Source organism: Taurulus bubalis, assembly GCF_910589615.1.
Source record: "Taurulus bubalis genome assembly, chromosome: 2".
In the NCBI taxonomy this organism is placed as follows: Eukaryota; Metazoa; Chordata; class Actinopteri; order Perciformes; family Cottidae; genus Taurulus; species Taurulus bubalis.
In genome coordinates this window covers 9299717-9371805 of record NC_136590.1, presented here as the reverse complement: position 1 = coordinate 9371805, position 72089 = coordinate 9299717, and the positions used below count along the sequence as shown (strand labels likewise).

The following is a 72089-nucleotide window of genomic DNA, read 5'->3' as shown; positions in this document are numbered from 1 at the left end:
TCTAAAGCGTTTGTTTCTACGTTTATATCGCAGTTGACCGTATACCCACAGATTAACCGCCATTTGTCTTCTGTCGCAGAGCATCAGAGTCAAACAAGAGACTTGAATGTCACTTTACTTCAGGCAACCTGCAAATGAGACAAATAAGGCATATTTGAGGAAAACCAACACAAATAAATATACCTAGGGGCAATATTCGCGTAACATTAACCAACTCTATTCTAAACTCTTAAATATTCTTTTAGTAAAATACAGATCCATGCTAAAAAAAAAAAAGAAATTGGTTGGGTCACTGTTAATTAAATGATGTTCATAAAAGGTGAAAAGAGAATTACTGTAGCTGTTCAGATGGGCCCAAAACTGTGTCAGAGATTTTGTTCATTTTCATATTTTTAATTAACAGACTTTGCCTCCCGTCTTCCATCAGTGGATGAGCCTTTCTTTCGTTTATATGATGTAGTTTATCTCCTCCGACCATTCATATACAACCTTATTGGATCCTGCGACTTAGGGATCCATCCTTTAGCCACCAGAGAAGCATAACTAATGACAACATTAAAGTGGCTTTGTGAGCGTGGCCATCAGAATTTTGATCATCCAAGCAAGACATAATGTTGGATTTTAACATCAGCATGAATAAACATGTGTGTTAACAATCTGGTGAAATAAACTGTGAGGGTATCAATTTAGCAGGGTTTTGAAGGTGTTGATGGACTGATGATCAAACTACCTCTTCAGGGTTCACATGTGTCATGGATGTGAGTCTTTAATGAAAATAAGAGTCTATTATGTGGAGATTCAGGCCGAGTGCAGATGTTTCTTCTGAGGGGAATGAATGACGATGCCACACAAGACGTCTTCAGGGTGCTGTCTAATTAAAGTGGCATTTCAGGCTTTCCTTGGACTCGTAGCTGTCAGAGCCATTAGCATCTTTCTAATTACTGCGCTCCTAACTCCAGACTGGACCGGAAACACACGGTCACCCAGTTGCTCACATAGTTTATGAATGAATAGAGCATCTCGGCATCATGTGACTCACAACTATTCATTGCTGAATAGAAGAATGTGTTGGCCCAGTTCTTTTTTCCTTTTGAGGGTCATTTTGTAAGTTTGAAAAAGACAATTTACAGATTGTCCACAATCTGTAAATTATGACAAGTATGACAGAATTCACTAAAATACATTTTGTAGCAGTATTGTTTGGTAGCAATGTTCCCAGTGCTGAAACAATTGAGTTGATCAATTGATATTTGGTCAATAGAACATTGAATAATACAATACAATTTGTCATGCAAAAATATTTGCGGCATTTCTTTGTTTTAAGTCATTTTTAACTGAATATATTTTGTTTTTTGACTTTTAATTGACAAAACTAACTATTTGAAAATGTCACTTTGAGTGCTGGGAACTTGTGACGGGGCATTTCCAACACATTAATCAAAAATAGCAGATCATGAGAATAATCATCATTTAAAGCCCCAATAGTGTTGTAAATATGAGCATTAAAGTGACACTTGAGTGATTCTCTGTAGCTGCTGTGCCTCCGAATACTAGCAGAGTACCCCATAGATTTAGCATTATCAAACTCACAATGGACAGTTTAACATACAAATTATACATATATACATATATGTATAATTATATATATAGCTTCAACAGAATCAGTATACATTATTTATTTATTCCATGCATTCTTCTTCCTTGTCAAAATATGGTGCCTGCATCACCCACAATGCAACTTGAGACTTGGGTGTGTTATGCTAGTAGCTGCCTATGTAGCCTCAAGCTGCTGGCCTCAAGCAGGGATAAGAAGCTACAACTTACTCAAGTGACATCATCATCATCATCATCATCGTCCAACATAAACTGTATTGAACTGTGATTTTACAGCAAAACATCCATTAGATTACCATAGCAATATGCTGTTGTAAAATTATAGTTTAAATACGCTGTTCGACATTTTGTTGGATTTTTATAATGAATGAATTACAATAATGTTGCCAGTGCGTTCAGAGAGGTTCAATGTTGAATCGTGATTTTACAGTAAACCACCTATCAGATTATTATAACATTATGCTGTTGTAGAGCATGCAGTATAGTATACCCCAATGCTCCATTGATTTTTAGTACAGTACAACATTGTCAAATATCACAGTTAAAGCCTGTTAAGTGATAATAGTGTAATCTATTGTGAAATATTATAGTTCTTGTGAAATTCAGTAAATAATCACAAGCTCTGCTGATCAGTTCCTTGTCTCACTTCATTTCTAAGTCATGGTTCTTCTGTTACTCTTTAGAAAAAACATGACTCCACTTTCTCAGCCTTAATTCCCGCTGAAGAGGAGACCTTCCTCCTGCCAGGCAACCCGCTCGCACCTCAAGCTTTCCACCACCCAGGCTCAAGACCCGACCGATTCTGAGCACCCAGAGGCCTTGTTTCTGTAGCTGTACGCTCAATTTGCCTGCAATATAAACAGTCTAATTTACCTAGAGGAGAGTATGTATACAATAAGCATGACAAGGATTCGTCCTGGCAGGAGCATTTTGCCCTCTGACTAATCTGTGCCGCTAAATTGTAAGTAACTGTGTTGAACTTGTGTCCTCCAGCCAGCAGAGATCAGGGTTCAACGCTCTGCCGTAATCACAGATCACATCTTGTTACGCATGGCGGACACTGAAAGATGCTCGAGCCTATCTCATCATTTACTTTGTATGGCGACTAAGATCTGACAAAGAAGGACAACTCTGAATTCTCTGCACAGTGGCAAGAGGCTTGCATTGTGCTCCTCCTCACTTGTGAAATTTAAACTACCATCGATGTCTGTGGATGGGGATATCTATGGAATGTAGTGAATATGATCATTTGTGGTGGGATATTGTCTCCATGTTTGAAGCCATAATTAGATTATTGTCACCTGAACTATTCAAAAATTCTAAACCTCTGAAGTATTTGACAATAGTTGCCTCCCCTGTCTCATTTATTCTGTGCTGCTTCACTGTCTGGAAACTCGTAGTATTATTTGACAAATGGGGAACAAATAGCAAAATATGTGTTTAGTACATGTCTCGGCACGTAGATTAATGACATTAACGAAGTTTCCATTAGCACAGCGATCGGGGGAGACAGAGGCGTCCATGCGTAAATCCACATGACTGAATCACTGATAAGAGAAAATGAAACACATCTCTATGGGCCAAGAGGGGCCAGGAAAACGCCACTCCAAATTAGCCCGCGGCCCAATTTGTTGTTACTTCATTAACCAACCAGCATCTGTAGAGCAGGGGAGGGAAATTGTGACCCATCTTTTTCCCCCAAAAAATAAAAAAATCCTCTTCTGCCTTCACTGGGCCTCTGAGAAAAAGAGGTCCCCTCTGCAGAAAGGCAGCTGGGGGAGAGGATCAGCATGGCACAAAGTGAGAGGAGCCCCACAGTAGTGTGCACAAGAATCCCCACAATAAAAATAATATAGAGCATATCATTATGTCAGCAAGGAGAGTTTAATTCAGGTCAGACATGTGAGCAAAAGTATCTCCTCAATGTGTTTTATTTTTTGCCCCAACCTGATTATTTGTTGCACTGCAATGTGGATATTTTCTCTGTGTGGTGCATTGTTTCATGGCTTACTCAGTACAGTTATCAGATGACCTCAAGTGTTCACATCTCTGCCCTTTAAGAGTATTTTCAGAGTCCTTGGAGTATAGAGTTTCAGATCAGTGTGTTGCTGCTTCCAAAAAGCATTTTGAAATGACACTGCAAAATAAAGGCGAAAGCAAATGCACATACATATGCTGGCTGCTGAAGATCTGCATTTTAAATATATGAAATAATAGTGAAGAAAGCAGTTAAATGTGTCATTTAAAGAGGAAGTTAATGAGACAATTGTGTGTGATGATGTCACCCACTCAAATTCTGAACATTCCAAGCAATACACAACAATGACAAAATCTGAGGAAGTAGTAAGAGCATGAAACTTCCACTGTGCTTGCAAACACACTATAAAGATGTAAAAAAGCAGAGCTAATACAATAAAGTGCAAAGGGTGGGGACTCATTTTAGGTTTGACCGAGGTTTGTTGGTGAAAGTATGAATGAGCACGAAGAGGTTTTAGAGAAGTTGAAAAGCATCCAAAGATAGACAGAGTTTCAACATTCTGTCCAAGTGATGAACATTTAAAAGATAGTTAATGATAATAGAATTTTAAGTTTAAACATTTCAGTACACACACTAACACTTGTATAGTTGACATTTTCCTGCTATTTTTTTACATTCAGTAAAGGGTGAGCACATACTTGCCATTGCTGACATAAATAACAATTCCTTATAAGGGTTGCAGCGTAACTGTACAAGTATTTTTAACTTTTGAATTCAAGCCTGAATTTAAACCTTGTGTTGTTTTAGTTATAAGTGAGGAAACAGTATTTGCTGGGAATGTCAAACTGTAGGATGCTTTGGAATTAATATGAAATATGTCTAAATAGCGGCTCAATGGAAAGATACAGTATGCATGCATGCATGTATGTATGTCTGTATGTCTGTATATATGTATGCATGCATACATGTATGTCTGTATGTATGTCTGTATGTATGTATGTATGTATGTATGTATGCATGCATGCATCTATGTATATATGCATGCATGCGTGCATGTATGTATGCATGTATGTATGTATGTATGCATGTATGTATGCATGTATGTATGTGATATATATTTAAGAACAATGAATTGATAATTTCTTGAACATATTTTTCAGTCTTTATTGTTGCATATGTATAAACAGCATGCATGTACATATTATGTGTAAATAAATTGTTCAGAATGTCTTTAACAACACCCTGTGGAACCCATAACAAAATATATGACAACAATACTGATATATGAAGCCAAAATACATGAAAAGATAAAACTTTGGAATTGGATGAATGCCGTAAAGCTGTAGCACATCAGGCCTGAAGTGGATCAGTGGAGTTTCAGGTGTAGCTGAGGGGCCTTTTCTGCTCTTATCTGCTGATGGAACTGGCTGTCTAGGATGGCTAGTTTCTTATCTTCCATGGCCCACTAATATCCACAGGGGACCAACACCGTTTGGCACCCTGAAATCCTTTTTCCTCCACCGGATGGGAAATCAGCCTTGGTGGATCAGAGGGGGCTTGAGACATGGATGCCATATGGCCCCTTTCTTATTCTCTGTGGAGTACGTCCCTTTGGGAAGCCCAGCGTCTAAATGTACACAAGAGATTTTGACAATATGTGCTTTGACAAGGGCATTTTGGCAGTTTATGTTGTTATTTGTGGTTACTGGCACATCACAAGATTATTTTTTCAGCACCAAAGAAGTGAACCAAATGCATAAAACTGGACCTATTAAGATTAAAATGGAATAGTATTATCAGTGTATTATTCTTACTTTTTTTAATATATGGTAATCTTATTAAGCTTTTGAAGATGTTTTATTTTTCAAGAGAGATCTGAGAACAAAGGAATACATTTATAGTTAGACCTTACACACAACCTTACATACAAAATGATGCAATAAATGATGACCACAGCTCAGCAAATATTAAAGTCAGACCACCAACAACTGATTGAAACAATAACAACAGTCATACAATACTCTCCAACGGAAAGGAAAAAAAATCTAGTTTGAGAGTGATATAATCCACAGAATACAGTCCTGCTGGGATTGTTATAGCACATGCATGTGTGATTTCAAAGTTAGGCAGCAATAAAAATGAGTTTCAGACAAACAACATGAGACCGATAAGACAAAATATTCCACAAATCAGAGTGAATTCATTCATTAATTTTATAATCATGAATAAATTAAATTAGATCAAAGTTTTCACCTTAAAAAAAACCTCAAATCATACAAATAAATACAAATATAATGAAACACTATATTTTAATCAGACCAACACATCAATATTTTAAAATAACAGCATGAATTACATTACATAAACACAGATAAAGTAAGGTTACATCTCTCAGGGTTGATTGACAGGGTTATAAAAAAAAGAGAAGAGGGTGCAGTACTGTATCTGGCCAGCGGAGGACATACTTTCCTCAGACTGGGAAAAGGGAACATATAGCTTTATGAAGCCTCACCTACACACTGTAACCCAGCAATAAGATTAGACTCAACTGTATTGTCATCAGTAGCAATACAATGAAATATAGTTCAGCATCTAACCAGATAGTGCAAAACAGGAGCAAATGCAAAGTAAAGAGATGGGATGCTGCAAAATAAACAAAAGGAAAGTGAATGAAAGCAGCGATAATGTGTCATTAATGCACTATATTATGTTTGGACAGAAACTAATAAAAACTACAGTAGAATTAGGTGGCTTTGTTATAAATAGGTATGTAATGTGTACAGTGTAAAAGAGGACTGCTGAAAAAGGAGTGAAGAGTTAAGAGTTAGGTTGAGTTACAATCAGTTAAATATAGAATAAATAAGCACCTATTGTAAATGTGAGTGCTTTTCTTGATAATTAAAACCCTTGAAACGCACACATCTGGCTCTGTCGTCTAATAAATGTTTTTTGTAAAAGTATTGCTACTAGGCTCATCAGTGGGTGTAGATGAGAGCTTTGGAAAGCTGACCCCACACTCTGAAATGACCGACTTTTCCCACACAGGTGTAATCCACACTGAGCTGAACCCACCGCAGCACAATATGTTTATGACGCAGACTGAGGGACCTCCGTCGAACTTTCTTTATGAACTAGATTGAGGACAATTTTCCTGCTGAAAGGTGGTCTACCTGGAAGGCCGGGGCTCCCTGCCAGCTGCATGTCATTTCTATCAAATGTGGCCGGGGTCTGTCAATTAAGAAAACACAGGGCAATCTGTGGCTGCTGAAAGAGATCCCCTTGGCCTGCTCCCAGGCTGAGAGACGGCCTTTTGTTCCCAGGCATGTCTCACATACTTTCAGAGCCCAGATAAGCTCAGGCTTCATGAAGCCCTGCTTTATATTTGCCCACTGTAATGTCTCTGTGGGGTCAGGGAATATGGGGAAGCACTGTCAGAGAAAAGGTAATATCCCCCCTCCCTCACACACATTATGGGGTCAGGAATAGAAGCCACAGGTTAGGTGGTCCCGGGGCCCGGCCAGGGGACTTTTTCGCTGAATGATCCCCTCCTCCCGCGTGCCCACCCTCGATCCTTTTCTACCTCTTCCATACCCGTAAACTGCAAAACAAGCAGCCAGCTTTAGCCGTTTCCTGAAATCGCATGAACAGGTATACTCTATTCCTGGATCCGCCAGGGTGGGGGGATGGGAATTTGTTTTAGTACCAGCCGGACCACCCACAGACAAGTAAACAGGTACATCAAGGTGGGTTGAAATTTAAGTAGAGGGGCAAGGGGAGGTTTGAAGCCGGCAGGTAGGGAGGGTCAGAGGGGACTGGGACCTCTCGATGACTTGGCGTCATGGTTTATCAGAAAATATGTCTTGTAAGAGAACAAGGACTAAAAAGGCAAATACCAGGCATTCCTTTTAGAAGCTACTCTTACCTGCATCAGATGCATCTCTAACTTAGAGTGTAAAGAACAAATGTATGTAAGTATATTAGGTCTGTACATTTACATGGTTATTTGCACCTGTTTCATATCTCTGGGATGTGCGTTTCATAAGTTTAACAAGTCCTTTTTTATTATGACTTCTCAACAAGCTATCATGTGATGTAATGTCGTGAAATTTCTTATTCGTTTTAGTTCTGAGAGAGTTGTTTGCGTAATTTAAAATGTTTTGCTAAACCTAAGAATCAAGAGTCCAATTTCTAGGCGTGGTTTCATAAGAGTACTTTTATTGGTATAGTTTGGCCAAGCAAAATCTTTGTTGCTAGATTACTTTTAAAAAAAAGGTAAGAACGCAATGAAAATGTATTTTAAATATGTTTATTTTCTCGACTTTCTTTGAGTGAATTACAAATAATATACAATAAATAGCACATATGCTAGGTGTGTGCCTTTTTTATTATGATTTTGTTTCTGATATTTCTTGCAGATGACATTTTAATATGACACTAAAGTACTGAATGTTCAATTTCCTATTTTTGTCTTAAATGCTAGTAGCATACGTAGTCATTTCCATCGTCATTGTCAGCAAATTACCCATGCAGGAGTGAGGTATTTAACGTCCAGTCTGGGTGTGGTTCCATTAGATAGCTTTAAGACCATGCTGAGTGCTCTTGAAAATTAGTTTTTTGGCTACTTCCTTGGATGCACAGTCTCCCAGCAAGCCACCAAGGCTTTGTCAAGACCGCGCTGGTTTAAGCTCGCAGCTTTTCAAGCCTCCCATTATGCCTGACTCAGTCGGGCAGAAAGCAAAAGAGCCTTTTCTGCAGTCATGTGGGCATACTGGCATTATACACAGTTCAGTATTAGATATTTGTGAGTCATATAAACAGAAGGGAGGGCACTGAAGCTTCTTGAAGAAAAAAAAAACTTTATAATTGGGGAGTTATATAAGTGTCTAAATCCTCCTCCAGGGATTTAATTTTTCCCCCATTGTGTGTTTTGAAATGCAGGAAGACCTCACAGCAGAGGTGACAAATCCTCTGACACAGAAATCAGTGTGGTACAGTTTAAAGACTGTAAATGAAGTCTTTGAGTCGTCAACTGAGGTGTAGTTAACTGCCTCCTACTGTGATTCTTTATTTAACATTTTACAGTATTTACCTACAACCAGCCAATTACATTATGCTGCCATATTTTTTTTTCAATGTGTGTGCCAATATCCAGTAATGTGGATGTTTTAAAGCAGAAAATACTATTAAAATCTTGACCCAAATTGGACCAGAATGAATAAAAACCAAAACTTACTGGTGAAACTGGAAAAATATTATGTTTAAATACAATATGCTGGTTATTTAGATCTTTATCTGTTTGTATGGATAGTATAGCTTCAAATGTGTCTATTGCACCTCTTCTCCTAAAATCGTCCCACTTTTTGAGTCTCCTTTTAGACATTCAGGTCTATTTAGCCTCATGCACCCTTGTGTAGATTTGTTATGGTTCTCTTCTTCCTTCTGTAGCCTCCCCCAATTATAAACGATATAGATTTCCCCATGGTAAGTCCCTGTCCTCTCTTCACATCTACAGTGTGTGCATGTGTGTGTATCTGAGCTGGTTGTGTGTGTGGGCGTGTGCATGCATGTGTGGCTCCCTGTTGGCCCAGATGCTGGGGTGTGTACAGTGTGTAAATCTGGGGCTAGTCGGGTCGCTCAGGCATGACCTGGACTATGTCGGGCCTTGTCTTCTGAGCGCCTCCAGCAGTGTTCCCCTCCTCAGCTCCGACCAGCCAGCCTCACAAACAAGGATTTAGGTCATCTTTACCCCCCTGCATCAACCAAGGCTGGGAGTCACTGCCTCTGGTGATCTGTGGAGTTTAGGATGTTTACCAGTTGTATTTCTATTCCACAGCCTGTTAACATACTGATTGCACTTGTTAGTGCCATGTGAGTAAGTAAGAATCCTGAGCACTGTAATAAGCAATTTGGTTCTTCGAGGCTTGTGAAATGTTTGCTGGAGCAGGCTGGCCCATACTTTTTGACCTAAGCAGGATTTAATTCACACATATTAACAAAAAACAATCATAACACTAACTAGTTTTCTTGTAACACCCTCAAATAAAAAGTGTGGTAAAGCGGCATCAACATTTGTTATAGGCTGCACTATATTATTTGATGATTGATTGATATTTGATGCAACATTTGCTCGTCATATCAAGAATGACACAGATCCGACATGCCAACATTGATGAAAACAATACATTGACTTTTTTTTTTTTTTTACCGGGATCTTCTTATTTCTCTATAAACAACTTTGTTTGCAAAGAAAACAACAATCACATGAATAAATCTACACACTGCAAATACTCCAATTACACCCCCCACAAAAAATAGAAAGGTGAACTCAGAGTGCAGATCTCCCCAAGGTGTGTCTGCAACGACCACTATTCTGTGGTTAAATTAATACAACCCACAATTGGCTAACTCCCCGTACAATCTTGCAGAAAACAAAATTAAGCTCACCAAGCTGACCCTGTAAAAGCGGAGAAGTACTCAGCAATGTCAAAACAGCAGTGTCCAAAACACTGAAAGTATTTTCCCCTTTGCGGCTCTGGCGCACAGTGGTGAATGGGTGTTATCATTAGCAGCTCCTGAGTAGTAGTAGTGAGTCAGGAGTCAACAGGCAGCCAATGGCAGTATAAAACAATAAAAGGTGCTTTGAGAACGTGTGAGTCACGGAAATCATGAGAGATTCGTCAGCATGCAGCAATAACTGGTCACGGTGTAACTGGTCACGATTCAGTGTGGACAGACAGAGAGAAAGAGACGCTCACTCAATCACTCACATGACAAATCACATGATCTCCCTGGTGGAGATAATGAACAGAGAAAAGCTTATTAACAAACTGAATATCTCTTTCTTTGTTTATGTTATGCAAAACCTGCAGAGCCTCACCTGAACCACAAGCAATGCCCTTGACCTTAACCTATACCATAGTTACCATGTTGGAAGCGAGAACTCCACACATGTAAAACAACTAAAACCATTGTCATTGACATTGGTTTTGCAGACTCGTTCAGTATCAGCGTTCTTGTGAAAGGAGATAGTTGATTGGACATATCTTTCTCTTTAATGAGCAGCTGACATTACTTCTTATTGTTGGTCCTTATGATGGACAAATTCAGTTAAAAACAACAAGGGCAAGAGGAAGCAACATGTTTTATATGCTGTTCCTGATCCAGCTGTAGTGCTGTTAGCAGTGCAGTCACACAATCCATCCTCCATCCTCAGTGACAGGTAACAGAATAAAAAAAAGTTCTTGCTTTTCATTACCTTTGTGCTGCTTGGCAGAGGCAACTCATGCAGTGTCTCAAGTTCAGCTGGTTTTCTTGCGATATTGTGTTTGAAGAATATGAATTGTATGAGGGTGAGGGATATTGTGTTGTTTTCACCTTGTGAGTCTGTGTGTGACATCATGGAACTACACCACAAAAGCGGTTTTGAATACTTTGCCAGGTGTTTGTATGCAGGCGGCAACCTCCAGGTCTGAAAAGTGAAGCCAATGCCGAACTGTCTTAAATGTGCAGTCTCTCCAATGGCCATCAGGGGGCGGCTCCTCTAGATTCCTTAGTTCTCACTTGATATATTAACTTATTAACTATAAACATTGTGAACATTTAGGTTAGTTAGTTAGTTTCAAGTCATCTTCAACACGGCATGATTGTCATATTGTCGATGATGGTCCCATTTAGAATAAAATAGACCATGAAGATGGGACTGCTTTAGGGCGTGGCTGCCATGTGACTGACAGGTCGCTAACACTGCATTTTCCTGTCTTGGAGTTGTCCATATTTTCATCTTACAACTTCAACCCTTTCACAGTGTGTTTTCAGTTCTGGAACGTTTATTGTTTCCATTGTGGTTGTCTAGATTTTTTGGGGTATTTAGTTCCACACTTCCACCACATTCCACCACATCTTGTTGCAAAAATCCAGGACAGCGACAGCCAAAATGCTTCAAAACGGCTCTCCACTAACCAAAGGGTGACGTCACGGTGACTACGCTCACTTCCTATATACAATCCTGCTATTTATTTATTTAGAGTCTTTACTGGCTTACAGGCTCTCCCTCACTTCTACACATACCAGCACACCACTTGCACTTAAGGGAGTGCAAAGGCCTGTCCTAGAACAGGCGTATCAGTACATTTACATGGTGCCTCTGAAATCAGATTATGTATGGGTTCAATTGACTTAATGGATTTGAAGAGAGTAGATCCTATTAATGAATAGGCTGCCCTACGGCACTGCCCCAGCCAATAGCAAGCTAATCTGGCATGCAAATTAAATCCTGCCTCAATATGCCTGCCTGTTTAATGTGATCCATTACACAGTTTCACTTATTTATATATACTATTATAGAAGAATAGGCTTATAAACAAACAGAGGGAGGGGTTTCTTCTACAAAGGGTGCTGTGCTGGCTTGTTTCCCTGTGTAGTGGCCCCGGGGCCATTGGAGGTGGAGTGCTATTCACTGACACTCACTTCATTTAATTTCACCTTTCAGCTTTCCTACACACGTATTATTTATAATATACGTTTCTGTATTTTACATTGCAGGGAATGGATTTTTTTTTTTGTGAGGTTATATAATGCATCATGAGAATATCTTGAGATTTGACCTGATTGTATTTGAAACATTGAAAATGTCTTTTTCACTCCCGATTCCCCACCGTGCTGCGGGGAGATAGATGATTTGTGTGCGGAGTGTATTCAAAGTCATAATCTGGCCCATGATCACGCTGAAGGCCGAGCAGGACGTCTGCTGAGGAACTCCGGCGCTTCCAGCCTCTTCACTTCTGCCAGGCTCTTCATGCCTGGTTACCTTAGAGGCTGCTTTGTTAGTGTCGGAGGGAATAGGGGTCAGGGAGAGGCCAGATTTCACCTGACCCCTTCTGAAATATTACAGCCGGGTTTACTTTCGTCTCCAGCTGGGGGAAGGAGCAGGGAAGCCCTGGGAGGAATCAGGCGGCGGTTAGTGAGCGCATTGTCACGATCTGATGAGGGTTTTCCCCACTGATGAGGTTAAATCATTGCTCTACCAGCATAATTTCCGTCAGTAGCCTGCATGTTGCTGTTCCCTTGTAGCCTGTAGTCTTATGTAGCACCGGCCTTACTGAGGATCAAAGTCTGATTCAATCTGGTTCAACCACTTTCGGAGCATACGTCAGCAGAACTGGCTTTTTGAGCAAAATTGAATAAGACGTGAATTGAATATTTTCTGTTTATCTGACACGGGTTCCCTGACAAATATAAATAAATAAAGCCTTCCCAATGCAGGTATGCTTGAGTGTTTGCACCTCATTTCAAGCACAATTAACTTGAAATGGAGTGCTGCAGGATCAATAGTCCCCATTTGATCCAGGGGGGGTCTGTCACTCCACGGAAATGGCACATATATGGTAATACAGCCAGCTTAACAACAACTTAGAGGATTTACTGTTGCCGTTTTCAGGCCAACATGAATAACAAACAGTGGGCCACTCTTGGGAGCCATCTTCTTTTATCTCAGCTTCAATTAATCTTAAAGAGAGATACCATTTAAAGCTAATGAACAGGGGGTAAAACTAATGCATATTGATACCAAGAGGTGAAAGCATCAGAACAAGATTGTCTGTAATATTAAGAGGTACGGGAGGGGAGATGTGTTGCAGAATCCGTCGCTATAGGCAGCCTGGCTATAGTAGCTTGCCTCAGAACACAACATAACAAGATAAATGAACACTGAATGACCCTGACGTAGCCCTGTTCCTTCATCATATAAATAACAAAAAGCAGAGCGAATAAAGCAGACTGTGCCGGGGCCAATTCCCCAACGGGTGCTTATAAGAAATTCAACTTTCAGGCGTTCTCCCTGCTCAGAATGTAGCATTTATTTGCAGGACTCTGTTTCAATTTAAAGGGAATGGCAGCTGAAGGAGGCACAGGGGACAGTGTCTCATCACCGCCACTTACCACTCTTATAGGCCTGCTGCCGGGGAGGAAAACCTCAGCAGGCAGCTCCACTTAAACAGTGAAGACCTCCACCAGTCAATGTAATGTGCAAGGCTCTGATAGCCTCATATTCTCAATCCTGTTTGAGTGTGTGAGTGTTTGTAGCAGAGTGCTGCACACTGAAAGGTCGGTTGTGTTTTGAGGAACACATGTTTTTGTAAGGTTTTTTTTTTTTAGGTCTTTCATATTTGGTCTTTAACCACAACCAAGAAGAATCAGACACCAACACGGTTTCATCTCGTTAGGGAGGATCTATTGGTTAACAATCTAGTGTGAAGCTTCATTACATAAAAAAATACATTTGGAAGTTAAATTCCTATGTCCACAACAAATGTAATTATTATTGCAAAATCCTTTTATCTTTACATGCTGTAGCGGTTCATTTGGCCAGCCCATGCCAACCCTTAACGGAACAGTTTGACGTTCGGATAAAAACATTTATTAACTTTAACGCCGCGCGTTAGACGAGAAGATCAATACCACTCTCATTCTTGTCTGTGGAATATAAGGCTTCAACCTGCAGGGGGGTTAGCTTAGCTTAGCACAAAGACTGGAAACAATTGGAAACAGCTAGCCTTCCTCTGTCAAGCAGTAGAAAAACCTTCCTTCCAGCACCCAAAAAAGCTCCCAAATAAGCTTTATATCTTGTTGTTACCTTGTTGTTACACATTACTTCAAACATTAACACCGTTTTACACTTTTTAATAATATCTCCCCCTAATATTAAGGGATACGTTTTAAGGAGCTATAAGATAATAACTTAAAGACCTAATATGCTGAAAAAACTAAATTAATAGTCTAGTAATTTCACCCCAGGAGTCGCAGAGAAACCAGACTAACTAAAACAGTGGGACTTCCTGCCCAAGGACGTTCCCGGGACCGCTCTTGAAAAGACGGCATACGGACGTTCCTCGCCCAAAGGGTTAATGTTGATGAAAAACAAACAAACATGTCCATAAATAGGTGCTCTCCCTGGAAGAAAGACTTTATATGCTACAAGCTCATTTGAAATTCAGCTGAATGTCTCACACAATGGTCGAACATACAGGGCTGACGATGGGGGGTAAATTAGAGCTTGGAGATGAATTATCAAACAATTAAAAAGAAAAGAAGAAAAAAAGAAGCGAGGCTGAGCCAAAAGGAAACAGAGCACAGATGATATTGGCAATGGTCTTGGTGATACTACTATACCACTATCTTTCTGGGTTAAGTCGGTCTGTCTTCTGATTTGTTTTATTCTCTTGTTTTCATGCGTTTGACTACGGTAATGCTGCGGGTCACGAGTTGTTCGAAGCCCAAACAGTAGTAAAACGAATGGTTTATGTCCAAATCTATTTCTCAGCAATCAACAAATCAAATACGAAGTCACATGGGCCGCCAGTGAGACCGGTGAAATGCTAAAGGACGTGTCCATCCCCACCCCCACTGTCGCTCCACCCTGCTCTCTGTGTTCCAGCGATATTCATTTTGATTTCAATTAAAGATCCTGAGTGTGACTCTCGGAGAGAAATTGCCTGCCTTTAATTAGGTAGTCTAAGTTCATGGAAGCAATCGTTGTTTCCCCAGCACTTTCAATTTGATGAGCCAAGGACTCCCATTTTATAGCTGTGAATGAATATGGTTTCATACCCCTCAGGTTCTTTGTCCTGCTAACGGTCTTGCAACCAAACAGAGAATATTACTTGTGTGCTTCTCATTAGTCATTGGCGTTGGGGAGAATAAGTCGGTGTGTGGACTGCAAGTGGGCTCCTCCATCTGTGATGAAGAGGTCAGTAGCTGGCTAGGACCACATGGTGTGGTGCAGGCCGCTGCCCGCTGGTCAATAATCTATTACAGGACATCCCTCCTCCTCCTCCATGTGACTAATGCACTGCACAGAGATGGTCTCTCAGAGGTTAATGCGGCTCGGCTGACCCCGGTCCCCTCTGACAAACACTGTCAATGCTTGATTCGGAAAAGCTCTTCCTCAGCCAAATGTGAGGACGATCCACTCCGCGGTTGCTTGAGGGGTGTTCGGGGATTCACATGTGAGTCCAAAAGTCCAGTTGTATGTCAGTGCAGCTAATTGCTGAGTACAGTTGCCGTCTTGGTACAGATATGATACAGTGAATGTCCTAAAAGTGCACAACTGATTCTTTAATTCTGCACAAGATAATAAGTTGAAACCATTTCTCACCAGTGCGAATCGAAGCGACGCACACCGGCTCCGCTGCAAATTTTCTGCGTTGCCATGTTACATTTTTGTCAATGAGGCCCAATCAGTTTCCTTGTGAACAGTGCCTGTGTGAACTCCACACAACTAAAACAAGCTACTTTTGGGTCATGGCTGGTGTTTCCTCCACCACGACGCTGGATTTTTCTGTTTGGCTCTTTACTTTCATGATGAGTCCAACCAATGGGCCATCTGACCTCTGACCAGACTTTATGGATTACTTTTGGAACTTTATAGATGCTTTCTCATATTTGCTGCTGACTAATTAGGAAGTGAGAAACTGGACCCCTTATCAATTACTTTATAATTGGTTCAACAAAGACATTTTTCACAACCTGGCAATGCAAGTGTTGTTACCAATGACTTAAAGTGCTTTATTAAGCATAACTAAATCATGTACCAACCGTAAATCAATACATTAGTTAAAACCTACTGAAAGCCAAAGGGTAATTTATTAACTACTACCGAACGTTTTTTTGGAGAGAACAATGCCTGAATGAACCTGAATGCAGATGACCCATGAAACAAAGGGTTGGCTTGATTGCAAGAGAAAATAAAGGTGGACTCTAACAGATATTTAGTGTTCGCTAACTTCTGTTTTTTACCCGCAAATATAACAGATAATCTGTTGTTTTATTCACAACCTGTCCTGTCATTTGAATTAAGATATAAGCATGCATGTTGGTGAGTGCAATGTGATCATGACAAATAGACATTATACAATAGTATATCTATTGTTTAATTTAAGGGTGTTGCAATCCACCCTGTAGGAATTGTAGCCCATTTCATACTTAAAGTAGTCAACCAATTTTAGGGCATAGAAAATAATACACATTTTACCTGATATGGATGTAAACCGCCCTAATTTGAAGCTAAATATCAGCAGTTTAAGCTCACAGTCATTGCTTCACTGACTGCACTGTACCTGTCAGGTATGACCGGACTACACTCTGCTGTGATTGTGTCTGTGTTTGGGGATATAAGGTTTAAGGTGCCTCCCTTGGTGCTGCTGTTATAAACAGATCTCTGGATAGGACTCTGATTGGTAGAACATCATGTTATTCTGATAACCCTCACTTCCAATCAATTTATGCCACAAATTCTGACTCACGTTCACTCAAGCATTGACTGTGGCCTTGTTACTCCATTTCCTTTTCCCTCGTCGGCTTCTCCATTCTCTCTCTTTCCCCGTCAGTTCAATAAGCAGCAATTCTTTGCCACATCCTCACACAAATCCATCCAAATTATTTTTTTAAACGTGTGTTTTTCCATATAATTTTCACTCAGGGGTATTTGCACTGTAGTTATAAACCTCATAAATGAATCGGATCACGGTTTGTGCACATCACACACTGTATTCATTCTGAATATGATCCACAATATATAGGCAATGTCTCTTTGTTTCACTGTTCCGTTATAATATATCACCTGCTGCCTTCTGCAAGAAGCTGTCATTTGAAATTCTAGCAGCGGGTCTCGTCTGAGTTGCGATGAGGACCACGGGCAGGCCTCATGTCTGCGTGTGGAGCAGAAGGAAATTAGCTGCACCTGAATGACAAGGCAAAGGCTCCCACCCCCAGAGGGACTGTGATCTACACACAAACTCCCTTTTAATAGACTTACACCTCATTTGGCCTCTAAAGCTTGTTGAAGGGTCCCAGAGGACGGGGAGGGGGAGGCGGGCCCCTCAGAGGTCAGCCCCGCTGCTCGCTGTAAACCAGCTGCAGTGAAAGGGAGAGCTTGATTAGATGGCCATTCACACCCAGAAGGGGACCGCAGTGGAGGGACAATGCCACATTTTCCCTTGCAAAACAACAGGGACATTTTGTCTGGCCTGTCGCGAGCAATATCTGTTATGTTGTTGAAAGCTGTGTGAAGGAGGAGGCCGAATGACCATGTGACCATGTATCCTGGTGGGTTTGGCAGAGGCCAAATTTAAATAATTCCTTGCTTGCATAATTATATATACTGACGGATATCGGTAGGTCGATATAGTACTGCAGTATGGATCCGGGAAGAACTTGCTCTATGTAACGTGAAAATAAACATACTGTGGTGGTACAGTCTGTTAGAAAACTGATTATGAGCTGGATCCACCTAACTCTCTACTCCAGTGTTAGGATAATCCTAAAATGTTTTTGAGAAATTCAAGATTTACACCACTCTCATGTTTGTTAGCTACCTATAGCAGCTAACTTAGCTATACATAAAGACTAGAAAGCTGCCTGGCTTGACTCTTTTTATTTATCTCTAGGCAAGAAAGCAAATAAGCATTATTCACAATATGTTGACCTATTCCTCCCATCAGCCAAAGGGTCTTTTTAATGATGTTTCTTTTAAATTAAAGCAGAAATGATTTGTTTCTTGACAATTTATGAACACAATCGCCAAATTTATTTGAAATCCACAAGACCTAATATCTGAAAACCAGCCAGATCGAATGTATTCAACCTTGACGCTCCTTTAATTAAATGCACATTAAGTGTATGCAAAATGTATGACATTAGTTAACGTATTGGTTGAGATATAAAATAAATGTCCTGTCAGCCACTGTACCAAGTTCACTCATTCCACACTTTCTCTCCACATTTCACCCTCCTCTTCATTGCTTTTCATGCTGGTGCTCTAACAGCGGTCGGCAGCGTATTTCACACTGTAATAATACCGTGTTCTCTGTCGAAGATTCAGACATAATATGCATTCATTTTGGCTCATTTGAACATTAAGGGTTCTCATATGCTTGTAATTGGAGAGATGAACTCTGTGATCTAGACAATGGCAGGGCAGAGAAAAAGATTTAAGGTGAGCATATATATATATATATATATATATATATATATATTGTATGTATATATACATAAAATATATATATATATATTTTTTTTTACAGAGAATGGTGTATTTTGATATTCCATCATAATACACCAGAGTTGAATTATACAATGTAAAAGTTGTCATTTGAAAGGTTTGAATTGGTATCCATGGGTTTATATGAAGTACATTTTTACACAAAAAAAATACTCTCGGAAAAATCCACCTTATGGTATGACTACAGCTATAGAATTGTCGAACGGCAAATATTTTTCAAGTGACACAAAACGATGAACTGGGAATTCATTGTGGTTGTGTACTCTTACTGTCTGTTTTTTTCTTCACACTTCATTCAATGAGATCCCAAAACATTGATGGTTAATTATTTCTGAGGAGGCTTTATGCATAGCTCCTGTATCCCCGGGTTAATTCAGAAGCATTCCCTTGTCTTCCCAGGGGTATAGAGTTTGCATTTTAAGTGAGGCACAGCACAGACACGGAGCAGCATCTTAACTTCCTAAGTTGAAGTGTGGCCGGGGTTAAGTGGTCCCTATGCTCACAGCACCTATCTCAGCCCAAACATGACAGCTGGGGACTTGACTGTTGCTATGGAAATTCAACCCTCCTCCTCATTGCCCGTCCACCCCCACGGGTGCATGAAAATGCCCCAGACTGCTCATTTGAGACCATACAAGTCCTCCTCCTTCTCCCCGTGTTAACAAGTCAACTTTTCTGTTGTTCTGCCCTGTTTCAAACGGGGTTTATTGCAAATGGAAAATGGCTCGGGGTGCACTCGGGTGCTTAACGGTGCTCAGCTCGGCTTTGCAGCTGGAAAATTTCCTAGAATGGGCTCCAGTTAGCTGAATAGAGATGGAGACTAAGAAACTGCTGGCTTAACAACAGCCTTCGTCAGATTTAAATAACCCTGATAGGAATGTAACGCAAGCACTGTTTATTGGTATGGTGGATTCCAGATCATTAATGTGATGAATAGTTGTTTTTCTATCTCAAGTAATATTCCTCATGATTTTCATTGGCAAACCTTTATTTTAATTATATTTATGTTAAGCAATAGGCATTCAATGTATCTGTATGTTAGTATAATAGTGGCTTTACTGGTAGGCTGCATTGTTTCTGCAATTCGTCTTTCCAGAGAAGGATTAAAATCCTGTACATGGGAATCAGACATTAACACATTTTAGGATGTGTAAGACAAAAGCTGATTCTACATAATGCGAAGACAATAACTTGTGTGGGCTGACATGATACATTTCATTTTATTTTTGAGAAAACACACACATATATATATAGCATATTCATACATACACAATCATAGCAACCAAACAAACACAAAAGACAAACCAAACCATCTTGTATGCGTCCATCTTTTATAAATAGATCAACATTGGTTGCCAACTGTGATGCGTTGAACCCATGTTGCAAATCCGATTTTCAGTGATCCCCTTTATTTTGAAGAGAACTGCACTCTATGGGCCTAAGTGAAACATCCTTAATCAAGTGAACCATCATTATCAGGATATTGGTACTCAGTTGCTGCCTTCACATCACGTCTCTTGTTCTGTAAATATGAACTGCTGACTGGGAAAGACATCTTCATCCAACTCCCATTGGTAGCTGCGGGAGGGATATATGTCATTTTAACAACTTCTACCTGCATGGTGTCAGGAATATTTCTTCAGATGTTGTAAACATAGCATGAACTCTAATACATTTTTATTTAAATCATTTAAAGGAAAATTTATGAGGAGACATATTTGTGTTACCTATTTCAGTTTACACCAACAGGATGACAGGGATGAACAAACAGTCTGTCCAAACCTGATTTCATGTGACTTTAATGTTACGCAAACCTTTTCAAATTGCTGTAAAATAAGGAAAACCTCACGGTTGGACTTAAAATGACTATGTACAGTTGGATTAGGCAACAAAACCACTTAATTAGGTTCATGAACATTAGGTTTGGGCAACAAAAGCACAACAACTCTTTGGGACACGTGGTGGCGAACGCCGGTCTCGTGGTTGAATATCCTGTGCTTGTGAGACCCTTCACTTTCCCTTCACCACTTTAAGTGGTCTGTGTCGATGTTTAATACTACTTCACTGGCTCTGACTGTTGTATGGTCACAGGATGCTTTTAATGTGTGAGTCCACCATGACAAAGGATCCTAATTGACTTTCCATTGACATTGTTTTTGTCCAAAAAAAAATAAATATTTCACAATGTGCCATGATACTGGGCTGGTCATTGGGAATACATATTAAAGCGGTTCATTTAAAGTTCTAACACTCAAACTTGTTGTATAAACACTGTTTATCCCCCTTGAAGCTGCCTGAAAAAAGCGCCGGAGGAGATCCGTAGCATCGCCACCAAAAATAATTATGGGCTATACATTTCATCACTCCCACTCCTTTCCTGTCTCAATCAATCTTGAGCCGCGGAGCCTTGCATGCTGCTGTAAAATGACTGGAAGCTGATGGATACAGTCCCCAGCAGAACACGTGGCCCGTCTCCATCGGCGCTTATGGCACCACATTTAATCTAAATGTAGTCCTTGACAACGGGAGGATCCTCACTTGGCGGTGTGGGATCCTTTGAGTTGGAAATTTATTATATAGGGAGTTCTTACTTGTGGTTTTTAGCCGGAAAATTGTCAGTTTACGCCATCTGTTTTCTGTCACCTTGGTTGAAATGGTTTAATTTGAGCACCCGGGGAGGAAGAAAACAAAACATCGGTTCTCAGACTAATAATGACATGCTTTAAAGTTTAAGTTGTGTTGGCTGTGAGGATGCAGGTGGGAGCTGACCAATCCCGTGCCAGCTCATCTCCACTCAGCGTCTTTCTCCAGGGCAAAGCGCTGGCCTGCTGAGAGCACACATGAGCGGTCCACGGAAGGGCCGGGATCCCGACAGCTCTAACCCCCCCCGCCGACATCTCATCCGTCTTGCAGTGTGTTGGCACTGTGAAGGGTAAACTGGGCTGATCTGCGGGACAGGCGGGGAGGGCACAGGAGAGCAGCCTTCCCACCGGAGCCCCGGACCAGCACGTTCAGATTAGAGGAAATTTGTTCCACAATATTGTGGCCTCCTGTTTTCCAAAGCTGGGCCCGCACAGACGGCAGAGGCAGAGATTTGGGCGGTGGCCAAGCCTTTTCGTCAGGCTCCTCGTTCGCGCCACATGTGCCGAGCTCGACTCCCTGCTGATCCTTCTAGCTTTATAGCCTCCCTGCCTGATGGAACAAATGCTACATCGCAGAAAATAAACTTATCTCATTTGGATGACAACACATTCCCCCAGGTTATAATGTGGCACCATTTTGAAAAGGCAGACAGGGTCAATTGTACATTTCCAGCTCAACCAGGGAGTCTTTATCTGTGAAAAGGTCTGTCTCACCACATGCCTGACAGTGAATTTGAAACGATTTGCCTTATTGACTCCCTTAGTGTTAAGTGTGAAGTATTACCCTTTGTATGGTGCTAAACATTTATATTCTTTACAAATATTTCACATCTTCCTTTTGTGAACAATAGAAGAAGGGCAAGCTTTATAATACGTATGTTTCAATCCATTACATCAGCTAGTGTTTTTTTTTTCTTCAGTATGGAGGATGCATGACATGATTGATGACCTGAGCAGATTATCCCCAATACAAAAGCCATCATTGAACAGCAGGGCTGCCATTGTGTGTGGGATGTCTCCCATTGATTTAAGTAGTATATTTTCATGATCTATAAAGAGGCCAGCTGGAGAGAAAATTGTTTGCTTTCAAACATTTAGTGTCTATAAGCCATCACACTCTTGATTAGAAAATTATTATCACTCTTTGATCTAGTATTTGTGTTTCTTTTCTGGAATACAGTTACATTTGTGTGCATATAATTGGTTACAACCAACTGAATTAAGTTGACTTAAATGCTTTATAACCAAAAAACTGGATGTTTAAGTTTTATTTGCTTTGGTTTTGAGATAGCTCTTTGATGACCTCCACCCCAATTCAATGGAGATGAATGGGATTTAATTTGTGGCATTCAAACATCTCCTTCAAAATATTATTATGTCACACTTTAAATGATGTGATTTGAATCTAAGTATCAACCTGCAAAGGAGCAGCAGTTTTCCGCTCTTATATCAGTGCCTACATCCTTTATTCTGGTCTCTTAAGCCAGTCCTCCCATTCGTTCCTAAACAACTCTCTAATAGACCTCTTCTGTCCACGGCGAACCTATTAACCACAGATTTGTTTTCATCTCTTTGACAAGCCCAGCGAGGGGTGTGCTTACCACACAAAAGAGCCCAAAAGAGCCATGGAACAAAAATGTGAATAAAAAGACTAGAGGATATCATTATACACAAATTAATTCTCTCCTGAGCTGTAGCTGCCCTGTCCTTTGGCTAAGAATTGGACTGTCTTAATTGCTTTATCGCTTAGCCGTGTGCTTCCCAGCAATCAAGTGCCTTCCATTTAATTCAAGTGCCACCAAGATGGGGAGAAAGTGGTCTCTCCCTGGCCCTGGAGCATAATAGACAGTGGAGAGTGTGGGTACACCCTCCAAATTGGAAAACACTGGACCATAGATTAACAGAAATGAACACCATTAGCCTGGCGACGAGGAAATCATTTTCCCCCCCTCAGGTGTTTTGAATGGCGACAGTCACACTGTGGCTACGGTGGTAACTCTGGGTGATCCGCATCTTTTTAGTTGACCCTGTTGAATATTCAGGAGCCGAGGGATTTGAGACAATGTTTTAGTATCAATTTACAGTTTTAACAAAAAAACAAGGAGGATTTGTTGAAACATAATCCTGATTAAAGATAAAATATTAATTAAAGGAGGTATCTCTTCAACAAATGTGTTTTTCATGCCAGTCTACTGGGAATTACAATTTCATCTTATAGATGAACACACTGAATTGTTTTAATGATCCTCATTACACTAGTTTATACTGAGAGTGTTATACAGTTTACTGCTAAGTGAGTGGATTTTTATTATAACCAAAACAAGTAGTGTCCAGTAATGTAGCGGTTTGTGATAACAAGCTCCTGAAAATACACAACAACACAATACTGATTGAACAGATAATTCCTTTCATATGGAAACAAAACAATATGGTAGTATATTTACCTGGTAACAACATATTGTTATTTAGCTCCGGCAGCTAGGTTTATCATGGCAACAAGCTCCAGAAAATACGAAAAACAAAGAATTTATTCATTTGGTTAAACAGCTGGTTGAAGATTCGCTACAAAGTCAATCAAGTTGAAAATATATTGATATTGTGGTGGGCTCGATCAAATAACAGTGAAACTGTATTTTCTGTACTTTGCTGGAAACTGGAAGCCATTCCAACAAAGTACAAGATAAAAACAAGATATTTCAATGGCGCTAATTACAGCAGAACAGCAAATGTTAAAACATGTTAAAAATAGAGAAGTGACGAACAATTAATTTAATCTACAGTAATAAAAACAAGTAATGGTAAATAGAATTGTTCTTACAATAGGAATAAGTTCTACGTTAGCAAGCTAACATAAATAGCTTCCCCTTTTTGAGTGGGTTACAAACTTTTCAACAAGACGAGTCCCTCCTAAATGTTTTTAAGGGATGTCCTAAATCACTGTTGGTTGACAGCTAACGTTATGTGTGATGGTTGAAATAGGCAGAAATGCTTTTGTATAACAACCATGAGAAAACATGCACAACTGCGTCAGTATAGTTTACATTTCCTCACCGTAAAAAGTAAAGTAATGTGAGTATATTTCTAATTTCAGTTTGACTGACTCAAACCTCTCTAGGATGCATGTTTCATGGCAGCAGTCTGAAGTGTAGCTGTTTTCTGATTATAACACAGCAGACATCTGCAGACATGAGACTGTTCACTGATCTTGATCAGCAAGGGCTGTTCTCATACTTCCGCAGCGCTTGAGATGGAAGTGAATGACAGGTGCATGAAATAAAATCCCCCACCGAGAGTTTGCACTTTATTTTCAAGCGTGGCAACTGTATATGATTTAGTATGAATTCTTTATTTGTTGAGTGCTTTTAGTCTTCAGGAAAATTGACCGGTATGTGTCCTTGTGTTTCTTTACAGCCTGTCCAAGTCACCCAAAACTCTTCCTCCACTTCCCTTCAGGTTAATCAGGTGTAATTTAAAATCCAAAATTCCTGACAGTACATTTTCTGACGCTATTGCCTGTATGTTCTGCATGGCTGTTTGGATCAAAGACTGGTTATCTCTTCTATTGAGCTGTTCTAACCTCTGTCCACTCTCATTACATCCAGGCAGCAGTGAATTTCCTAAGCAATCAGGACTAACGTTCCCAGGCAGGTGTATAGACTACGACACTTTAACGAGTTAAAATGCAAAGCCAAGTAGAACATTAAATCAGAGTGAATGAGACAAGCAATACCCAGTCATCAGGCTTCGAGAAAAAACAAGAGTCAGTGGGTGACATGTCTGTACATAAATACAAAGAAGATGCAGTGGACAGTATTAGAAACATGAACACATTATACAATTATATTTCCCAGACATTTCCAATATATTGGCAGTTTTCTTGAGTAGAAAGAAGTGTGATGATGTTACAGAGCCACACAACTCTCAGGAAGAAGGCCGAGGTAGATGCATTAACAGAATAGTCTGTGATAATTTCCTAATCTTACAAGTTTAAAGTTATGATATTAATAATAAATCATTATAATCTCACATCAAACCCAATTTATTGATGCTATTTATGCTGCTACTGCCGTTAAATGCATTCACACTCGTTACCTCTGAAGTTATTGTCAGTGGCGGGGTCTGCCATTCCCGTACACAAGGGATTCACAGGAAAGGATGCGTGCATGAACTGGACAAACTTTTAAAAATTGCGTTGCGCTTATTTTGAGCGTGTATATAGTTTGTTCCATAATGCCTTCATTCAAAAGAACGGAACATTTTGAAGAGGAAACATATTTTTGTATGTAAAATGTATATACAGAAGACATCGACTTTTCCTCATGGTCATAATTAAAAATGTGAATTACACATGAGAAGACTCATACAAAACATTTTTTTCATGCTCATTTGGATAATTTGGACAAACAATTGACATTTAAGTTTTAGGACCTGTTGACCTGTTTAGATGTTGAAGATTAAAGCAGAACTCATGCAACTAGATCCACATTTATTTGTATCCATAATTAATTCTCTATAGCTTTATCTTACATTTGGGAGAACACTTGGTTTTGATGGTTTTAATCAACCCGATGTGGTCGTGGACTTGACTTTTTGTAGTTTGCCAACATTCCTTCGTGGTATGACTAAATATAAAATGTCCCTTTTATCAAACATGACATCAGCCTTATCAGTGTCAGTCAGTGCCAATAATAAGTAGGTTTGTCCCTAAACACTGACACACAATAGGGGTACAATATAACATAAAAATAATAATTTCTCCAAATGCTTGTTTGTGCTTTGTAAATGTATCTGACTTAAAATCATAATGTATCAGTTCCCTCACACAGCGAATACGTACGTAACATTGCTTTTAAAAAGGTCCCAACCAGAGAGGAATTTCCTTAATTATAGTGTCCCATAATGGTCTATAAGCCGTTCGAGTGGCTTTTACCACCCTGACAGATTTCTAAAACTCCTGACTGAAACACTGAGTACTTGTAATTAGTTGACATGAACTCTTGTCTTGCCTGCAGCCCTGATAAAAGAATCAGCCAGCATCATGAATCTGGGTTATGCATGGTATTCAGGGTAAACTGAGGGTTTTTTGGTGGGGTGAGGTGCGAGGTGAGGGTAGATCTGAGAGTTTCGACGCTGAGACGCACCAGCTGTGTTTATAGATTCCCACTGCACCTGCTGGGGTTACAGAGCAAGTGCACTGAGGGATTAAGCACTGGGGCACTGGGAGTAGAACAAGGAACAACAGATTCATGTTAGGGAAGCATGTCAACACCTCCCTGGTGTCTGTACTTAAGCTATTCATTGTTGCCGGTTGCTACGTAGGTTTCAAACTAATCTGCGCTTCTTTATTTCTTAGCTGTTAATCAAATATGCCCAGCTGAAGAGGGAATGTGCCAACTTGCTAACAGAGGAATCTCTGCAGAAAGACACTGAGATGGAGATGGTGAGAGATAAAAGTTAAATCTAGCATCCATAGACATTCACGTTTTGCTGGAGTGTGCTAGTTCTTGATTACAATGTTGACATTTTACTTGGAATTAATCTGATTAATGTCATTGAGCGTAAAAGCCCATAGCTCAGCATTTCTCATGATCACCGGAGATGGATTAAGAAAGAAGGCTTTCAAATTGAATATACCTCTCCCTGCTCAGCCTGATAATTGTGCCATTTACCACTACTTGAGTCACTGACCGACGCTATTTAGTCAAACTAATGATGATGCACAGTCCAAGCCATCCCTTGATAATTAAAAAAAAGCCCCATCTCTTTTTCTGTATTAGCTTCTTTTTTGGGGGTGGGGGTCAGGGAGGGAATTAACAGGTGCACGCAAAAAACATATCGAGCCGCGGTCACTTTGTCCCTTTAAATCACTTGTGGCATAGTTAGCTAGGAAATTACTTTTTTTTCTGAATCCATTCTCTGTCACGTGTTATTGATTATGCAAAGTAAGGACTGTTAACATTCTTGTTTTGAACACTTAGTCAGGTGAGCCTGTATATTGAGCGTGCAGCATCAGCTCAAAAATATCTCTCACTTACCAAGACTTTCATTTACCAAGTTTTGGCTGTCAATGATTCGGGAAATATCAGTAACTGATATGCAAGTTCTTATTGATCTTATTAGTTGGTTTCACACTGCTCTTAAGGGTCGCCTCATGATCGATTACATTACATATTTTTGTTTCATTCTGATTTTATGAGATATTTTCTGTTATCTGTTTAAAATCTTTATCTGATTGTAATTTGTTTCCTTTCTTGGCCAAAAAAAGCATTTGTTAATCTCAATGAGGCTTCTCTGTTTGACCACCAGCATCTGTCATTTGTTAAAATGCTTAAAGTGACCTTATCTCCTGTCTAGTGAACTCTTCTTGGAAACTACTACAAAGAGACCGCAATTCACATTCTGCCGCCAACAAACAGTCAATTATTATAATAATTAGCATGATTATCATGATCTTTCACTATCATTAACCAAGTTTAGTTGCCTAAACTTAACAGACCAAGCTAAAACAAAGCTTAACAACAGAGGTGACTTAAACGTCCACATGAATTAGGGTCATATCGGTCATTTTGGATTAATAAACAGATTTTGGTTTGGTTTTATTATTTCATGAAATAACACACATCTCCAAAGGCTGCTAATTAAATATATGTTTTCAAAAGATCTGTGAGGAAATTCTTCTCAACATCTTCGCCACGTCCCAGGAAGCTCTTCTTCTTTTTTTTCTTCCCATGGTGGACATGTTGTCTGCACTTGGAGGTTTATTTACACTTCATGGTTGTTAAGAAATTCAGGCTCTATCCAGATAGGGAGAAGACAAATCAGCTGTACTGTAACACTTTCCATCCAATCATCTGGCCTGATTGACTCTGATACCAGCAGTGCCTATAAAATAAAATGCCCATGTGTCCCAGTAAACACACAGCATTTGTTCTGAGGTAGAGTGGCTCTGCAGAGCTCCTCTCCGGCAGCACTGAGCCTGACCGAGCCAGGGAATAAGTAAATGAATAAATAGGCTGATGTTGAATTTTCCCCTCACTTGCCTCCACTGACACAAATAGGATCTACAGTAATTTATAATGCTGTTAGAGAGGCGGCTCTCTCTCTCTAACCGTGGTGTCTGTCACCTCACGAGCAGGAGGCCTCTCAGTGCCAGAGTGGAGGACCTGCAGCACCCTGACATCCTGCTTTGGTATTCCACACACACGGCCCAAAGGCTAAGTGACATCAAGCCTCATTATTGTCATCACATGCCACATTTGTAACTGGTTAGCGAGCAAATTGTGATAAAATAGGCTGATGCCCTTTCTGAGCGTCTCTGGCTGCACAAGCTGGACTTTCCATAATGTTGGAAAACCACATTGGTGTGGCAGGAAAAGAGGACGAGAGGTGCTTTTTGTGGAAGAAATACGGGTTGTCTTCTATCTTGCGCACTATTAATGTTACAGGATGCTTCATATCACTAGATGTGATGTTATTGAGCCGAAATTACTTGTATCACCGTAAGTTCTGTGGGATCCATAACGCTGGTATACTTTATTACACCAGAGGCTGTGCAGTGTGCGATACAAGCCGTGCACTTCTATTTATATGCATAGTATTTCTAAATGCACGACATACTTACTGTCTCTGGTGAGCTACTGCACATGTTCATATACTAGCCTCTCAGTCGTACAATTTTGTTTTGTTTTTTTCATTCTACGAGCGGAAATAATGAGGAGGAAAATCTCTTGCTTACATCAACCTCAAATTGGCGAAATGAAAATCTGTCTTAAACAAAGGGAAAGACCCCCATGGCGTCTGGGTCTACAGTTTCTGTCACATATATATTCCTTAGAGGTTTCATGTGACAAAACACAGAAAGTTGCTTTGTCCCTCCTCTTGTCACGTTACACCCCTTACCCGTAGTTTTTTTCCCCTTCCTGTTGTCTGGCTGTCTGTGCTGTCAGCCCATAGCCTGGCACCTGCTCTCATGTTCCTAATTAGTCTCATTTAATTAATTATATACTGCAGCACTTCTCCTTATTCCTGGCTTCTTCTGGATTTCATCGCCTTTGTTTCAAACTTGCAGAGAAGATCCGCTCTCAGAGAGGTGCTGCTGCTCACTTTAGGGTTGTGACGACTTTTGTGACGATCAACTTACCACGAGGTGTTTATTCAAAGTATTGCGACTTCCACGACGAAGGGAGGACTGGATGAGGAATCATTGGACATTAAGCGGAAGTTTCTTTGTTCATATAAGTTTCTATGTTTCTTTGTAATGGTGGTAGATCAGCTGAAGTTGTTGTTCTGCTCTGGGTTGTTGTGTTTTCTTGGTAAGGAATACCTGATGGCATAAGCAGCTACCCAGCTGCCACTTCATCCTCCTGTTACACCGGGATGCATGATGTGCTAAAGAAAAGGTTCCATCAAATATTTACCACCTGTTCGACGCGACACAATAGGGAAAGATCAAACCTTTGACTGAATAGGTCAACCACAGACTCATTAAGTTTCCAGCAGAGCGAGCAGAACCGTATCAGCCGGAGAAAGACAACAGTTGCAATGTTACCTTGTGTGGAACTCCTCATTGTGGTGTTATTGTGTATTCTTTCGTAAAAGTGTGTTTTCGTGGATTGAAAGATCTCGCTAGCTTTCTTGTTTAAGCACCTGTGCACCTTTGAGCTGACATCATCCCAGCTTTCTCTCAGACTAACCCTGCATGGGCTCCACATTTAGAAAGGAAACACTGTCCTGTAACAGCTTGGTCGGTCGGTCTTTTCACAGATTAGCTTTCATACAAAGTGACTTACATTTGATGCAAGAATAAGCCACAGTTCACAGATCATTAGAATTGGCTTGTAGTTAAGAAGTCAATGGTTTGTGACTCTGAAGGAGATAATGTAAAAAGGAGAAGTAAAGCTGAAAATGAACAGTGAGGTGTAGGAGAATTTCAATGAGTCCCTTTGTTGAGGTGAAAATACAGAATATTGTAATAAATAAAATACTAGATGCATACATTCTGGAAAATGACGTGATTTTCACCACCTTTAATCCATTCATCCCAAAAGATGCCTATAATTAGTTAACTATTTAATCTTGTTCAAATAGATCAGTAGTTTCATTTGGCCTCATTTTCTCAACACTATTAGTTAGCCCTCACTGCATTGTTGGGTTATTACGATATGGGGATTAATGTCCCCTTACTGAAAGGCGAGGGTGGAAGTGACAAATTACATTTAATCTGATCACTTTAACAAAGTCTTTATGAAAAATAAAAAATACACTTTTTACATTTTCTCAAGTATTTTTTTTTTTAAATAAAAAGTACTGATGCATTTCACGTCACATCTGTTACCAAGTCAAACTTACAACAATGCAATACTATGAGGAATAGTTCAAAAAGCTTGGATCTACCTTAATCAAGCAGTGACCCTGCGAGCATGCTGGGTGGCCTAAATCAAACACATTACGTTGTGTGAACAGGTGCATGCTGGGTGTAGCTAACATGCTAACTTTGAGGTTGAGGCTTTGAGGTTGATTGATCCAGGTGATTTCTGCGTTTAGGAACTTTTAAATCTTAATCATGTGAGGAGGAGCTTCATTCAACTCAACATGTTGGAAAACTTTGAAGAGTGCTGGTCAGAGGCCATGTAGACTGATTATCACGGGACAGAGGCCTGGTGGACTGGTTTCACTGGGACAGAGGCCTGGTGGACTGGTTTCACTGGGACAGAGGACTAGTGGACTGGTTTCACTGGGACAGAGGACTAGTGGACTGGTTTCACTGGGACGCCTTGTGGACTGGTTTCACTGGGACAGAGGCCTAGTGGACTGGTTTCACTGGGACGCCTTGTGGACTGGTTTCACTGGGACAGAGGCCTAGTGGACTGGTTTCACTGGGACAGAGGACTAGTGGACTGGTTTCACTGGGACGCCTTGTGGACTGGTTTCACTGGGACAGAGGCCTAGTGGACTGGTTTCACTGGGACAGAGGACTAGTGGACTGGTTTCACTGGGACAGAGGACTAGTGGACTGGTTTCACTGGGACAGAGGACTAGTGGACTGGTTTCACTGGGACAGAGGCCCAGTGGACTGGTTTCACTGGGACAGAGGACTAGTGGACTGGTTTCAGACAAAACCTAAACAACTAGTTTGCTTGCTAACTTGCTTTGATAGTGTTTCGTAAATCTGAGAAAGTATATTGTTAGGTTGAGAACCTAACAAAGGGTCACAATATGAATCCAAACGATGATCCTGGTGGAAAATAAGAAAGTAATTAAATTAGGCTACATAAAACAATTTTTACTTGTCCGATTTTTCTCCAATCTTTTATTTTTTATTGAGAAATACTGTACACTACTTACCTCTCCAGGCCTCACCCTTTGAGTGAACGGCCCACAACTTATACTAAGCCAGGAACAACAAGAATATAAAAAACACTGTGTCAGATGCATTATTTCTAACAGGAGAATGTGTTCTCAGAGGGGTGTTTGTGTTGTTTTGGTGTCAAGAGATCGTGGAAGTCACCCGAATCCCCTTTCACTGCCGACAGCTGATCAGCTGACGTAACACGAGACCAAATATTGTTTCCTCGACGGCAATCGAGTGTTTGAATTTTCACAGCGGGATCCCACTTCTGAACGACCCTGAGCATGACAGTTGATTTTTACTTATTTATTTATTTCCAAAACGCAACAGCCGTCACAACACAAATATTTGTCTGCTCTGTGAATGATTACATTTCCTCCTGCTTTGATTCGGGTTTGTTTCCGAAGGACCTGTTTATGGAGAGGATATGACAAGAAGTCGAGTTGACAGGACTGGAGTGAGACAGTTAAATGCCCCTTGCTGCTCTGGATAATTAATAAATAAAGTACCAGGGGAGTCCTGTCATGGCTTCCTCTATGACAGGGGCTGTCTCCAGTGCGCTAAAGCATTAAATGACCAATTCCTGTCAGGCTAACTTCCACTGCACTCCCTTGGCACCCTCTCTCTCATTCTCCCTCTCTCTCTCTCCCTCACGCACACACACTGTCTCTCTTTCTTCCAAAGAGAGCTACTTTGCTCTCTTTGCTCTGAGTTTTTCAGCGACTGATGGCTCTAGTTCATTTCTGCTGAATTAATTGGTCCCTGAATGAATTCTGTTGACAGGGCAATTCATCATGTGTTTGGCCTGACAGTGACTGGGGTGTTGGGAGTGTGGTGGTGGTGGTGGTGGTGGGGGAGGCGAGGGGATATGCAGGAGAAGCTGGGGTTATAGGGGGGGCGGATGGGGGTTGATGATTCTGCCCTCTCTTCTACCCGCTCCTATTATTCCCTCTTCTGCTAACAGGAAAAGCCTGCATCAAATTCTGCTGTCCCTCCTCACTTCTCTCTGAATATTTCCCAGCTCCCCCGGTTGCAAACAAACACGCCTGGCTGACAGATCCAGCTGATTAGGGAGCTCTTCTGTCTGCTTTGGAGGATATCCTCATTACTGGCCAGTCAGGTAGCAAGCCCCGTTTAGCCCGGGACCACCAGCGCCTGTTATTTGGGACCTGACACGTTCACTAAGAGAGGTGCATTGCATTAGGCTTTAATTGCATCATGTATCACACAATAGCCATTAGGGTAATTATTTACTGGTGAAGGGTAAATGAGGTTTGGCGCTGGGCTGAGCCAGCAAGGCAGCTAGCCTCGTTTTGGCAGAGGTGTTGCGCTCACCTATACGCTAACAAATCTAATCGCCAGTCATTTGCTTCATTTGGAAATATCATGTCGGCCAAACCCCACTGCCACCCTCCCCTTTTCTCACACTCACTTTCAGTCAAGCAGCGCACTTATTAGGTCCAATCAATCAATGCTCACTCATTAGGAACCTCCCCTCAAGTATCCTCTGGATGGCCTCACACAGCAAGAGTCAAAAATTACCTCATAATTGCTGCTCAGGCATCATAACAAGCTAGGCTGCCCCAGTGACACGGCCATACAAACAGGTCTAACGCAGGAATTGATGGATACTGGAGAATCGTATTATATATTGCCATATCCAATTAGATACAGCACATAAAGCAGCAGATCCATTCCCTCTTTTCATAACGTCCAAACCACCACTCGGATATAAAGACGTGAAATGCATTTTCATATTTTCTCCACACCCCCCCCCTTCCCTCGTCTTGGTGTGTCACTGCAAATGATAACATCCTGAGGATTTATTGTACATTTGACACACCAGTAACCAAATTATAATTCAGTTGCTGCGGCATATTCATAGAACCACTGTACAAATCGCACAGAGAGAGTGTTCAGTCAGCATGTATTAGTGCGGAGCGCCTCGAAAGGTCAACAGTTGGATCTGACACTGTGGTTTGAAGTTATGCATGAGGAGGTTCAGTGTTATACCTGAAAGAGGAGTGGTTTCTCATTGCTGTCAGAGCTTTACTTCAATACACATCCCACCACATGTGGAGCTCCAACATGGTTTCTTTTCTGCTTCTTCTTTAAGAATTCACGATGAACAGTAACGGATCAGAAATTGTTCCATATCTAGTTTTGTTGTTGTTGTGCAACTTTTGAGACATAATTATTCAACTTCCCCACGTGCAATCTACAGATTGAGGTCTAGACATTAAGATAATTACTGCTTTTCCAATGAGGAGTAACAGCATTAATGTCAGAGTTCGCAAAAAGTTGAGAAGAAAAATAAAAACTGCAGAGCGCCTTATTTTTCATGTATAAAATGTGCAGTAAATCAACATGTCAGCACTTATGCATTAACTTGATTGCTGAAGTTTTTGCCGAATACTCCTAAGTGTGTACCTAAGTGTATTTAGAGGGTGTGAGCTCACACTTGAATTCAGTCAATCTTTTTATATTTTACTGTTGCTTTTTTAAATAAACTGAACGTTTGATGAGCGAAGACCAATCAGATCATATATATTTATAGAGTAAATAATATTTATTTATTTATTTTCCAGAGGATGCTGTTGTCATCTGGTATGCTGCATTCAATTTGAGCTTGATTGACAGATACATCCAGGTTCACAGTTTATTGGTTTCAGAGGAGAGAGCCAGATATGCCAATTTAGACAGGAAAGTGACAAAAAAGTTTCCATCTAAATAAAATAATTCTGCTTCTGGGAATTCTCAGCTGGGGAGAGGAAAGAGTCAAGCTCTTTTTTCCACCCCTCCTCCTATAACAAGGGCTGTGAATGACATACATATACGACAGTTAGGGCCTGACAGAACATCCACTTTTGATGCTTCACAGGGGAGCTATGAAATAAACAACAGGCAGAGAAATTGAATTACAAAGCAAAGAGGAGGTATCTCCTTGTGGACCCAGAGGCACCAGAGAGCACCACAAAACAGCTCAGCATTGGATGTCTAAAGGAGCTTATTTTTTATTTTTACATTGTTGAAAATTGGATGAAAATACACAATACAATGATGGAAACTTCATATTATTTTTCAGTTAATATCCTATCACTGCTATCCATGCGGCACCACAAAGTAAAACTCACTTTTCTTCCATTAAAACAAGAATAAAAATGGTGTTTGGACCAAAAAAAGGCTGGTTTGAATTAACAACTGAAAAGCTCAACAACTGTATTATACATTCCCGTTCTGTCTGACATCATTTCAGATGTACATGCTGCTTTATCTCGTGCTCCCACAGCCCAAATCCTTTGCAAATCGCACAGCGCTAATCAGGACAGTGTCCACTTGTTGTAAATCAATAATGATATAACTAAGTCATACAAGGCGGCAGCGGCGGAGGGATTACGGAGTGAAGAAAGAGTGAAATAAGCTCTAAGAGGGATTTCATGCATAAATCTCTCCCTGCAACTTAGCACAAATTGAATTCAGGCACACTGCTAGAAAAATTAATTCAGCTTTACAAAGCGAGGAGAGGTTAAACACTTTATGTGCTGCTCAGTGATCCGAATCATGGAGAAAACATTTAGAGGCATTCTCACTGTAGCCCCCTCTGTGCACCGTGTGATCTTTATACTCCAAAAATAAATACATTTATCTGAAAATAGTCTCGTTAAGTTCCTGAACTCATTCCGCTATTGTTTATTTCAACCTTTTTTAAAGTTATTATGAAGTTATTTCATCTCAAGCATTTGTAGACATCAAATGTGTGTTTGGCATGGTAACACTTCATTTAAACCCACTGTTTAGCATTTATAAACTGTATATAAAAGATCTGCACACTGTGATGTAGACGTAAGCACTAATAAGGACATTTCAAGTGTTTGGCTACAATTATAACTTTTGCAGAATGAAGGATCTTTCCTTTTATATGGGATGGACTTCAGTGAGACAATACTGGGTCAAAGTTTCTTTTAGACTCCTGTTTATTGGGGGAAATATCATAAATACAAAACATATCAAAAGGTGCATTTTCAGTTATTATGAGAAACATTTTGAGGCAATGCATGACAGCTAAAGCTCCATATTTTATAGATTGTTTGAATGGTAGAGAAAGCATCTATGCTCAATAGATTAAAAGGTAGTTAAGATGATGGTACTTCCTCCTGTAGGAACTTTTTTTGACCTTATAAAGATCACTCTGAAGGTATTCTGTGACATGTTCTTTTTTCATTTTGTTGTGTTTATATTTTTGTAATAGTATCACCCTCCCCCTAGAAATACGTCTCTTATCAAGCATTTATAACCGGGTGCATAAACAGATAATGAATAATGATGCTAAATTAGAGCAGCTGGAATCATTTTATTGTTGTTAATATTATTTGTATGATGCTTTTTTTTTGCGGTAAGCAGCATTTTGACTTTGCATCGTGCACCAAGGGATCATATTTTCTAAACTGTTTTCTATTTGAAACTTTAACTGCAGAGTAACTTTAATTGTTCAATAAATTGAGGACAAAGTAGATTATTTCCCTGTGGAAATTAAACTCAAGTATGTACATGAGTAAATATCCTTGCTTACTTTCCACAATTGGTGTTAAGAAACATTTATTAAGTGTTTCCAAGCTCATGTTTCCAAGTTGCGATTTTGTCCCGCCAAAACTCGAGGATAATTACCAATCATAAGCAATACATCCTCTAACTCGAGAAGCTGAAACCAGAACAAATTCCTCAATGAATAACTAATTAATCAATTATCAGGAAGGTTATGAATCAATTGTTTCACTTCTACTCCAGATAGTCAGAAACACCATGCAGCCTCTTTTGCGTAAAAGATTTCAGACACTTTTATTATTGTACAAGTGAGACCAGCATAATGAATGTGATAATACCCATGAACATGAAAGACATTTTTTCTTACTGTATTTACAGAGAAGTGTCTTCACATCACACACAAAAAATCCTTCTACAAAATTAACCATTTGTAAATAACATAACAATTAAATAAACTCCACCTACCTTTAGGTTTACAGCTGAATATGCATATGATGACCATCTCTGCACTGCATAGAATTTATACATATACTTTTCCTCATGAACAACGTGGGTTTTTCCTAATAATAATAATAATAATAACAATAATAATACTGCTCTCATGATGCATATAGGCGGGCTGTAAATAAACATGAACAAGAACTAAGTCTTTGGCAAATGCAAATACATTCACTTGACAGATGAAGAAACCATCATTCCAGCTGGATTCAGAGAAACAACTTGGCCTGAAACATGTGATGGAGCTGACATTCGGAGGGAACATGTTTAAGGCATTTAGCTGAAATCTTCGCCCTGCTCTTTGACATTATTGGAGTTGTCAGAATCAGATGTGTCTGGTATCAAACTAGACAAATGATACTGGTTTGACTGGGGATGGCTGTTATATCCTTGTCTGTGGTTGAATGCCAAAGACTTAATCAACTTAAATAAAAATGTAAGCTGTGAGAATAAAGTAGTGCACGTCAAGGCAGTGACATGATGGGCCTTGAATTACAGGAAAAAACTGTGAAACTGTAAGTGCCTTTTTAGACTGAGACTTAATAGACTTACAGTCAGTTTCATGGAATAAAGCAAATATGCATCATCATTTTATTCTGCATAATAACGCTCCAGTGTTGCAAACCTCCAACATAGTGCAAAATTAACAAAAAACACAAAAAAAGGTTTCGCCTGATGACCTCTTGTATCCTGACAAATAAGAAACAGTAAAACACTAGCCAAGCAGTCTGCAGTTAAGTCGTTACGAATTATAAAAATGAAATAAAAAAATCATTTTAAGAATATATTTACTAGTTTCTTGAAATCTTGCAAATAGCGGACCATGGTGATATATTGTCATGGCTCCCTCTATTTTCAAACGGATGTTTCTTTATTTATTTCATTTTCATTTTTACATCTTGATTGTGTATCACAGAGAACATGTCCTAATCTTCTCATGGCATCAAAAGCGATCGATTTACTCATGCTGGATGTTTGGTCGTTGACTGTTCAGATGGATAAAAACAACTTCAGCCTGCCACAGCCTGCATGTGCCTGCTGCTAATCTCCTCTGATCTCACTGCGCTGCCATCTGAATCGGAGTGGGGAGACGAATGGAAACGGGGTGGGAAAAAAAGGCTGCTGCTACATTTTAAGCTCCGGACAGCGTCCCTGCTGAGAGCCGTCAAGAAAAGGAATGTACATTATTGATCCGTGATGGGATGAGACCGCGACACTGTCACTGGGGGGAAATAAAGAGTGTTATTTTAGTTTTTAGTCTTTTTCTTCTTCTTTTTTTTTCTCCATTTTTTCCACTGCAATTAGCAGTTTTCATTGTGTGGCATTTGTGTGTGTAGTGATGGAGTGTCTCTGATGATCTTCTTGTAGTTTTTTTTATTTTTTATTTGTTTTGGCTTTGAGTGTCCAAAAAAAAGCTGCGAAGAGAGAAGTCGTCTGGAGTCCGTCCCCCTCCCCAGAAAGGTTTCTCATTGTGTGAGCCAGGAACATTTTATGCGCAGTGTCCAGTGGACCATGCCGCTCACACCGGGGCAATATGGAGGCTAAGGCCATGGTCCTGCAGGTTGATTTGGTTTCCATGGTAACTAGTGACGGTCATAGGCAGTGGCAGCAGTGGGAGGGGCGGAGCCTCTCGATGCCGCACTATAATAATAAGGGGAACCTGAAAGTTAAAAGAAGAAAGGACCATTTGAAACAACAACAAAATGCCATTTACCAAAAATGTATCATCATTATTAATAGTTTCATTGTTAATAAACTGTTGTTTGACACATTATTACAGACTGAAAAGCTCTTTCACTGAACATGTTAATAGTTAATTGACTATTCCCTGTCAAGCCTTCCTCCATTTCAGAGGCACACACAGTTTACAATGACGATGGATTGGAGGCACATGTATGCCTGTAGTCCTTGATTTCAGACACATGTAGCTGCCGTAGCTAGCAAGTTAATTAAGTCCATGACTTGGCTAAAAACGGCATCTCTACCTAACCCATTTAAATGTTTCCAGCGAATTGGTTTTAAAATGAGAAGAAGACTGAAACTAAACCTGCATGTCCCCCCAAAAAAAGTCATCATTCTCACTTGTTGACGATCCATGTAGAAGACATGGGAATACATAAACAGTCTTGTTCCAGCGGTAGTTAGCCTAGTATTTTAAGTATATGTTTTTACTTTTAACATTGCCAGAGAAAATGCTTTCCGGACGTTAGCCTCAATCCTGATTTTGCATCGACTTTCATCTGTCTGCTTGTCACGCTCGCTCTGTTTAGACATGAATGACAAGTGTGTGGAATATAAGTAGCCTTGGTCATTTAAAAACTACAATCGCAACAGCAGTGACACTAGCACATTTCTAATACATATGTGTATACATAATCAGATTTTAAAATGTGATAATTTGGGGAGGGGTACAAATCTGGGGAATTGAAACTATAGTAGAACAGCGGGGGATAAGAAGAGGAACATAATTATTGGCAAGCATTTATATCATATATCAATTATCTTGTTTATATATGCAGAATATCGGTGCGTGTTCGTGCCAGATTCGCTCGCGGCACTCAAAGAAAGTAGACCAGATGCCGAAACTATTGCTGAAGATCAACAGTCTGCGGCGGCGCCCTAAAGCACTGGGCATCCTGTGTGAACAGCCCGATTGGTTTACACGGGCGCCATACGGACGCCAGCAGCGCTTCTGTGTCCGGTGGGAACGCTGCGTAAATAGTAAGCTAGTTTGCAGGGCATGCTAATGATTGCAGCTCCGAATAGAGCAGATGAATACAGTTTAATTCATTTCCTATACTTTTGCTCTTGTGTTATTTGGTTTTGGAGAGCCTAGAAAAAAAACAACAACGCCTCTTCTTCTTATAGCCCCATGCACATTGTTTTGGCACATGGAGAAATCATAGAATAGAATGAGAGTAGAACAGACATTCCCATTATAATCAACATAGCATGATGGTCAGAGTGGCGGCCATTTTTATGTGTACCTTTGCCATTGTGGTGCTTATGCATTCTATTTCTAAGGTCAATGCACAGAGCTGAGCGCATTATTCTTTTAAACCAGTCAAATCACCCCAGCAAACCGTTCATTGTCCGTTCTACTCTCGTTCTATTTCTAAGGTAGAAATCCAAAGATGCTGTGCCAACTTACAGTTGCTAAGGCTACAATCACTGTTGCGCAAACGGCCAATTAATCCCCTTTCTCTCTTTACTCACTTAGTAATGCTGGGTTGCTGAATCGCCAGGCGTCATTGTAGCTTGTGTACTGCGGGTGACTGTAAGGGTTCCCCGAAAAGTCACTCCCTGCAAAACAAAACAACAAATCAATTAGCATTTCAATGCATTAAACCATTACCCCGTTCACATGCAGTCATTTCTCGTCATTCAAAACAGGATGCAATTTGAGGGGGAAAATGATAGTCATCGATGTGCGATCAGTCAAGCAAGTAATTTATTTCTTTTTCATTTCACTTAAGTTATGCAACACTGAACAATACAGGATGCGACACTGAAGGCGGCTTTCCCTGTCCCATTTATGGATATCTAGCCATTCTTCTTCCTCCACTATATTCCAAACCAGTCCAATAAATACAGAGTGGTAATAAACAGTTTCATGCATACATTTTTGATATGCTGCAATAAATCCTGCAGCCTTTCTTAGAGGGATTTTTAACATCTCCAATCTGAACCTCCTCCAGTCTGAGCTCTGGTGTTTGGTGCGACAGCATTTCATTGCAGGGGAACTAACTTGGAGCATGTCAGTGAGCACTGCTGTTGGTTCAACATGTTTCTTTCTTTTACGAGACAATAAAGGCTAGATTTTTTTATGAAGCTGGTGAGAAATGGCTTTGCTTTAACAGTGTTTTGTGCCTGTCACTAAATCTTAGTGGTTGTGTGTAGGATAAATGGGTTGTAACACAAAACCACAAGCCATGGGATTAAGGCCCTCATCTTTTGTTTTGTGCCACATAAGAACAAATGGGAAGTAAAAGTATGTTTGACTTGACACTTTTCAAACCAAAATGATTTAACAGTTATTTTCGTCAAAATCCCAAAGTAAATTCAGACTGTACTGCCACAGGGTATTCCCACATCTCCTTCTGTTTTTACTGGAAGCTGTTAAATGGACTCAACTATTTACAGACGCATTTCAAAGAATGTAAAGTCTCTATTTTCAAAATAGCCTTTCATAACAGAGGCAGAAAGAAAAACTAGAAAGCACTCAAAGAGCACATGCCTAGTGTGTGCCAAAGCATATTTAGACTGAAAGGCCAATCTGAATGAATCATTTAATAATATAAACAACAATATAACTATCTAGAAGACATCTGCATCAAAATACACATACTAACAAAGCATCATGGGATACATGTGGCAGATTTGTATTTGTATTGAATTAAGTGTTGCAAGTCAACACACATTATGTAAAGGATTAGGTCACCCAAATCACAAAACATCTAACTTTTTCAATGCTGTGAACACCAGAAACTAAATTCACCTGTATTGAAGTGGCAGGAAAATAAGATATGATTAAAACCGGACAAAGAAACCCTGTCCTGGAAGATGCCACTAGAGGTAATAAGAACTGACTGAAATCCTTACTCTGTGACCTCATTTTCAAGCTTCAATGATATAAAATAAAGTTTTGTGAAGATTGCATGCTAACTAACAGACTAAAACAAATGGCACAGTTAATAAAACCCTCTTGGCCGAGGTGATAACCCAACTCGTCATCGCAGCCCTTCGTAAAAGAGAACAGAGGAGCAGCCAGAGCCGGCGATGGGTTGTGTGATTGCTAAATGATATGCAAACACAGGACACACTCCACTGGTTTCCCCATCCATGTGGTTTAATCACATCAAAGCAAAATGCCGGCTGTGGTTTGGCTGAGATGTGTGTGGTGATGCTGGAGCTGAAAAAGCATATAAGCTGCAGCACCAAAACTGCATCCCTGGCAGGGAAACACAAGCCTGACCTCCTCAGAGAGAGAGCGATTTGAATATTTACTGGGCTCCCATGCCTCTGCCTTTTGACCCTTAACTGTTTGCTGTGAACCTGAACTGCAGGTTAAGTAGAGGAGGGGAAAGGGATATGCTCTGGAGCACAGAGGCTGGGGAGGGCTGGTCGTGCTGTTTATCGACGGCCGGTACGAACGGCCACGCGGGAAGATAATGAGCCAAAAAGGCTGAGAGGAAATCAGGAAGGAAGGGAGAGCGACTGTCATGGTCCCCATCTCTGATCACTTATCCAGCCTGTCTAATCCAATCATGCACACATGAACTATGACAATGTGTGCGCGTCTTGCTCTGCAGGTCAATATGTATCCCCTCTGTGTGATTTGGCACTAAAGTCTCTTCACTCTCCTGTTAAGCAGACCCTTTAAAGACAATATGAAGCGGCGGCGTGGTCGCTCACTTACCAGGAACCATTCCAGCGAGCGTTGAGGTCGGGTAGCTGCCCTGACCTGTGGGGGGAACGTGAGGGGGGTATCCAGGTAAAGTTGTGTTGGACATGTCCCGACCTGAAGAGACAAGAGAAAACGCAACACAAAAAAACACACTTCATCAGCGCTTTCCAGTTTTAATCTGTGACTATAGCATTAAAAAATAATGTAGTGGGAAAAGTCTTCAGTAGTGGAAAAAGTCAGCATTCAGAATTCTGCTTGCTTAGATTAAATATCATCATACAAATGTACATACAAAAGTATTAATCACTCCGATTTGCCCCTTTGAGATTATTGTTAGATATATACAATCACTGGGATATTATTACAGATACATTTAATGATGTAGCATGCAGAGATGAAACTAATTTGACCTACATATATACTGTTGGTTAGTTAAATCCTTACACATTTGTTATATTTAACTGATTTTATTTGTAAAATATATGTAGTCAAGTAAAAAGTGCAATGTTTCCCTCTGTAATGTCATGGAGATGAAGAATAAGTACAACTCCCTCAAAACTGTACTTAATTAAATACACTTGAGTAAATGTGCTTCGTCACTTTTTTTTTAATCTCTGCTTTTTGTGTTCAATTTCAAAATGCAAACCAGATACTGCAGTTACATGCCACAGCCATTTCACCACTAACATCATGACTCATCACCACCGCAAGTCAGTCTGCACAACAACTCCATTTTCACTTTAGTTTAGAGATACTTTCAAAGAACAAATACTGTCATTTATTAACTGATCAGTCCCTCGAACAGTGGAACTAAAAACAAGATAACAGCTGCTGTTTAGAGCCAACGGAATACTGGTCACATAAATATGTGTCCTCATTACACAGTTCTAACTTGTCTAAATATGGCAGCCCCTCTCTTCCTGTGTGAGTCCGAGCACAGTGGCCCCTCTGCGGAGCGTCACCCGTCCCGCTGCAGATATTCAGCTCCGTAATTGAGAGTGACGGTTGGGTCGTCCTCGCTGGCCACGGGGACGTTTGGACAAAACAGCACGTAACCCCAATCTGCACAGGGGCCGGGGTAGGAGAGGCCCCCGTTATATTGTCAGCTGTGAGGGCCACTTGGACTCAAAAGGGGGAAAAAATCTTCTCCCATTGGAGCTTTAATGAGGAACTTAGTATACGAAATGCACCATAATAATAATACTAAGTATTGGAAAATCTTGGATATTTTGTATACTCTTTTGTGGTATGCGGAAGATGTCTTAGTCTGTAGACCTGTATGTTTTTATTTATTGTTGTAACAATGTTGTTATGCTCTCTTCTCAGCCAAGTGTCTCTTGAAAAATACATATTAATTCCATTTAAAATTTGACCTAGATAAATAAAAAATGAAGATGTAGAATGTATGCATCCGGTAGAGAACCCCAAGTTGTTTGGTTTAGTACACTGCACCACAACTGAAAGGTCTTTCTCAATGCAAAGAAATAATACATGATAGAGCAAAATTAATCTGCAAAAAACATCCACAAATAACTTCCATGCCTCATACAGAGATAGAATAGATCTCTAATGCAACACTTTACCTAACACATTTATCTGTCTGAATATCAAAAACTGACTCTTGCTGCCAATTAGCATCGCTAATGAAAGCATAAACCACAGGCAAATTTAGATATTGACTCCAAAATCCAATTCATACATGTGCAATATCATGAGCAACTTATTTGTTTAATTGAGGCTGAGCGAATGGGCCCTCTGGGTATTGAAGTACCTGCTACTACAGGCTGGCAGGCATGCTGCTGCAGTGGGGGCTGAGGGGGGTAGAGGAGTGAAACGGCTGGTGAGGAGGCGGGGTTGCAGGCCTGGAGGTCCACGAGACTCAGGCCTGCCGAGGAGGAGGAGGAGGGGGAGGATGAGGAGGGGGAAGCCCCGTATGGCTAATCTTGGACACTAAAATTATCTAAAAATGTGGGCTAAATATATTTTTTTTCAAGGAGGTTGAACACTTTCCTTCTTTTTACTCTATGTAACAGATGGAGTTACTAGTTACTTTGCCGATACAGATTTTACATGTATATGATATAATCTGCTACTAGAATATAATGCATTGCTGTAGATTAAACTGCTAAACAGTATTTACAGCTGAAAATGATCTTCACCCTTGCATGCAACTTCATTATAATGCTGCTTGAATTCACATAAATAATAAACTACACACTGTATATATAATATAATAATATACTCTGCATCATGAGTGACTTTTGATAGCTCATAAGACTGCTGCAGATCTACTTATATATATGTATATATCATTTTTAATGCTGGATATGTTTTTCATTGTTAGGTTTACGTAAATTATCTTAATACTGATTCAACTGGTAATGCCCGAATGAATATACCATACGGTTGGCATAGAGTGCTAGGAGTTTGCTATTGTTCTGTGTGGAGCGGCCCCAAGTTTGTTTGTTTGTTGCTCAACCAAAGAGAGAATTATTCAAAGTCGCTGTATTCCACAACATTACAGAAACTACACATGGGAAATCTATTTAAAAGTGGATTCTCTCGTAAAACACATGCCAAAAAATAAAAAAAAAAACGTTTCCATTTGTGATCATGAATTGAAACGATTCGGTCTTACTGCTCTCTATTATTTGAAAATCTCAGCACTGATCGCTGTATTGTGTGAGGCCTGCTGAGATGTGACTTTTGGTTAAAGCGGCGAGACTGAAGGGCTGTGGAGTTAAAGAGCTTTGCAGAGAAGAGTGAGGTCACGCCGGACCTTTCATTTATAATAAGAATTAGTTAGCCACAAGCCAGTGCACATAAGTCAAAGGGAGCCGTGGGAGTACTGTAGGTGGGGGGTCCAGCAGGGTGAGGCCATTGTGTGTGCGTGTAGACATTGGTAACTATTGTCTAACTGTCTCGGCAAACACTGACCCAATCTTTTCTTCATTATTATTGCAGCGGCTACAGCAGTCGTACATGTTTTAATAAAAGTAAATACTCCTATCTCTTCATTACGTCGCTTCAAAGAGAAGAACTACACAATGAGCAATGGATCTCTGCCTAGTTTAATTTATGTAATATTTGGCTGAACTGGAATTACAGAAATGCAGTTTTTACCTAGTGATGCCAATCGCTCTTTTCCCTCAACTTTTCCCATTTCAGATATTAATTCTGATACTCCTGTACATCCAAATTCCACAATAGTGTTGTAGATGGTTTAAGATTTTTTTTTTTTTTACAATTTTACAACATCAGTGAAGGGCTAAGAAATTGTGGGTAATGTGGTTCGGTCACTTCCAGCCGATACCTGATCAATATTACCTCTCATACCGATCCAGTGTATCTGATCAGGGTATCAATACTTTAACTTAACCCTCATTGGAGGCTTCAATCTTCATTCTTGCCTTAAATTACAACAATAAAACACACATTTTGTTTTCGTTTTTTGATTCAATTTTGAAGAAGACAAGTGAAAATCTACTTGTAATTTTGGTAAAAGCGTTTGCAACTTTGCAAATATACAAAAGCAAAATTCTGTTGTTGTGGCGAGTATGTTTTGTTCAAGGTTTGTATTACCGAATACAAAATCAGTGAATGTCAGTCTATTGCCATCAACTCCAGTCTTTCCCCATCACATGTTGACTCTGATAATAACAATAATAATAATAATCAGAGCCTCTGTTGAATCCTGTTTTTGTGTATTCCAGGATACAGTTGGCAGTGACTGCCAGCAGCTCTGTGGCTGTTGCTTTATGTCCCCTTTAAAGCCCTCTTTCTGAGAGGCGCCAGTTCGGAGAACTCTCTGTACAGCAATGATAGCCTCATTAGCTGCTTCCAAGCCTTTGTTGTTTTTACAACAGAGATGTGTGTCCAGATTCTCATTAAAAGACGGCCTTCTTTATATTGTCTGCTTCCTCTGACAGTCCCCTTAGATTGAACGCCAGCAAATCAAGCTATTTATTTTTCCCCTGCCCTCTTTTTCTTCCCCTGCGCAAATCAATTCAAAGATTTTTTGGTTTGCTGTTACAAAAGCTTGTTGATTTCTGTCTTAATTTGAGAAGTGGCTTGTAGTAGTCGCTGCTGAGCCTGGAATATGCAATATAAGTCATTCTTGCTATTAGTGTGCCTTGACATATATGATTTTTACAGATGAGATTGTTTGAGTATTTTGCAGGTATTTGCCAAACGGAGAAGAAGTGACAGCACACTGACATTACTACTTGTTATTTCCTTGATTCAAACTTCACAGAGTGACTAAAAATATCATACAGTCTAAACTATTTTGTCAATACTCGAATACTGAGAAGACAACGATTTGTGAGTTTAATCTCGACCCAAAACAACGTGACTAGAAACTTTTATGCACGCTTTTCTTTTTCGCATTAACATCAACTCACTTTCTTAAAACACAAACAGGAAAGCAAGACGACCTTCTCTTTATTTGGCACAGGAACAAAGTCATTTGTGAATGACTCCTTTGCTTGCAAGAGTATTAAATTTAGCATGACAGGGACACCTTCATGTTTGCTACAACAACAACCAAAAATCTTTGACCTCCATTTTTCTAGGCTATATGCAGAATGGGGCAATTTATCACTAGCCAAAAAATCTCAGCACCCTAATTAATTACAACTAAGTAAAGAATGTTTGGATAGCCAAATTGCTTTAATTCCCCAAACGCCGACTGAAAGTCATTCATTATCAAATGTGTGCTCAAAGGTTAGTTTGCTTTTGTAAAGACGAAATAAGCATTAATTTCGGAGCTCGGGCCTGCGTTTGCCCCCCGTGGGGAGACGGGCGAGCGGTTTGTCATGAGGCCACACATCACTTACGGCAGGTTCGCTGTCTGATCTTTGCTCGCTGCTCACTGGACAACGGCAGGTCCTGATACTTTCTGTGTAGTTCACCCTGAGAGCACTCACTCACCTTAATTGAACGTAAAGTGTGGACGGTTGTGTTTGCCGGAGGAAGTTTTGTTTAGAGAATTAACAGGAGTGTACCGAGGCAGCTGCTCGAGGAGGAGAAGTGCCAGTGACACGGGAGATTTGGAGCATCCATTAACGGGCCCAGCAGGGAATATGTTTAAAGAGTCTTCAGTATGCAGTCAGAGTGGAGATGTGTAAAACTCCCACTGAGTGCTCAAGGGAATCCGCCGAGCGCTCAAAGATGGCACTTCAGCCTAAAGCACCATCAAGAAAACAGGTGGGCTCCAACTAATTTCAGGAAATACAGAAACTCTCTATAGAAATAGTGGACAATTGGCCGTATCAAGGCCATCTCTCCATTTATTTCTCAAAATACAAAAAAAAAAGTTCACAGCTCCTCCTTCCGCTATTCATAAATTCACCCGTGGCTCACACTATTTGAATTTTAAGCAGTTGGAATGAACAAGAATAAGAATCACTTGAGATGAAATCCATCTCTCGGAGGGAATTCATCAAAGAAATGACTTCCCATATCAACAATAGAAATTACCTCACAATATGCAATTGTCCTATCCACATATTCATGGAACCCTTTGGTGTTTTTATGGGGTAAGAGGGACTATTTAGCAGGTAATACAGCGTTAATGTGGAGGAGAGGGAGAGAGAGAAAAACTGTTTTAATGGAAGTGGCTTCTTGCCTCTCAATTTCGATGATGTGCACAATGCCCTTAAATCCCTTTCTTATTTGAGCCTGCTTTGCAGGTACTTTTCAGCCTTAATAGGATAAGCAGAGGACACAAAAGATTTCTATCTCTCGAGTCTTTCACTTCACTGAGAATCCCGATCACTGGCAATGAGCACTTCATGAATCATTCATTTTTAATAGATTATGCAAATTCCAGGACATAAAATCAACAAGATCAATAACTGCAGGCGTTTTAATTGGTGTTGGAAAACATTTTAAGGATGAACATAATCTCCAGTTCTTTCCCCTGTAAAGACACAATTAATTTCAAATTGGATCTGAGCCTAAATGCTGCAGATAATTTACTACTTTTTGCATGGCTTAAAATTCCTCCGGTAGGCTTATCGCTGGCAAGTAAACTGTAATACTCAGCCATTAGAGAGACCACACACCTGAATATCACCTAATATGCACACAGGCAGCCACTGAGGGAAAACCAAGCAGAGGAGCCACTAACCAAATACTAATTACCAAGTGGAAGTCAGAGTGATGTTTGTTCCATCACTTTGACCTCTGAGTGCTTTATTTCAAGTGATCTGCCACCAGAAAGGGGCATGAAATAAACTTATTTACGAAACACAAAAGCAGGTAATGTGCTTTTCATACACACACACACACACACACACACACACACACACACACACACACACACACACACACACACACACACACACACACACACACACACACACTGCGTACAATCCCATCTTTCTTCCTCAACATGTCTCTTTGCACCTGTAAAGCAGTAAGGAGACCCTCTCTGCAGAGACCATCTAAAATATCCCAGGTGCAAACAAAGCCGCCTGCAGAAGCAGGCCTGCATTCTACGGGGCCATCAGTGCACAAAGGACAAACACACACCTTTCTTCTCAGGAGGCCTGCCTTACAGGGGAAATCTACCTCCCACATATTAATGAGAAAAGGGCCCTTTCTTTTCTCATAAGACTGCTTGGCTATCATTTGAGGAAGGGGGGGGGGGGGAGGGTGCTGCAGCAATTTTCAATCACCCTGTCCTCCCCCACGCAGAACTCGCTGCCTTTGATGGCTGCTGCATAATTATATGAATTTTAATAAAAGCTCTGTATATTAATCTCAGGCCCCCGACAGTCATCGTAAACTTTCAGTAAACTTAACCTTCTTCTTGGTAATAGCACGGCAACAACGAAACAATATTTCAATTAGCCAGGCAGTCATTAACTGTGACAAGGAGAGGAGACGACGGAGGGGGGAGAGAAAGAGGGAGAGAAAGAGATAGGAGGGTGAAATAAATGATCATGGTGTTAGAGTTAGGCGGCAGAAATGCCAGAGCGTATTTACCGAGGCACATTACTCGTGCTTTGAGACACACAAACTGTCTCCCGGCGAACAAATCACAGGAGCAACACAGCAGCAGCCAACAAGCAGTCAGTCCTGCATGGTGGCCTTTCTTTCTTTTTTTTCGAGACCTTGCTCTGATACACAGTCATAGTTCTGATGTGCTGACACCCAAAGGTCCTTGTCCAGCGGTGACTGAACAGCTCTCCCTCCCCACTCCGCCCCATCCCACAATCTCTCTTATCACCCTGCTTGCTCAGCAAAGACCCAGACGGAGGACAGCTGCTAAGCTTTTATCGCATCACTGTACCACCTTTTCAGCTCACAGTGAAATGGTATTAAAAAAGTCTTCACACTTAACTTTTTGGTTGGCTTTTATTTTCACACATTTCATTTTTGTTGTCAATTGCACAAGCATTCTTAGTTGTTTTACTCGTTCTTGTACATTGTTCAAACCCCCTCAGCTGAAGCTGTGGCTCGGCAGCATAAAGGCATACTGTATGATCTTACCTACAGGGTAGCTCTGCGACACGCTGGGGCCCAGGTCTGGGTTGACGCTGGAGGATAAACTGGGCTTGACTTCGACCAGGCTGGAATTCAGGGCAGGGAGCGAGTACTCATTAGCCTGGGAAAAGGACAGTTGAATCATTACACAACCAAACAATACCAAGATGGAAATCCTCCCTTCTCCTCCTCCATTAAGCGCTCCACACAGGCCTGTGCGAGTATAAATTTGTATGAGAGCTTTGTGTGTGTGTGTGTGTGTGTGTGTGTGTGTGTGTGTGTTCAAGCTGCAGGGTGGCAGTTCAAGCATATCATGAATGTATTTTGGTATTGTCTGAGAGGAAGTGGGATTTTGAGATGAGTGAAAAGCCAAGGCGTCAGCTGGCCCTTTGTGCTTGACTGCAGTCCTACTCCTGATCAGCCAAGGGAGAAAGCAGTTCTGCTTTGTTACCGGCTCACCATGTGGCCCTGCTTGAGAGACACCATTCACCTTCTTTTTTTTTTTTTTTTTTTGCTTTTTGCTTTTTATTTGGAGTCTAAACCACCTCTAAATTTCATTACCTCTTATCTCTGAATAGAATCACTTGTACAACTTGCACTTTTTGTTACATGTAGCTGTTTGATATTTTTCTTCTTGTGTGCATTCAGCTGTTGTATTAAAGGACTACTTCACCTAAATCATGCAAAAAAAGGACTTTTAATGCGATCAGTGTCTAGCGATGCAAATGATTTTATGTGCTCAGGTTTTTGAGATGTCCTTCTCTGAAACATCCATCTCAACCCCACCTTCAGGTTGGTGACTTGGATTAGTGCGTTTGTGCTGATTTTTCCTTTTCAAACATTGACATTTTATTACAAAAAACGTTATATATATATATATATATATATATATATACGTCATATGAAAATGGTCTATTATTACTCGATGACCAATTCCTAAACAATACTTAAAAACATTGTTGAACTCTTCTTTGCATTTACTAAATGAAGCCAAACGTCTCAACCCTAAATAGTCTGCTGAAATCTGCAAAGTTATGATTTCAATCAAAAGGTACTTATTGGAAAAATAAGTAAACAGAACTATGAATCAGACCATGCCTTTGAGGCCGGCTTTCAAGAGTTTAGATTTCTGATATCTATGGCCAGTTTGTGCCAAAAAGTCTTTCCAGAATCAATGTCCTTATTCTGGATAATAAACAAAAAAACATTAACATACATTTTTTATCCACTAAAAGACACTCATGACAGATGTTAGCAGTTTTTTAATGAGATGAGACTTCCGGAGTCTGAGCGTTGACGATGTTTGTCCAGAGCCCAGTGTGAGCCTGAGTGGCTCAGTGGGCCGCTCTCCCACAGGGGGACGCCCGTGACCCCGCTCTTGTCTGCCACTATCACCGATAAACTCTAATTGTCTGCTACAACTGTTCACTGGCACAATGTCGGATGTTTTCCTCTATTCTCGGAGGCTTCAGACGCCAAACAGACGTTTTATCATGCAGATAAAGGGCAGAAGGGGGAAAACTGAAAAGATGGGTCTGAAAGGGATGACCAAATGGCTAGCAGAAGTGTGGGAGGGGTGAATCCATTGAGTTTTGCATCTCCAGAATGGGTTTTTAATGCCTCGCTACAGAACCCAGACACTGGCTAATAGGGCCAGGAAAAAAAGAAACGTGAGGCACCCATGAAAGAGAAAGTGCTCTGATTAATATTGCATTAAATTAAACCTGATTTTTCTAGACTGTTCCTGGCCTTCTTTTTTTTCTTTTTTTTCCCTCTCTTACTTGCCCTCTTTTAGTCCAATCCTTTTTGCTCTGCCTTTTTAATACTCTCCCTGACGCTCTTTGTGATTGCAAGTCATTTCCAATTCGTTTTGGTATTGATCTTCCAGTAGAAATCAGTTTTGTAATTAGCTGCAAATTAGGCCCTCTTCTGGAGGTGAGGCCTGTCCCACTGATTTATCACCTGCGTAATTCGCCCCGATTGGAGAGAAATTAAAATGAACTCAATTAAGCGACTGCTTTTGCTTTATGGGTCCGACTTGTAGTTTGGTGGGAGAAATTAATAGCCTCTTGTTGTTTAATAGTATAATGAAAGTAAATAAAGGTTATCCATTGTAATAAGCCCATAGCTTTTAATAAGCGTTGGTTTCTGGCTGTCGTTTTGGCGTGGGGGGTGGCTGGTCCCCAAATGCCTCTTAATTTTTGAAATGAGGATGGATGGCGAGTGTGGTTTTAATATGAGAAGGAATACATACTTTCATGCATCCACTTCATGAATACATGAAGTGGATGCATGCACATGAAGGCAGCCTTTGAGACTGCGTCAGCCATTAAACATCAAGATGTGACACAGAATTGGAAAATAAGCAACCAAGGCAAGAAGCAGCAGTTGAATAACACAGCAAAAATGGAGAAAAAAATCTAGGTATTGATTAATTTAATGTTGCCTTACTGTTATTCTCAATTATAGGGGATACAATGAATGTGTTTCTCATCACAAAATCAATAATGTGTGGGAGTTTTTCTGGTGATCCCTCTAGTATTATACATTTCTGCTTGTAATCCAGTGCTCGGACATCTTGGATGTTTGTTTAATTAGCTTGCTGGGTGTGGTTGGGGAATATTTGTGACAAAGTAGTTTTTTGTGCCTGAATCAGCATCACATGCACAATTTGGGTGTATTTACTTGTATGCGCAGAACAGAGAGAGTGGTGAGTTGCAGTGTTACTAACCTGTTCAGGTTTGATGTGCTCCGATGTAGGGAAGACGTCAGGGTACGAGGGACGTTCAAAGACCCGGTCCAGCGCTTCCAGCTGCTGCTGGGTGAAGGCATCTGCCCTAAGGTGTTTCCGTAAACTCTCCACACTACCCTGAGAATCACTGTTTGGGCCAGAACCATCTGAACCATCTACAAGAAGAAAGAGCAATATTCGAGACACTGACCCCGGGAAGCTGGTCTTGACTTCAAGCTATGCACTTTATATTCTCCTCATGTATTTTCTGCACCACCTCTGTGGGGGATTTGAGGAGGACAGAAAGGGATGGAGTGCAGCTTTTTCCACTCCTTAATGTCTGTAGTGAGCCACTGGCTATCACACAGGTTTTTCCCCTGCACCCCCCAGTAGTAACACCATAATGATCTGAAAGCCCTCTGGTAATTGATGGATTACCATCACTTGCAAATATATATATATATATATATATATATATATATATATATATATATATATATATATATATATATATATATATATATATATATATATATATGTATAGTAATGAAAGCATCAGCTAACGCTTTTTTTTCTCCTCTTCCTTCTTTCCTCCCCAAAACCCTCTCGGTGCTCGCTGAAATCAAGAGCAGTTTTTTTTTCTTCTTTTTTCTTTAAAAGCACAATTTCCCTTTCACAATCCAATACCGCTTTCCTTCTCTGCGAGTGCGGTGGTTCTATTTGGAAACAGCGGCGGAAGACAAGAGGCTGAACAAAATCGTACAGTCTGGTTCAATCATCCTGTTCTCCAAACACAGGAATTTTCTCCTGACTCCTGACCTGATTACCCGACTGTTGGTTGGGAGAAGGATGCCTTAGCTTCTCCTGTTGTCACTTGCGTGCGTCGCTTTAAAGCCTTTACAGACCATCCTGCCATACCCCCCCCTCCTCCCCTGCCCCCACCTCTCCTGGCTGCAGTGGCTGTGTCTGTAGGTGTCCTCCCCGGATCCCACAAAAGCTTCAGCTCCCTTACAAATCTGTCATTCTAAATTTGCGGCAGATTATGTTCTCCCCTCAGCGGGAGAGTGGTGATATATGATATGCAAGGCCCCTATTGATTGCCTGATCTGGTGGCAAGAGGGAGCTGAAATGAACTTGAAATGAACATCATGCCTCAACTCATTGTGCGTATAATACTCTACTTAATCCCACATTTTTCTCTGCCATGGAATTCAATTGATCAATCATGTCTGTGTGATAGTACCATTTGGGAGGGTTATTGCCATTCTATTCTGCTGCTTGACCTTTTTTCACCGGCTGAGGCCAGAGGATGAACCCGACTCTCCCATGAAGAAGCTATAAAAGAGTGTGAGTGTGTGTGTGTGTGTGTGTGTGTGTGTGTGTGTGTGTGTGTGTGTGTGTGTGTGTGTGTGACACTGAAATTGTGCTGATAGCTGTGAAAATGTCAAGCAATAAATATCACGCCTTTGCTAACAATTTCTTGTTAACTATTTATTCTATTTTCACTGCAGTAATGAATACAGGACTTATTTACAAGCGAAGCACCGATCCGATATGTCGGATCGTTATCCATGCAGATGTCGGCCACGATGGGACAGATTTTGTGACTCTGTCAACGTCGTTATACAAATCAAAGACTTTTGCTATCGGTTCATCCAGTCGAAGCCGGGGACCAAATCAGTTTTTAGTGGCACGGTAATCTCTGTCCTCATGGTACCTTACATAAGGGTTGAGCTAAGATAAACAGCTGAGGTATACATACTTTAAATACAGGAAAAAGAGATAACTGGTACTCTGTATCAGCAGATACCCTCCGGTGAGGTATCGGTGCTGGATCCAAGAAAGCTGCATCGGTGCATCACAATAATTTATCCCTCACTGTATCATCTGTTATCTTGTTTAGCTTGTGAAACGCTTGGTTTTACCCCTGAATTTCCTCCTCTCTAAATTTAGGGGTAAAACAACTTTTATACGCTGTAGAGTATGTCACTCTCCAGTAAAAAAAAACACGTCACTCCAAATGTTGTGACTTTTGGGTGTTGTTCCCATTTAAGAAATCACCATAATATCCCCAAAACTCTGTGTCACCTAGCTTTAACGTATGTTTTTTTTAAACGGACACTTGTGGGTGCAGTTGAATGTAAATGTAGTTTGACACTCATTTGCTTTCTTGGCGAGAGTTTGATGAGAAAATCAATCCCACTCTCATGCTTGTCTGTTATACAATAAGCTACAGTCAGGAGATGATTAGCTTAGCATAAAGACTAGAAACGGGGTGAAACAGCTCGCCTGGCGGTGTGCAAAGGTAACTCAATCTTCCTTCTGTAGCACCTCTCTTAAACTCACTTCCCCCCACGGCTTCCAGTCTTTATGCTAAGCTAAGATGACCCTCTCCTGACTACTGTTTATATGTATTGCACGTATGACTCATCCAACTGTTGGGAAGAAAGCAAATAGGTTGAATTATTCCTTTAAGAGGTCAATACAACTGCCTCCTGAGAAAGACAAAAAAGCTGATTTTTGTTTCTGATCTGTTGCTCATCTAAACTTTAGGGTCCATTTCGGTGAATATTCAGCACGTTTTCTGCACAGCCTCAGTGAAGGCCCTCACCTACTACTACTAAAGCTGCTGCTTGTTCCTTTATCAAGCTCAATTGTTGTCTTTGCGACCATAGAAAATAGAGTCATTAACTACTTTCTATTAGCCGGCCCGAGCCGCAACACCTGATCAATATCCCCCCCCCCCCCCCCCCCCCCCCCCCCCCCCCCACACACACACACACACACACACACACATACCCACACTATATTTGTCATTCACCGTTGTGCAATACACTTCCCACTCACAAGACAAACCATCCTGGGTCAACCTACGTACTCGTCCTCCCACTCAGACGGAGGACAGTCCCATGAGCCCTCCCAGCTACCGACTCCCATTTGACAAATCAGCAACGACTGTGTTTCCGTGATGAAGATGATTCGGGTGACATTTAGAATGTCTGCGCAATCAAGCTTCCTCAAAACGTAAATCCCTCCCAGGAAAAACTATAGCATCAAAGACGTCATTTGTTTCTGCTCAAGCGACAAAGCCCTCTAGCGGCCGAAGAAATGATGACTGGAGCAACGGAGGAAGCAGTGGGATGTCCCTGTAGAGCTGCAAAGTGTCAACAACTCGAGTCAACTGTTTCTGTTTCCTGTCAGTCAACGTTGGTGTCTTCCAAACATTCTTGTGGTTATCGTGGCAACCATGACAACGAAGGTCGTTTCTGGGGCCTAAATCTCCCAAAGTATGTTTACGTTTTTTTTATTTGTCTTCTGAGTCTACCTGAGGGGGAAATCACAATGTGTTTTGTCTTTAATTAAGGACTTCTTCGCCATTTTCTTGAAAACAATGAGAAAAATGTAAACAATAATTATTTTATGAAGTCAGAAGAATATTTCACAAGAGAACTTTCTGTATTTATGTTTTGTCTATGCTCAAACTAGAAAAACAATGTGATGCCATTGCACAAATTAGAATAGGATGGAGTTTTAGGGCGTTACATTCATTTAATTAAATTCTTATCGATTTTTTTTTCTTTCTAACCAAACTTTATATTTGCTTATTTGGTCACAAATAATATAAAAAATACATATGTACAATTTGAAAAAGTGTTTAAGTGCCTTTAAGTATCTTTAAGCACTTATCATCAGTACAAGAAGTCAAATCCATTATTTGGACATTTCCAAATCTGACCATTAAGCGGCGGTGATACTAATCTTTGACCACAGTGGCTTTGTTGGTGCGTTACACGCTTGTCCCGCTCTGTGGTCCTTTATTGATCATTGCTGCAGTTGAGTGTATTCATCTTGACATCGGTCTGCATTAACACTCTGGTAACGAGGGAGCTGCCTCTATCAGATCAGATAACCGGCTCTATAAAGCAGACTCCTCTCTACGGGTTTGGCACCCAGAGGTCACGACCCCTAGCAGGAGGCTTTAGCCAAGGCAACTAGGGGACTAGGGGTGAGTCTGAGTGACTACCCGCCAAACAAAAACAGAACAATTTCCATGTTTGAAGTGCAGGTTGAGTATAAATAGTCTTTGTAATAAGAAGTTTGACTTAATATAGGAAAAGAATGATTTCAGAATAAAAGTTTAAAACTTTTTCCCTTGATGAAAATCATTTCTAAGTTCCCGTTAGAGGCGCAGGGAGGTAAGCTGGCACCTTGAGGTCATGAAAGCCCGCCTCAGATAAATGAGCTTACCCCCCCTTTTCAGTCTGCCCCTTGTTTAAATAACATGTCAACATACATACACTCTCATTCCCTTAACACATTGTTATGTATTTCACAATAATACACCTCTATAATTTCCCGCCTGACTCAATTCTCTGCTTAATTAAATTAAATTAAAACAAATTGGATGAACTCAGCTGCATTTTGTTTTGTCTAATTGAATGTTTTGATTATGTAAACATAAATGAAATACTGTGATATGGCTGTTCTGCATCACTAAAGATCTGGTATTTGTGTTTGATTGGAACTAGACGATAAATTGATGGAAAATTAATCAACTAAAGAATTTGATAATCGATTAATCGAAAGTTGTCCAAACATTCTCTGTTTGCAGCTTCTCAAATGTGACAATTTGCTGCTTTTTTCAGATGTATATCATTGTAAATTATAATTTTGGGGGTTTGAGGCTCTTGGTCAAACAAAAAAAGGAAATTAGAAGACACCACTTTGGGCTCTGGGAAACTTCAGTAGACCAAACTGTGAATTAAAATAATTAGGACATTCCTTATTTGCAGCCCTATGTCGGATCCCTCATAATATTCAGAAGGGAGCATTTTGGACGCCTTACTTACTGTCGGCCATCAATTTGCCGTGATGTTCCTGAGCTCTTAAAGGCTTCATTAATCTAATTTGGAGGTTGCACTTAGGTGCTGACATTTTGCTGCGCTCTGAGTTCCTGTGTTGATTCTTCCTCTCCCCCCATAACAGATGCTGATACACAGAGCAGGGTGTGACGGCGGCCCGCTCCATCACTCATCTACATCCACACACATCGGTTCAGTCCTCATGACGCTCACAGATGAGAAATAATTAATTCAACAGCTACTGAAGCACAGAATCACATCCATTCTGACTGCCACTGGCTATTGTTGTTGGCTTTTTGAAATGTATGATGATCATCTTATCATGAAATTTCTCTCTCTCTGCTTTTCTCTCATAAATCAAGAAGAAAGCCCGACACAAAGCAAGAAAGCAACCAGAATGGCTGAAATTAAGAATCATGTCGGATTGTGCATAATTGTGGGTCGGCTCTGAAAGGACGTGTGATATGACTTTGAGAGACCGAACGCACTTCATGGACGCTGCATGTTCTCAACAGACCACCAGGCTGTCTGCTCGGGTCAATTCAGCTCACTCAAACGCTCACTAATAACAAGAAGGAGAACAAAAACACCCATGAAAGCAGATTTGTACTTAAACATCGGATACAGTATGACACCTTTTTATTTGACCCTGAGAGAAGCAGCTTCTCCTTTGTCTTTTCTGGAGCCTACAGTGTCAGAAGCAGAGGGGGTGGAGGAGCTGGGATGTTAATCTGTGAGGTAATAGCTTTTCTCTGCAGAATTGCAAATTCTAATATATGTCACTTTGTAAAAGGTGCGGACAGCCGTGGTCGCCAAAGACACCATCTCTAGAGGTCTCTCCCTCTCTCGCTCTCCCCCACTCTGTCCGTCCGCAACAATGGCTGCCAAGTGTAACATGCTACTTTTAATTTGCAATAACACGTGACAATAGCAGATTAATGGCTCTTATGACACCTGTGTCCCTGAAGCTCCTCTTGCCGAGACCCAGTGTACATAACGTGTGTCACACTACATTATCTCTACATCCCTCCTGTAATGGGGGACCTTTTTTTAAGGGCACTGCTGACTTGGAAACTTAGGAGCTGTCTGCCTGCTTGGCAGAGAGCCACAGCTACTGCCTAAAACAAATACTCTGGGCTACACAGCCAATCCATTTCAGCGGGGCTTGTGTTGCGCACCGCCCTCCCCTCTGCAACCCTTCCCCTCCTCTCCGCCGCTCATTTTTGTTCATGTTTCCAACCCTTGATAATGACTGCTTGTGCCACAATCATCATGAGGCTTACCAAGTTAAATAGGGCTCAGGCAAGCTACTGTGCTGTGAGGAAATTTAATCCAAGCATTAACTGACTATAGACTTCTGTCTACTGAAGGAAGCAGAATATGTCTGAATAGCAAACAAGGCAACACGTAAACACAGACCTCAGTTAAAAAACACTGCTTTAACCCCGAAATGACCATGAAACACCTTGAGAGCAGCACAAACCTGCTTCTTATTTATAGTGCCAGGGTTATCCAGATATTAACGCATACATATGGATTCTAGGAAATATTCGTATGATCATATCCAAACATATTTCTTTAAAAGTGACTAAAGCTCTTGTTTTTTTTATTTTTCGTACGTAGATTTTTTTTTTTTATGCATGAATAGCAGCAAAGAAAGGAGGCTAAAAAAGCATCTCATAAACACTCTCAAAATTGAAAGTTACTTCACCCAAAATACTGACATAATCTGTCCTAAATGACAGCTACGGGTCTTTTTTTAAGGACACTTCGGTCTTCCGGCTACAAAATCTTGAATTCAGTTGGTCTTCTAGTCTTTTTTTGGGGGTGTAAGGTGCACTTTAAGGGAAGACAGCAACAGGACAATAGTGTCTACAGGGTAACATCGACCGTAATATACTATTTTTACAAACTGTGGCTCGAGGCGAGACATTGCTTTTGCAACCGTGTGTGTGCAGCCAAGGCCTGGGGTTTATGTTTTGGAAAGATAAAGTATCCCTGACCTCGTGGTTCCAGGTAGGCACCAGCTGGCCGTTGAGACAGTATATAAGAACCACAGCTCCCTCCGTCACCCTCAGTGCAAGTCCTACCCTAATGCAAACACGCGCACACAAGCGCACACAAGCACGCACACACACACACACACACACACACACACACACACACACACACACACACACACACACACAGCTTTCTGCTCTTTCATCGTATTGCTGCCCGATCACCTAAATCACAGAAATGGCAGCACATCAGGGGAATCATTTGAGACTGAATAGCCATAGAAACATGGCGCTGTCACCTGGAAGACCTCCACAAAACAGGCCGGCTCTCCTCCTCACACACACACACCTTATTCCTCTCCATGCCCTTTAATACCTCTTTGCCCTTCAGTAGCAATCTGCATAGAAATGTGTGCATTCTATCATTCAGGGACTAGACATTACACCCTGGCTAATATGAGAGGTCCTCGAACGACTGGAAATGAACCCTTGAAAATACCAGACGTTTGCATTATGCCTCCGCGATTGCATCTCTTACAGGGGAAGACTTGATTATGTCATTTGCCATGTCCACGTCATGCTGGTTTTTATATCTTTGCCAGGAAATCTACCTCTGACAGGCCATTAGTCATCCCTCCCTCCCTGCACGCACATAAAACATCAATTCCACCCAATATCCCGCAAACCCCCGTGCTTCTCAACAAACGCCATAACAAAGGAGATGCTATGTAAACTGCTGCCGTGCTCTGATTAGCTCTCATTCCAGAGCACTGCAGAAATAAGGCACTCATTTCCCCACCCTGTTTGAGATAACTGCCCCTTTTCAGCAGCCACATCATCCCTGCCGCACATGCATGCTTTGTAACATGAGTGCATCTGTTTAGCTATTCTCATCAGACTTATGTAGTGACATTAAGGAAGCCTATTGCTTACAGAACCAATAATCTATATCGCCTCAGGCCCCCTTATATCCACTCACCTACTACTTCAGCAGCAGAAGTGGAGCCACTTTTGTTAAAGGGAGAAGAAGAAGAAAAAAAGCCCTCCACAGAGCTACATCGGCTTTCTTGACTGACCTGGGTGGTTGGCTACATCATCTTGACATGTAATTATCTAAAGCCCTTTAATCACTTCCATAAAGATTAATTGCAGGAGACAACAGCGGAGGTCGTGTCTTCAAATCAAAAGACTCCTTGGCAGATTGACACAGCGGTGTAAGAGGGTTCAGACATAGGTGTTTTATAAGGGTCATCTACTGGAACTGAAGCAGGTTTTAATGCAGTAATTGCAAGTTCAGCAAAGTGGATTTTATAGCATAGCACTGCACAGTTTGTTCATTTTTATTTCGCTTTTTTTTTTTGGTAGGATTTTAGTTTGTTTCTGCATGCTAATCCTGTGTTCTTTTTCTCCTAAAGACGAAAAAAAAAGTATCTTACCTTCATCTCTTTTTCTCTTTTCACCATTGGATCGTGGAATACCCAGAATCCCGTTGATGGAGTAGGATCCTGCCGGGTCGTTGGAGACGCTGGTTACAGGCGGAGAGGTTGTGCTTGGTACTAGGGGAGAAAAAGTCAAGAATAAGCTTGCATTCCCAATGAAAAACATGCCTGTACAGTGTGTGCTGTGATGCCATATCGGCCCCTGCTGAGCTGCATTATTACCTATAGTATGGCCTGGAGTCGACAGGGATGACCCATCAGGGGACGGATGGAAAGGCTGCTGGACTTTTGTTCGGATGATCCTGCGCAACAAAGGAAAGGCAGGTGTCACTGCTGCTTTTCTACGAACCAACTCTCCTCCCCGGAGATCCCAAACTGCCCCTAACTACGGAGATATTGTGTGATTAAGATATCAACCGTTTCTCCGTGGGAAGAAGGGATCAGTGGTTCTACCTTTTAGAGGTGAGGTCTGAAGAAAAGTCTTCATTGCACTTTTGGTCTGAGTGATCTTGCAAACAAAGCATGAAATCACATCAATTCACCTCAATGATCAGCTTCACTGCCTCTACCTGGCCCACACTAATCAGCTCCCTCCACCTCCCTCTCTCTCTTTCTCTCTCTCTCTCTCTCCCACTGTGGAGGGAGTTTCACTGGGGCAGATCGCAGCCCTATAGTAGCCCTTTGCTTCACAGATCAAACATCTCTGTAGAGCAAGCGGCCCCCATGTGCCAATGCGGATGAGGTTGTATTGATCGGGGCTTGGGGAGAAAAAGTTGGGGATTAGTCACACGGGCAAACAGATGCAAATAGAAAGCTATAAATTATATGTGACAGGAAAGCAATAGTTCCTTATTGCCTTGCACAAGCTTACGCCAGCATTAGATTCCTTTAATCTGAATGGCACTTGGGAAGAAAGGGAGCTGTCACAATAATTTGTAAACTTTAAAACTATTCATCATGTATGCCACGAGAGCTATTTTAGAGCACAAAGAGGTTGGGTGAGGACTGTGGAGCCTTTAAGGGTGGATTTCTTTACACAATTCAGATTTAGTTTCTTTGTTCTCATTTCTTCGCATGTCTTATTTCAGTGGAATGAAAATATTCACTCGCTCAGATAATAACATTTTGAAGCAAAAATACTCCTCTTATATTTTCTACATATTATCCTGATATGTGGCTGATTATTTGGGTATTGATGTAACTGTAGGTGCCGGAAGGCTTCAGAGGGGAAAAAATCCAACACTGTCACAAATCAAAAAAAGAAAAGAAAGAAAACTCCCCTTGGAGGCAAACCTACCTAACAACAAGCCTTTCCAGAGAACGCATATTGACGTTTTAATTTTTTTCACTTCTCCCCATAACAGTTATTCGACCCCTTGACTTATGTGTGCTACATAAATTCAAAGGCTTTATTTGGTATCCATGTTCTTGATATTGAATAAGCAATTTGGGAGAATGAATTAATGACCTGGCTGTTGCTGAAAATCCCCTGAAGAAATATTAAAATTGCTTTCCTTCTGAATCAATAATATCGAGCGCCATTGAGGACCTTATTTTTGTATGTCTACCAACAGGGTAGCGTTACTTGTTGGTTGTGGAGGCCCTGACTCGTAGTACAACACTATCTCTGTAGCATTTAATAATGCATGCAGGCGAAAGGTGTTTAAATTGAGCATCCTCTTTTGTCAACAGTCCTGAGGTCAGACTGACTGCCACAGAAACCCACGACTGGCTCCAGAATCATCCAACTGGAAAAGCCTTGGCTCCAGTCCTTCGCTTTTTTCTGTATTGTCTTAACTGTGGAAACCCACAATTTAACACTTCTTCTCATTTATCTGCAGACACTATTTTCTTCTTTCCAAACACCTAGTAGCATCAGCTGATGTGGAGCAGTCTGCTTTAGTGATTGAAGTACTGAAGATGTTTTCATTGATTTTTTTTCTTCCCTTTGCATACTGCTCCTTTAGAAATTCATTGAAATGTATTGAAATATTAACCTCCGGATAAATCTAAACAAATGCGTCTCATTTTAGTGTGCTCCGTGTGTGTGTGTGTGTGTGTGTGTGTGTTTGTGTGTGTGTGTGTGTGTGTGGCACAGAGCAGCACATTGAAATATTCTGCTTCAAAAGGGAGAGAATATTCAGCATTAAGCCGTAATAGAAATTCAAAGTAGCTCTCATATTTGGCTGATAGAATTACAGTTCTTTGTATTCAGAATTTAATTTCCCACATAAACAAAGACACATAAGCCCCCCCACACCACGGGTTCAAAATAGAAAGCTTTAATTGGAATTGAAAAAAAAAAACTTGATAGAGCTCTTTTAATGATATTAATGTACATTTTGAATTTATCACATACATGTGTCTGAGCCTCCTTAAATAGGGCTTTTTAAGCAGCCACGAAGCATGAAATGAATTTTCTTCAGCCTTTTCTCTATTTAAAAGATGTCTTGTGTGGAGCTGTCCATGCTCTCCCATCAGCTCATTAAAATGTAATGCTGATGCTGGCTCTATGGAACAGTGCCTCTTAACCAAAGTTCATCAAGGGGGATCTCTGGTTTGGGGGAGGGGGGGGGGGGGGGGGGGGGGGGGGGGTGAGGGTGAGGGTGGGGGTGTCCTGGGTCCTCCTGTAGCTGCCACTATATTACTATGGTGCTGTGTACAAATTCCTTTCAGAAAACTCAAGAATTGTAGCATAAATAGTGATTCTTGAGGATGTTAAATAAATATATATATATATATATATAGTTTACCTGTTAAAAGGCGTTTTAAAGCCACAATCAAAACAAAATGTATGCTGCACTTTCATGCATAATCATACTCATCATTATTATTTACAGCAAGACACCACCCTGAGTTTTAATGCAATGATTTAAATTATTAGGAGCCTTATTTATAAACGGGGCGTGTTTTCGTTTCTTTTCTCGCTGCAATCTGTTTTTATTTTTGTAATATTTCACCAAATTGCAGCCACTCCGTTTCCCCTTAATTCCCCGTTTTTCTTCAAAATAAAATCCTGCAGAAAAGGCAGGCGCGTTGCCCTCTCTGTGTGCAGCAAGCAGCTCCAGCACATTAGATGTGCTAAAGAAAATTGGCCTGCTTTATAGCGCCACGGGATCTGGTCACCGACTATTGATCGGTTTTCATCTCGACAGATTCACTCAGTCCTGGATGTACTGCTGATTGTTGAGGGAGTTTGGTCTGAAAGATTGAATTGCACCTCTGAGACCGCAGGCAGCCTCGTGCACGACCGGCGTGCCGGGCAGCACAAAGTTGGCCAAACAATATTCTGCTGCATGTGGTGCGTTCACAGACACTCGGTTGTAAATTATGTATTCATTAAAGTGTTCACAAAGAGTGCGGTGTTTAAACCAAACTAAATTCAACCACACAAAAAAAATAAAAAAAAACGAAAGGTTGCATGCATTTTTGTCGGTTATATTTTAATTGTTGTGTCCTACCTGTTAATGGACGAGACGCTGGGAACGGTGTCGTTGTCGCAGACGCCCTCTGCGAGAAGTCTGTCTCTGATCTCCCAAGCGAACATGGTTGGGTTTTGTCTCTTGTAGTCTGCGATTTTGTCCACCACTTTTGGCGTGGCCACTTTAGGTTTAGAGCCACCAATCACCCCTGGTTTGATGCTGCCAGTCTCGTAGTATCTGCAATAATAAAAATGAACATTCTCCAATTATAGCTTACGATTTTTAAGACGCAATTGTACCTATTCCCCCCACCCTAAGATAGACGTATAAAATCATTTTAAACGCATTGATACACACATAGGCTGGAGAGTTATTGATTTTGAGAACTCCTTTTTTTTCTTTCTTTTTTTTTTTACAAGAAAGTCTCCAAAAGTCAACTTTCGCGTTTTCAAATGTCCATGATGTCTCAAAACAAACACATATTTTCTTAAAAATGCAAGAAAAACGCACGAGCGCATGCATGAATACACGGCAAGGATGTATTTCTGTAAAATTCCTATTGAATCTTTTCAGTAAACACCAAAATGGAGGAGAAGCCCACCTGAACTCCACCAACCTTCCAAATAACATATATAGTCTGTAATTTAGAACGACTAAAATATGATTCAATGCATTTATTAAGAATTTAAAAAAAAACTGAGCTGAGTTTCGCAGGTTGAGCTCTCTCCTCCACCTCCACCACTGTACATCGTGCATATTCATCCACCTCCCCGCACCCAGCAGAGTGTACCTGGCTGCAGGGCTTGTCCGGAGAGTGTTCACCCACCTGCCCAGGATCTTGCTGACGCAGCCGTGGCTGACCCGCAGCTGTCTGGAGATGTCGCAGGGCCGGACGCCCTGGTGGGCCAGCTCCACTATCCGCTGCCTCACCACGTCCGGGAGGGGTCTGCCGTTCACAAACACCCCGCCGAGCTGGTTGACACCGCCGTGCCCTACGTGGGATACAACAGCAGCACACACGCAACCCTAACATTACACAAAGTCGTAACGGAGAGGGAGCGGAGCAGGTGAGTTTGTTTTGTAATGATAGCAGCGAATAGATCTCAAATATAAAGGTCCGTTTCCTTCATGGAGCATGTTTGTGTGAAAAAGCACGAAATGCTGCACTTGAACATTAAAAAAAAGAAGTCATTATTATTTTTGTAACATTATGCAGGCACCTTATTTGTCTGTGTTTTGAACGTTTTATAAATGCAGCACAATGACCAGATATTAATATGTTGTCAGTCATCAAGCCATTATTCCAAATAATTATAAATAATTTATGGGTAAAAACTGCATTTGGATATGTTGGGGATTGAAGAGTATGACCATATCAATATAGGCCAAGTTTCCATAATGAATGTACATGTTTTTTTTGTTTTTTTGAATGAAGCAAAAATGAACATTGCAGCTGGAAATTTGACCTATTTATCTGTTCGTTTTTGTCCATGCTTGTTAGTTTGAATTTGTACCGTTTGTGTTGAAAACAATGTATCTTACATTTTTAATTATGATTCATTATAATAATATCTTTATTATAATATTGTTTTAATAAAATAAAACAATATGATATACATGTACTGAATACCTAAACAGCATATGTGTTTTCATCAGTCACATTGTTATTGTGCAGATTTAGTTAAAATAAATCCAACCTGCATTGACCCACGAAGATATGTGTCATAACTGCTATTTTAATTCTTTCTTTTTTTCCCAATATTAATTAATTTGGTCTCCAGTACTTTAAAGTTTCTCACCGACCTAATATTTTCTCAGCAGCTCCACGGCTCATGTTATGGCTATTACGTTACAAGCTCCCTCATTTTCCCAACACGGTAATTTTAAATAATTGAACGAGCTTTGATTACTCATATTACATATTATTTAGTAAACGAAGAGGTCATCAATAATTCACACACATTCACCAAATTACAGGTACTGTCCGTGGACTTGTGGTGGACTCACCTCGCAGAGTATTTGAATTATTTGAATAATTTGAATAATAGATGTGTAACTGACTTATCAGGCCTAAACACACACCCACACACTCTCTCTCTCTCTCTCTCTCTCTCTCTCTCTCTCTCTCTCTCTCTCTCACACACACACACACACACACACACACACGCGCACACACACACACACACACACACACACACACACACACACACACACACACACACACACACACACACACACACACACACACACACACACCCTGCGCGGGAAGCTGGAGAGTGATACACGTGTAAATTAGTAGAGTACCTGCAAAACGCATGCTCTTTGTTTACAATGACAAGTTTAATATCTGCACGTCGCTGCATGTGTGCAGAAGTATTGTTGTCATTTATCATATTTTTTACACAGAATATTGGCTGAAATGTGCTCACATAAGACGATTTAATCAACTATCGCCATGATGTGCCCATGTTTCTCAGTTTAAAGCACCGCTTGTATGCTCCAACGTGCTGTTGTCTCATACAGGTATACATGCTTTCTGCTGCAGGCCTTTTGCAACATGCAGAAAAGACACATTCTTCTCCTTATTTCTATCCGCATATGCGTGTCAACGCTGCAGGGGAACTGGGGTTGAGCTACTTACAGTGCATCGCCGTGAAGGGGTCCGCTTTGCAGTGAATATCCATTGGATAGCAAAGCAAAGAGTGATAATCAACTGAAGTCGCCGTTTCGCCGTCCGATCGAGGATGAAAATGTGAAGAAAAAAAGGTGGCTCTACTCGATGGAGGGACTTAGTTTGCCCCTCCACCCCGACGACGACCGGTTTGATGGCAACTTCTCCCCCAAAAGTTGCCTTGTCTTTTTTTGTTTCTTTTCTTCAACAGTCCGGTCCGGCAGCGGAGGTCTGGCAGGTGCGCAGCATGACCGAAGGGTTGTTTCAGTAACACGAGCGGTTAGTTTATCGGTATGGAAGCAGAGGTAAGTCTCACAGCGTGCCAAGCGATAAACAGTTTCTTACAGGAAAAACGACACGTTGAGGTCCAGCGTGCAAGCAGCGGGCCCGGGTATCTCCTCAATCCTGGTGGCCTTGATTTTTTTTACGCGTCAAACCGGCGGAGGAAAACACGCGCGCGCACACGTCGGGGTTTCTCCTCGGCGCCTGGATGCGTTATGCTGGATCTTTGGGCTGGGAATGAAGCCTCTGTCTGTGTCTGTGGTTCTAAAAGCTGCAACCCTCCCCTCTTCTTCTCCCCTCTCCTCCTCCTCCTCCTCCTCCTCCTCTCTGCAGACCCCCCTTTTGCTGATATGGATGACTTGTCAGACAAAGGCAATAGATGCCAACACTTTGTGATTCGCTAACGCAAAAAAAAAAAAAAAAAAAAAAAATCGGGGGTCCAAATGAGGAGGTCTCTGGGTCTGACACTCCGGCAGGAAGGGGAGGGCGATAAATAAGGAATGGATTCGGAGCTAGAAATAACAGTTTATTAGACATTAAAACCGCTGTGAATTATATGCTCGCTTACTGGAAGTTTTGAATCAATGAAAGAGGTTTTTTTATTTTTTTATTTGTGTTTCTTTCTGATCTTTTTCCCTTTGCTGCACGGACTAACAGCCTGTCTCTGGGAATGTATACAGGATATATATTTCTTTCTAATTTAATCTTTGAATTTAATTGTTTTGCTCATCTCTCTTTATGTCCACTCGGGAACCCAAGTAGGCCTAACTTAATGTGTTTATAGCTTTATTTCTGGCTCTAATTCGATATAAAATGTTACAAATGTTGGCTCATTTCTGTTACATGCAGATGTTTTGCCCTTTTTACATTCGGTTGATGGTGTGATGATTGCAGTGGTCCAAACTGGAAGCTGTGGTGTTTGGAGGTTGGAGGTGAAACTGATCTACATGCAGCAGTGCAGCTTAGCTTCTGTAGATGGCGCTGTATAGTTTCTCAAATTTAAAGGCGCTGCCAAAGTAGTCCAATAAAGTACAACTTGGGCTGCACTTGAGTGCTTGCGATCAAACTGAGAAGACGAAATATTGTTCTGGAAGAATAATCCATGAGCCATAGATCCATGCAAGGTGTTTCAAATAATTAAACTGCAGATAAGACTCGGCCTACCTCTGCATATAAAGTCCTCTGACTGGGAATTTAAACTATAAACAAAGCATGATGGAGGCATGCGAAAGTCAAGATGCTTCGTTTTGGATCCCAAAAAAAAAAAATCCCAATGAAAGATGAGTTGTTGTTTTAATTCACACTGTTAAATTATACAATCCATTTAAATATAAATAAAGTACATTTGTAAAACATTTTAAACAATGAAGTTAGTATTGTTCAAGGGGAAGCAATACAAGCAAAGACATGTCCAAAAGAAAAGTGAAAAAAAAATATATAAATACAAAAACAAATACATCAAAATTAATACATAATACATTAAAAACTGATATGCATAAAAGGACAATAATAGTGATAACTTAATAAATAATATTAAAATGTATAAACTATAATCAAATCACTGTAATAGGCAACTCACATTTTAAAATATAAATTCAGAATGTTGGGTGACAGTCTGAATGTCCCTGCTATTAGCACGCGCTCTCGCCACATATTTGAGCATGTTGTCGGGGTGGGGTGCTGTAGGTGTTGTTGGTGGTGGTGGTGTGGGGGGCATCTCTTTGGGGCAGACGACCACATCTCTGCCTCCTGGTCAGGTTAGGGGATGATTTCTCTTTTTGTTACTGTTTTTGGAGTGAGCTTCTGGTACAATATGTAGCACTATAGGCTGTAATTTCACAGCCGGCTGCACATTTCCCTTAAAGCTACATTCTCTCCCCCCATAAGACCCCACCACCCCCACCATCACCCCTCCCTCAGTTTTCTCCCTGGTGCCCTCTTGCTCCCCACAATTTGAGGGGGGTGGAAAACATATTTTTTTTAACCACATATCCAAACGAATACACACTTTTCACGTTTATATTTTGTTTGGTTTGTGCTCGAGCAGCACGTGCGGTGCGGCGTGTTTGACTATGTGGTCAGATGGGCCTTATAAAGCCCTCTCTCTCTTTAGGAAGGGGCCACCCCATTCAGCTGCTAACACGGGGTCAGAGACCCCTGAGAGCCATTTAAACAATGCAGCAAAGCAGTTTTACCTTTTAACAATTAAACACTGACAGTCTACTTATATTCATCTGACCACTGAAAGCCAGGAAGCCGCCCGAATTTACCAGTTTTATAACAAATAAATGTGGAAGAATTTAAATAAATGACTGACTCATTTCCACTTGGACACGCAGCTGCAGTATTTAAGACGATGCCACTGCATGTCAAGAGTTTGGAAAATGTTTTTGGAGCCCGGCTGCACCCATTAGGAGAGGTGTAATGTATTGACAGAGAGCAATTTATCTTTTGCCCCGCTTCCTAATGGCCTGTGCAGAGAGGAGAGAGGAGAGGTGGCATGGAGGAGGAGGAAGAGGAGGAGGAAGAGGAGGAGGAGGAGGAGGAGGAAGAAGAAGCAGCACCGAGGGTCCAGCTCCACCCGCCGAACATCACATCACACTTTCAGGCAACTGTGGGGAGGATGACCGAGGCGTCTGTGTGGGGATGGTGGTAAAGAACTTTTATTTCTAGAGGTGGGAGAGGCTATAGGTGTCATTTCATGTTTTTATTTTTATTTATTTCTCCCGTTTAGACTCTGCTGGTTGTCTCGCGTTATTCCAACGTCACCAATCGATCTGAGTTTCCCTGCAGAGGGGAACTGACACTACTGGTTGTAAGTTGAATATTAATCCTTTTCCATTGGAGGGAGGGGTCTTGTCAGGAGAGTTATGGTGATTCGTGGCGACGTCATGGCTGATTTTTGACTATTTGCACATTCGGTAAATCGGAGAATAATGTCAAAACAATGTAAAGAATTCTGCATGCTGAAATAAATAATATATTTAAAGTCTTTTCGGGCTCTTTATTTGACTAAAATGTGTCGAAAATATATATTAACCCTCATGTATTGCTCCTAAAATGCATGCAAATGAGTAATAATTATACCATTTTAGGTATTTTATTTTTTGAATGGAACGGGAGGAGTGAGAAGTTCAGCTGCAGCCTCCAATACATTTAATCCTATAACACTAACACACATATCTCTTGACACTGTTACTGTATATTGGATTTCCTCACTGTGTCCATGTGCTCCAGCAGCGAGCAGCTACAAATACTCCCGGGCTACAAATCTTTGCTGGCGTGAACAGATGGAGCATCAATTTGATTCCATCCTCGACACCGTGAAAGATTGATTTTGCACTTGCTTTTAATTTTGCCCATAATTAATTGGATCATTACAACTGTTTTCCATTGATCCCCTCGTTTAAATGTAAAATTGCAACGTGATCTATGTTTCTTATCATTAGTTTTTCTTATTTATTTATTTATATGTGTATTCGTTCTGTGGAGGATTATACTACAGCAAACGATGCTCTTTAAAAAAAATAGTTTCTGATGTTCATCGTCAGTTAAGTGACCCTCTGTTTCCTGTGCAATGCAGTAAAAACAGATTGTATGTTGAACATTGCAGAGTTATATATATATATATATATATATATATATATATATATATATATATATATATATGTATATATATATATATATATATATATATATATATATATATATATATATATATATGTATGTATATATATATATACATATATATATATATATATATATAAACTCATTATAACCCTTAAAATGTGGTCTATTGATTTAAACACACACTCACTGGTCCTCTTCAGCATCTCATAACGAAAAATCACTATTCTCTATATATGCTATGATATAATGTCCCTGCAATTTTCCAGTAATATATACAAATTCGGATTATATTATTATAGGATTGTTACAAGCATTATTGTAATCAATCGTTATTTTCTCATCAGTTGTCAGGCTGTGATGCATCATTTGTTCAAACTAATATATTTTCTGTTAATGAATGGAATAACATGCATTATGTCAAAACCGTGATTTTGGCAGACTTTAACTCATCAGATACAAAATCCACACATACATTATACACTTTCACATATCACGTGACAGGCAGGATTGAGAGACGTTGAGATGATCGACCAGGTCATCTCACACATTAATAATACATTTATTTATTTCATTGCAGTCGTATATTCCTTGAGTTCAGGAATGTGTTGGTGAGTAAACCCAATTATTTTGATCTGAAAATGCTGTGTTGTTTTCTAGAACACATTTTAAAAAGCAGACATGCATTTTTAAAGGGTGAATTCAAACACTGTAATATAAAACCAAAAAGTCACCTTTTCGTTTCCATTGGTGGCTCGATGGCCAATTTTCTGCCCCCTTATATATAAAACCGTTTTTGAAGTGCACTTATAAATACGCGTGTCAGTTTAATGCAGCCAATTTAACCGTGTACTGTCTTTGATGGGGAATCATCAAAAATTAAGAATAGACGTAAACGTCAATGCGGAAGTTTACAGCAGTCAGGGTCGTATTTCAGAAGATAAAACACACACAGGAAGGACTTTAAAAATGGTAACTGCAATGAAATTATTCTGATATCTGCATGTTGGCAGGTTGGCTGTTCAGCTGATGATCTGTCCCGTCAATAGTCCTCAACACACACACTACGCGCGCGCACACACACGCACACACACACACACACACACACACACACACACACACACACACACACACACACACACACACACACACACACACACGTGTACTGAGTGGTTCCAGTGATTTTGTATTGTATTAAAGATCCAAATGCAAGTGAGATCAGGTTACATTACTTTGATTAGAAAACACTTTGTTAAATTACTTTTCATACCCTGAGCACAAAAGCAGTCAGACAGTTGAGTTTCTGAGCTTTTCCATGCCTCAGGTACAGCAAATCATTAAGAAAAATTAACATCTCATTTGCATTTAAACGTGAAAGAAAGGCCAAATTACAAAAAGTAACATTACATATTATTATTGTTATCATTGTTATTGTTATCGTTATCAGGATTAAGAGATGTTATATCTACTGTACAAA

At 40.6% G+C, this 72089-nt stretch overlaps 1 protein-coding gene across 4 annotated transcripts; it reads right to left on the bottom strand.

Annotated features, from left to right (window-relative positions):
* Positions 1 to 38196: 38196 nt before the first annotated feature.
* On the bottom strand, positions 38197 to 66725 carry pax2b (paired box 2b; the record flags this gene model as incomplete). Of its 4 annotated transcripts, none has more annotated exons than XM_079237397.1 (10): positions 38197 to 38318; positions 39894 to 39980; positions 42097 to 42198; positions 49585 to 49699; positions 52310 to 52539; positions 60608 to 60727; positions 60833 to 60912; positions 64072 to 64269; positions 64859 to 65024; positions 66674 to 66716. In XM_079237397.1, 10 exons carry the CDS (start codon positions 66714 to 66716, stop codon positions 38197 to 38199), a joined length of 1263 nt encoding a protein of 420 aa, XP_079093523.1. The 4 variants fall into 4 exon arrangements, with proteins under 4 accessions (XP_079093523.1, XP_079093525.1, XP_079093526.1 ...); XM_079237399.1 differs by having other exon boundaries at positions 52310 to 52485; XM_079237400.1 differs by having other exon boundaries at positions 38261 to 38337; positions 52310 to 52485; positions 66674 to 66725.
* Between the last annotated feature and the right edge of the window lie 5364 nt (positions 66726 to 72089).